The sequence below is a fragment of the Squalius cephalus genome (genome assembly GCF_949319135.1).
Source record: "Squalius cephalus genome assembly, chromosome: 2".
Taxonomy (NCBI): Eukaryota; Metazoa; Chordata; class Actinopteri; order Cypriniformes; family Leuciscidae; genus Squalius; species Squalius cephalus.
Genome location: NC_137123.1, coordinates 45,957,467 through 46,029,555, shown reverse-complemented (window position 1 = coordinate 46,029,555; position 72,089 = coordinate 45,957,467). Strand labels below are relative to the sequence as shown.

Here is a 72,089-nt window from a genome sequence, read left to right as displayed (position 1 = left end):
GTGTCATGTTTAACACGTTGATGCCATTCTAGCAACATGTTAAAAATGCCATTGAGGTCTAAACATGCTAGAAACATGTTAAAACATGCTAGCTAATGTTAAAACATGCTAGCAATACTTAGCTAAGTGGTAAAGCATGCTAATTCAATGAAACAGGATGTTGTTGTTACTCAAGAAGGCAATGTCCAATATGCGCCAAACTTCACACTTTTAATAAACGTTCTGTCCTGAACACATGACCATGCTCATATTCAGTTACAGTCATAGTGCCACCTGCTGGCAACAGGAAGTGACATGTTAAACACTGTTGTGGACATATAAAAACATATAAAAAAAGTGCCAGCAAGTGCTAAACATGCTAACAACATACTAGAAACATGCTAAAACATGCTAGCAAACACTTAGCTAAGTGCTAAAGCATGCTATTGCTGCAATTAAATAGGAATTTGCTGTAACACAGGCATGGAATGTCCAATCTGCCCCAAACTTCACACGTTTGATAAGAGTCATGGCCTGAACACATCTACATGAGAATATTCAGTTATAGTAATAGCGCCACCTGCTGTCAACAGGAAGTGACATGTTTAACACTGTTGTGGTCTCCTAATAACATATATAAAAGAGCCAGCAAGTGCTAAACAGGTTAGCAACATACTAGAAACATGCTAGCAAACACTTAGCTAAGTGATAAAGCATGCTATTACTGCAATTAAATAGGAATTTGCTGTAACTCAGGCATGGAACGTCCAATCTGCCCCAAACTTCACATGTTTGATAAGAGTCATGGCCTGAACACATCTACATGAGAATATTCAGTTATAGTAATAGCGCCACCTGCTGTCAACAGGAAGTGACATGTTTAACACTGTTGTGGTCTCCTAATAACATATATAAAAGAGCCAGCAAGTGCTAAACAGGTTAGCAACATACTAGAAACATGCTAGCAAACACTTAGCTAAGTGCTAAAGCATGCTATTACTGCAATTAAATAGGAATTTGCTGTAACTCAGGCATGGAATGTCCAATCTGCCCCAAACTTCACATGTTTGATAAGAATCATGGCCTGAACACGTCTATGCTCAAATTCAGTTATAGTAATAGCGCCACCTACTGGCAACAGGAAGTGACATGTTTAACACGTTGATGCCGTTCTAGCAACATGTTAAAAATGCCATTGAGTTCTAAACATGCTAGAAACATATTAAAACATGCTAGCAATACTTAGCTAAGTGCTAAAGCATGCTAATTCAATGAAACAGGACTTTGTTGTTACTCAAGAAGGCAATGTACAATCTACCCCAAACTTCACACGTTTGATAAGAGTTATCTCTTGAACACATGTCCATGCTCATATTTAGTTATAGTCATAGCGCCACCTGCTGGCAACAGGAAGTGACGTTTAACACTGTTCTTGACTCCTAATAACATATAAAATTAAAGCTGCAAGCAGCGATGAAAGGGCCCTCGCACCCGTGCCATCAACACTCGGTGGCTTTAGGAAGGCAGAGCATGGTTGGGAAATGTACATTTAAGGAGGTATATATAGTAAGAGTATGTCAAAGTCAGTTACAAAATGTTTTGTATAATGGTGATAATAGCATGCTTCATGACTCAGCTAAGTGTTGCTAGCATGTTCAGTCTGTTTCTAGCATGCTTAGTACACAATAATTATGTGGTTAGTACTGCATTACTGTGTTAACCATGTCAGTTTCTGTTGCCAGTAGGTGGCGTTATGACTATAACTGAATATGAGCATGGATGTGTGTTCAGGACAGAACTCTTATCAAACATGTGAAGTTTGGTGCAAATTGGACATTGCCTTCTTGAGTAACAACAAAGTCATGTTTCATTGAATTAGCATTCTTTAGAACTTAGCTAAGCATTGTTAGCATGTTTTAACATGTTGCTAGAACGGCATCAACGTGTTAAACATGTCACTTCCTGTTGCCAGTTGGTGGCGCTATTACTATAACTGAACATTCTCATGTAGATGTGTTCAGGCCATGACTCTTATCAAAAGTGTGAAGTTTGGGGCAGATTGGACATTCCATGCCTGAGTTACAGCAAATTCCTATTTAATTGCAATAATAGCATGCTTTAGCACTTGGCTAAGAGTTTGCTAGCATGTTTTAGCATGTTTCTAGTATGTTGTTAGCATGTTTAACACTTGCTGGCACTTTTTTATATGTTATTAGGAGTCCACAACAGTGTTAAACATGTCACTTCCTGTTGCCAGCAGGTGGCGCTATGACTGTAACTGAATATAAGCATGGTCATGTGTTCAGGACAGAACGCTTATCAAAAGTGTGAAGTTTGGGGCAGATTGGACATTCCATGCCTGAGTTACAGCAAATTCATATTTAATTGCAGTAATATCATTCTTTAGCACTTAGCTAAGTGTTTGCTATTATGTTTTAGCATGTCTCTAGTATGTTGGTAGGATGTTTAGCACCTACTGGCATTTTTTTATATGTTATTAGGAGTCAAGAACAGTGTTAAACGTCACTTCCTGTTGCCAGCAGGTGGCGCTATGACTATAACTAAATATGAGCATGGACATGTGTTCAAGAGATAACTCTTATCAAACGTGTGACGTTTGGGGTAGATTGTACATTGCCTTCTTGAGTAACAACAAAGTCCTGTTTCATTGAATTAGCATGCTTTAGCACTTAGCTAAGTATTGCTAGCATGTTTTAATATGTTTCTAGCATGTTTAGAACTCAATGGCATTTTTAACATGTTGCTAGAACGGCATCAACGTGTTAAACATGTCACTTCCTGTTGCCAGTAGGTGGCGCTATTACTATAACTGAATTTGAGCATAGGCATGCGTTCAGGCCATGATTCTTATCAAACATGTGAAGTTTGGGGCAGATTGGACGTTCCATGCCTGAGTTACAGCAAATTCCTATTTAATTGCAGTAATAGCATGCTTTATCACTTAGCTAAGTGTTTGCTAGCATGTTTCTAGTATGTTGCTAACCTGTTTAGCACTTGCTGGCTCTTTTATATATGTTATTAGGAGACCACAACAGTGTTAAACATGTCACTTCCTGTTGACAGCAGGTGGCGCTATTACTATAACTGAATATTCTCATGTAGATGTGTTCAGGCCATGACTCTTATCAAACGTGTGAAGTTTGGGGCAGATTGGACATTCCATGCCTGTGTTACAGCAAATTCCTATTTAATTGCAGCAATAGCATGCTTTAGCACTTAGCTAAGTGTTTGCTAGCATGTTTTAGCATGTTTCTAGTATGTTGTTAGCATGTTTAGCACTTGCTGGCACTTTTTTTATATGTTTTTATATGTCCACAACAGTGTTTAACATGTCACTTCCTGTTGCCAGCAGGTGGCACTATGACTGTAACTGAATATGAGCATGGTCATGTGTTCAGGACAGAACGTTTATTAAAAGTGTGAAGTTTGGCGCATATTGGACATTGCCTTCTTGAGTAACAACAACATCCTGTTTCATTGAATTAGCATGCTTTAGCACTTAGCTAAGTATTGCTAGCATGTTTTAACATGTTTCTAGCATGTTTAGACCTCAATGGCATTTTTAACATGTTGCTAGAATGGCATCAACGTGTTAAACATGACACTTCCTGTTGCCAGTAGGTGGCGCTATTACTATAACTGAATATTATCATGTAGATGTGTTCAGGACAGAACGCTTATCAAAAGTGTGAAGTTTGGGGCAGATTGGACATTCCATGCCTGAGTTACAGCAAATTCCTATTTAATTGCAATAATAGCATGCTTTAGCACTTAGCTAAGAGTTTGCTAGCATGTTTTAGCATGCTTCTAGTATGTTGTTAGCATGTTTCGCACTTGCTGGCACTTTTTTATATGTTATTAGGAGTCCATAACAGTGTTAAACATGTCACTTCCTGTTGCCAGCAGGTGGCGCTATGACTATAACTGAATATGAGCATGGCCATGTGTTCAGGACAGAACTCTTATCAAACGTGTGAAGTTTGGGGGAGATTGGACATTCCATGCCTGAGTTACAGCAACTTCCTGTTTCATGGCGAAACATCGAAATTTGTAAGGCCGCCGAGGACCCGCCCTTCGACGAAAACTCAAGATCTTCGCAATTTAACGTCGCAAAGGCCTTAAGATTACACTCACCAAATTTGAAGATGATCAGATTAAAACTGTAGGAGGAGTTCGTTAAAGTACGAGGCCTGAAAATGGCAAAAACTGCACAAAAATCTGAGAGGAAGTTCAAAATGGCTGACTTCCTGTTGTGTTTAGGGCTATGCTCCAAGAGACTTTTTTGTAGGTATTAGGTCATTACACGTATGTACCGAATTTCGTGTACGTACGTGGAACGTTGCAGGAGGCGCACTCCGTTGAACTTTTATAGGTGGCGCTATCGAGCCATTTTGCCCCGTCCAATTCTGAAACCTATATCAGATGTAAATTTTCGCCAGTTCTGACGCGTGTGCAAAGTTTCGTGAGTTTTCGCGCATGTTTAGGCCCTCAAAAATGCAATTCAATGCGGAGAAGAATAATAATAATAATAATAAACAGAGCAATTCCAAGAGGGTCCTCACACCATCGGTGCTCGGGCCCTAATAAACAGAGCAATTCCAAGAGGGTCCTCACACCATCGGTGCTCGGGCCCTAATAATAATAATAATAATAATAATAATCCTACCGAAAACAATAGGGCCTTCGCCCTTTCAGGGCTTGGGCCCTAATAATAATAATAAACAATAATCCTACCGAAAACAATAGGGCCTTCGCCCTTTCAGGGCTTGGGCCCTAATAAACAGAGCAATTCCAAGAGGGTCCTCACACCATCGGTGCTCGGGCCCTAATAAACAGAGCAATTCCAAGAGGGTCCTCACACCATCGGTGCTCGGGCCCTAATAATAAACAGAGCAATTCCAAGAGGGTCCTCACACCATCGGTGCTCGGGCCCTAAATATAGCTGCAAGCAGCGATTACGGACCCAAGCCGGTGGCACCGCAACCCTGATGCCTTTAGTTACCTAAAGGCACCGGGGTGGCGGTGCCGCCGGCTTTTGCCCTTCATCGCTGTTCGCAGCTATATATATATATATATATATATATATATATATATATATATATATATATATATATATATATATATATAAATAAAAGACAGAAAATATTACTTGTCTTACCTTATTCTGATTTTATGACACACTCAAAATATCCCACAACATTGATTAATGTTGATTAACCATTTGATTAACCGATGGTAAAATATTCTCACCGTCACAAAGCTAGTATATTTTTATATAGATACAATAGGCCTACCTGATTTTGAACACAAGAGGGCAGTATAGCACTATGAATGACATGATTTATTTATTTTTTTGGACTAAAAAAACATTCTGGCTGTTTTTAAACTTAAACAATTATTAAATTGAAAAAAAAAATAAAAAAAATAAAATGGGTTTAGTTCTGATATTTGTATAATTTTATATAGAAATAAATGGTGTATAATTACATTTTTAGAAGATATGAGGCTTTCAGTGTTTCCATTTTTGACATTAATTTAATCCCTCGCCATAGCAAAACCGTTTGAGATATGTATTATCCGTTCACAATTTAGCATTTTTAATGTATTTTCATCATGTTGAAAAAGTTTGGTGGGAATAAAATTAACCACTTAAGAGGAGTGGGTAAAAATTCAGAGACTGATTTTGCAAAGAAATCCACATTCAAACCAAAATATCTGACTTCCTGTTGGTCGGAGCTAATGACTGTAAATTAGAAAGTTGTCCGGCTCGATGAGACCAATATACATACTGATTTTTGTAACTGTTGGTAAAACTAACCCCCCCACTTTTGTCAAAAGCATTTTGAAAGTGACACACTTTCTGCTGCCATCTGGTGGTTCTATAACTTTGACTCACAATAGTTACATCCATCTGATCGGCCTCTTACCACGAACACACTGCTGAAGTTTCATCAAGATCAGTTAATGTATGCAGAAGTTATAACACTTCGTGTTTCTCTTTTCTCGCCATAAATTCGTTTCCTCGCCACGGCCAAACCGTTCGAGATATCAAAAATCCGTCCACAATTTAGCATCCTCAATGACTTGACTTCATGCTGACCGAGTTTGGAGGCGATTGGATGAATTTCCTAGGATGAGTACATCAAATTCCACAGCATGCGTTTCCAAACAACCCATAATAGCCGACTTCCTGTTGGGCTGGCGTAAAAAGTAAAAGTACGAAAGTTGTTCGGCCCGATGAGATCTATATGTGTACTGAGTTTCATATTATTACATACAAGCGTGTCTGATTTATGGACCAAGTTTTCGGACCTCGTTCAAGGGGGCGCTGTTGAGCCCCCCTGCCACGCCCGGGTACCAGCTTCTGCCCGGCCCTGATGGCCTCAGGTGTGCAAAGTTTCAAGAGTTTTCGAGCACGTTAAGGGCCCCAAATGTGCCCGAAAGGTTGACAGAAAAATAAGAATAAATATAGCTGCGAGCAGCGATTACGGGCCCAAGCCGGTGGCACCGCAACCCCGGTGCCTTTAGTTACCTAAAGGCACCGGGGTGGCGGTGCCGCCGGCTTTGGCCCTTCATCGCTGCTCGCAGCTATATTTATTCTTATTTTTCTGTCAACCTTTCGGGCACATTTGGGGCCCTTAACGTGCTCGAAAACTCTTGAAACTTTGCACACCTGAGGCCATATATATATATTAGAGGTGGGCATAGATTAATTTTTTTAATCTAGATTAATCTAGATTAATTTTGAAATTAATCTAGATTAATCTAGATTAAAATGGCTCATTTGAATTCTGCCGAAGGCATTCAGAATATGTGTGCTACCCAAATAATGACTATAAAAGTAAGTCTTTGTGAACGGGTTTCTCAAGCCAGGTGGCGCATTAGACCAGGGGCTCATCTCCTGTTTCCAAAATGCATCACAAACTGCTTGAGAAAGCTGTTCTACTCATAGACTGTAAAGGTTACTACTGTACTGTTACCGTCCATAGGCAACATTAGGTAGGCCTATGTTATTATCAACTACTATAGGCTATCAATTAGGGATGGGCGATATGGCCTAAAATCTATATTGTGATATACATTGCAGCCTCTTGCGATAACGATATACAGTATATTATAATAAAACAATTTCAGAACAGGTTACACAGACCCTGCTAAACAACTGCTAAATGTATTTTTTTTTAAAGGGTATATGTAGTTTTGAGAACATATTGTGCAAAACTGTAAGTATACAACATAATTTTGCAGATAAATCAAATTTAAGTACACTAGCTGCAGAGACTTAAGTAGGTCTAATGTTTATTATAGCTTTGAGTTTATGAAACCCCAAATTTAAAGTGATAATATTGTCTAACTGATGTATTTTCAGTTAAAAAGAAACACAACAACGATTCTTAAAATCGGGTATAGACAGAGATTATGTGTGTTACACCACTAAGATATATTGGAATGAGAATAATACGCGTGCGCTGGTAATCAGTGATATCATGTTTCGTTTTGAATTTGAGGTGGTAGAACGGATTAGTCGGGTGTTAACCATAGACTGTAAAAAATGGTGTTAACTTACCGAACCGTTACCCCCCACACTCTGTCTATAGTTTGCTGCTGTTTGTCGGACGGCTTAAATCCGAACCAAGTCCAAATAATCGATGTTGCAGCTTTCACTTTCAGCCGTGTTTACTTAAGATGACGACGAATATGCGTTGCAGCCGGGTTTACCTCGCGGCCGCGGGTAGATTGCGTCATCATCTCCCAACCCAACTTGGGGAATAGATTAACGGCGATATTTTTTTTATCGCGCGATAAGAGTCTCGCGTTAACGCAGCGCGTTAACGCCGATAACGGCCCACCACTAATATATATATACATATTTATATGTGTGTATATATACTGTTGTAAACTCAGAATCGAAGACCAGGAGACTTGGTTGTTTCTTCAGCAGGATTCTTTATTGAGAATGCGAGCTGTCGGTAGCTGCAGTCACCAAAGTCTGTCTGAGTTCTATACAGTATAGTTTTTATACATTTACAAGGAGGTGGGACTTTTGGAGGTGGAGACAAGTCAAACAAAGCAGAGGGATGATTCTTGATTCAATCAAGAATAAGCATAACACTATCATTCAAATGATCCAATCAGCCTGATAGCATCACCCATACCTTCACATGATAATAGTTTAACTTGGAGTCATGTCACTGTTCAGGAGGTGTATACAGATACAAAGGTTAATGTCCGATGACTGGGTTGCTTGACTTAATCTTCTTTGAACTGTCAACTCACATGAACATAAATTAAACTGTCATCATCTATGCCTCACATGAACATAAATTAAACATATTCCCACAATACACACACACACATATATATATATATATATATACATATATATATACACACATATATAGATTTGAGGCTTTTAGTGTTTCCTTTTTTGACATTCCTTTAATCCCTTGCCATTGCAAAACCGTTTGAGATATTTATTATCCGTTCACAATTTAGCATCTTCAATGTATTTTCATCATGTTGTAAAAGTTTGGTGGGAATAAAATATATCACTTAAGAGGAGTGGGTAAAAATTCAGAGGCCGATTTTGCAAAGAAATCCACATTCAAACCAAAATATCTGACATCCTGTTGGTCGGAGCTAATGACTTTAAATTAGAAAGTTGTCCGGCTCGATGAAACCAATATACATACTGATTTTTTAAACTGTGGGTAAAACTAACCCCCCCACTTTTGTCAAAAGCATTTTGAAAGTGACACACTTCCTGCTCCCAGTTAGTGGCGCTATAACTTTCACTCACAATAGTTACATCCATCTGATTGGCCTCTTACCACGAACACACTGGTGAAGTTTCATCAAGATCAGTTAATGTGTGCAAAACTTATAACACTTTGTGTTTCTCTTTTCTCTCCATACATTTGTGTCCTCGCCACGGCCAAACCATTTGAGATATCAAAAATCCGTCCGCAATTTAGCATCCTCAATGTCTTGACTTCATGCACACCTAGTTTGGAGGCAATTGAATTAATTCTCTAGGAGGAGTGTTTCAAATTCCACAGCAAGCGTTCTCCAAACAACCCATAATAGCTGACTTCCTGTTGGGCTGACGTATAACTTAAACAGAAGAAGAAGAAGAAGAAGAAGAAGAAGAAGAAGAAGAAGAAGAAGAAGAACGGCAGCTGGTATTGGAATTGGCCATGAAAAATCTATAGGTAGATTTTGCCTTTCATCAAGGCCAAGGTCAGGGATCTTGGGCTTGAAAAGGTTGATGACCACTGAGTTATGCTAACATGAAGGGGCTCGCTGAACACAGCTATACAAGGATGCCTTTAGGTTGAGGATTGCTTCACCCCTGCCATTGAAGCATTTTCAGATCACATTCAGGCTTGTTGACAAGGCTTATGTGGTGGCGGGCCAGGCTGGTGAAGCTTTGCACACCATGCCAGTGCTGCAAGCCTACCAAGCTGACGTACTAAATAATCTCATCCTGGGCAAGGGAGTGTCTGGATAAAAGTGTATTTTAAAGGATAAAAGTCAATTGGTTATTCTTCCGAAGAAAAGAGTGAGAAATATATTTTCTAGGGATGAGAAGCGCACTCTCCCTGTAGGAGATCAATATTAGGGGATATTATTTTGAAGGGCATTTTTTATTTATTTATTTATTTTCTGGAAAAGAAACATTTATTCCCCAGGGGGGAACTGCATAGGTCTAAAAATAAAAGGCAAGGATTTGTTTGCACCACATTTTCAGTCAGTTGCCTAAATACTGTGTTTGACGGTCAGTATTTGACGGTAAATACTGTGCTCCCCTTGTAATCATATTGTTTCCTTAGCAGTAAAGCTAGACTGATACAATCTACTCCTTATTTGTCTCTCCAGAAGCTTGCACTATGGAGGCATGGACATGCTTAGGTTGGGAAGAGGCTGTTATTCGACACCCCCTCCTAGTTGTTTATTTGCCGCCCCTTCAGTTTATACCTGGAGATGATCATGTGGATACATAGTGGGGAAGTGTTAAAGGTCCCGTTCTTCATGATCCCATGTTTCAAACTTTAGTTAGTGTGTAATGTTGTTGTTAGAGTATAAATAATATCTGTAAAATTATAAAGCTCAAAGTTCAATGCCAAGCGAGATATTTTATTTAACAGAAGTCACCTACATCGAACAGCCAGTTTGGACTACATCCCTCTACTTCCTTCTTTAATGACGTCACTAGAACAGTTTTTTGACTAACCTCCGCCCACAGGAATACACAAAAAAGGGGGCGTGGTCTTGTTGCGCTTCCACGGAGAAGAGGAAGAGTTGCGTTTGTAGAGTGTGTTTGTCGCCATGTCATCGAGACGCTGTTATTTTCATCCAGGAGTCCAATCACCTTTGTTTGGCCTTCCCTGAGCGCATGCATCTCCACGTTATGGTAAGAGGCGTGACCTTTCCGGGCAACGTGCGCTAAGCTGCTGTCCAATCACAACACAGGAACCGCTGGCACAATCAGAACTCGTTACGTATTTCTGAAGGAGGGACTTCATAGAACAAGGAAGTCATCAGCCCATTCTTAGGACACTGAAAACAGCGGTATACAGATAAGTAAATTGTGTGAAAAATACTGTTTTTTTACACGCGAAACATGAACACATGTTATATTGCACACTGTAAACACAATCAAAGCTTCAAAAACACACGAAAAACGGGACCTTTAACACTAGAACGGCCATGGCGGTCATTTTGACTGTTTTGAATTTTATATCTGCAATAACTTCGTTGAAAAAATAAATACAATCCTGCTGGTACCTGACTTTTCCTAAAAGTGTCTGTATTTTCATTTAAAATGTTTTTCATATAAATTACACATAAGGCAAAAAAACAAATGAACATATTTACCTATTTCGGCCATAGACGGTCATATTGACCGCACGGAATTTCGCGGAATTATTATAGGCTATACCAATATACACAACAATAAAATGTGGTTAAAAATACACTAAACATATTCAACAACAAATCATTTAAATGTAATGATATTCAGAACAGAACAAGAATGAAAAAAATAACTATAAACAAGCCAAAATGAAATGCGTTATAAGCGAAAGTGAAAGTAAGCGGCGTTAGGCTCACGTAACTTTCTAATTAGAATCAAAATGTTTCAACATTTGCGATGTATTTGGATGGTGAACTATGTCTTTTTTATAGGCTTTGTACTTCACTCACGTTCCAATATCGACGGAAAAAATTATCCTGGTACGAATTGTAGGCTATAGGCTACAAACAGAGCAGTGGAATTTTTATATGTTAGGTTGATTATTTTATTATTATATTTTATTGTGGCTATAATGAACAGGCTGCAATGTCAAGACTGCAATACTGGAATATGGTTGATGTGTGTGTGAGTGTGTGCGTGTGTGTGTGTCGGCGGGTGCGGACGCGATCGAACTGTGTAAACAAATATGGGCTACTCCGTCATTTTGTTCAGGACATCTACGGATATTATTTATTTATAAATGTATAATTAAACTTGTTTAAATGTACAGTTTGGTGTTGTTTTGTTTTTTAAAGACATATTAATACAATAAATGCATTCATCTCTCAATTGGGTATTTATCATTAAAGATATAGAGTTTGGAATATAGCGGTCAAAATGACCGCTTGCGGCAGTTCTAGTAGTTATGGAATTCTGGCACTTCTAGTGTTAATACGTTTCCTAACGGTTTGTGTGGAGTATCGAGACAGAGCATAAAAGTGGAATTAGTAGCAGTTAGCGATCCACTCTCTCTGTAAGTCACTAGAACTGAAGTAATGGACAACCATCAATCGATAAGGGTTTCTTGGTAGGGAGCAGTTTGAGAGTCTCCTGTCCAGTAAAGGCACCTCTTTTATACCCTGCCGACGTGTCTGATGACACCCAACTGTGATAGCCAATCAAGACTGGCTTGTAACACAAGTGCTTCAGAAAGCAGCTCACGTACAGTGTTCCCATAGCGTCAACTAAATGATGCAGTGTCTCATTCCTTCTCAGGGAAGCCAAGATGTTAGTTAAATATGTATTGAGAGTCCTATATAATTACAAGTTAGCATTAATTACTTATTTTATGTGTAATCTTAAATGTGTAAAATAGTCTATTAGAGATACAGTATTATTAGTACTGTTACGTTGTCCAGGCATCCTAAACAACAGTAATACAGTTTCACTAACTTCTTAAATTTCATTTATGGGATCTGTTCTTCAAATAATTGCTAGCTTGATGATATGAACAAAAAGGAAAGACAATAAGAATTTAAGCATTGCTGCACTTAGAGAACAGAAAATAGCACCAACATAATATTTGGGTTGTCACACTCTGATCATCTTCAACCTCCTTAGTGCATCATTAAGGAGAAAAGAAGCTAAATTTCATTATCATTGCACATTGTGCATGCTAACAACTTTAGAAGAAAAACATTGTGTGTGTGTGTGTGTGTGTGTGTGTGTGTGTGTGTGTGTTCAAAATAAAAAATAAATAAAAAAAACCTTCAACCTCAGAACTAGTTTTCAGCTAAAAAATCTAGTGTTACTTTTAAAACAATGTGTGTATTTGACGTCAAGAAAAGTTGGTGTCCACTTTAGATGCATGGTTCTAGCTTGACCATGAGAATTTCAAATAAACCCAGTCTCTCACAAATTATTCATCTTTTGGATTAAATTTTAAAAAGTTTAGGTTAAACATGCTTTGAATCTCTACACAAGTATAGGCTTACCAAGAGTAGGCCTACCCTTACGAAAAAGAAGTTTACTTCAAGTTAATTTTATGAAGTATACTTAAGTAATGTTCAAGTATATTTTTAAGTATACTTTATGTAGTAAGTATACTAATATCAATGTGTACTTGTAGTAAACTTGTAAGTGTACTATTTCAATACTGCTTGGGACTAAATTGGCCCACTTTTAGTATATAAAAGTATACGTTTAAGTGTACTATACATGTAAGAGTAGTAAACTTTAAGTACACAACTAGGTTTCTCATTTGTAATGCATCTGTACTACAAGTTAACTTATAAGTATACTAGTAGTTTGCTATTTTAATACAAGTAGTAAAAATGTTTAGTTTATGAAAGTACACACTGTGTACTCTCAGTAAACTACTAGTTTAGTAGTTTATACTGCAAGTATACTTGTAAGTTTTCTTTAAGTGAACATAACATTATACTTATAGTTTACTATTTATATAAATTTTTTGCACTTGCAGTATACTACTGTTCAAATGTAGATATTATTTTTAATACTTGAAAAATACCTTTAACTGTACTTTAATTTAAAAAAACATTTTATTAGCTTCATGCATTCTTTTTTATCAGCACTTGAATGTCAGTAAGTTTCATAAAGAAAGGCAACATTTTAAACCAAAAAGTTGAGAAAATCACATTTTTGTCAAAGAATACACCTTGATCAGATTCAGAACGATGATCAAAACACAGATGGAGTAGATCGAGTCCAACACCCCCAAAGCTTCACAGTCATTTTCTCTTCATGGGTTACGCTTCATTTCATTTGGTAATATTAAGCAGTTTTTGATGATCACGTTATTTTACATTTGAGTGAGCAATCTTCTATCACTTGTTTCAGCTTCTCCTGTGTTTTGATCCGGAGATTCTGTACCAGAAGATGTGTCATAGCACCCCCTACCGTATAACAGTGAAAACATGGATAGCTGGAAAATTCAGTCAATGGTGGGGAAAAATAGACTGGGTAAACCAAGCCTGATCTGCTGGCGATTTGATTTCGCTCTGCAGCTCAGGCTAGAAACCTGTACATTCTTCTATCCTGCTTACAAATCCGCGGGGACCAATCACAAACTGGCTTATCCACCTGGCGCACTATTGGCGGGTTTAATCCAATCCAATTCCTTTTAACCTCTCAACGATGCTCAATGGCTTCTTTAGTTTATCAAACAAATCGCTCGAGTGGATGTAAATACCACTCACTTTCATGTTTTTTTTTTTTTTTTGCACAACCTGCAAAAATCGCTCAGTGCCATTGCTGCTTCTGCAAACCGCTGATCAATGCTACAAACCAACACATTTGTTGACACGTTTCCTGCCTGGAGTTTTCGCTGCAAAGTACGTCACCTGGATCGTTGGTCTGATTGGTTGAAGGACTATCCAATTGCATACAGAACATACTCTCTAGACTAATGTTCATTCTTAAAAGATTGAGCTTGGTCTGGTGATAGCCAGACTAGGGGAAAAGTAGAATTAGAGTAAATTCCTATACACTACCAGTGGACTAGCCTACACAAAAATTCAGATACGCAGAAATAGAAACCTATATATCTATATCTATAACCTAAATATCTGTTTTATATCAATATTCTAATCAATATTTTCAAACAATGTAAGTTTCATATATGAAAAACTATGTAAAAAAGTATATTTAATAGGATAATCGATCAAAAGAGTTAACACAACTACAAGCCAAGTATACTTTGAATACTTAATTATACTTTTAAGTATATCTTGATCAAAAGATTGAGTACAAGTACAGGCCAAATAAATATACTTGGACTCTTCTTTCAGTACAAGTCAAGTACACTTAAGTGTAATTTTAAGTATATTTTTGATAAGTATATAAAATGTAGACTGAAAGCATTCTTTCTTATTTTTAGTTTAAAAGAAGTATACTAATAGAACACTTGAATAAACTTTTTCGTAAGGGTACTTAGAGTTCAGCTGTGTAAAATAAAAAGTGTGATACAATTAGTATTAAACAGCTAGTTAGTGCACCCAAAAATGAGCCATGTCAGTAACCACAGAAGCACATTACAATACTAGAACACTGATGTTGTTTAGTACAAGCAGTTGTTGTTCTACCACTAACATGTTCCTTATATTTGCATCACACTAGAGCCCCAAACGTCTACATAGGTATGTATAAATTCAGCAGTCAGTTCACAGAAGTCTGGAGCAGTCCAGAGTAGTCCAGAGCTGTCTAGAGCATTCCAGAACAGCAGCACATAAAATATGAAATTATCCAATGAGAATTGGATAATAGAATTGTCCAAGTACTGGTGGAATTCCTGACTAACATCTAGACTGCATTGTCAAAAATCTTAAGAGACTGCATGATATTTTCATCCTGCAAAACAAAAGTGGTATTATTATGCATCTGCTAAAAGTAATAAATGTTTTGATAAAGACAAAATGAGCCTTACTTTTTGGCAGCAGTCACTGAATTCATCAATAGTTACTACACCATCCTGGTTTATGTCCATTTTCTAAGGGGAGAAAAAAAAATGTCATTCAAATGCAGTTTTTCTTTCTTATGTACAGTGAGGAGTAATCTAGTGATGCATATCAAAACTGACTTTTGATAGCGATTCTAATAAATATGTCTGCTGCATATCCAGCCTGAACTCAATGAAAAATGTGAACAATGAACAGATTAACAGAACCGGAAGTTGTTATAGTCTTTTCTTCTCTATTGTGTCGTATATAAGAGTGAAACAACTTATGAAACAAGAAAAAAAAATGTAGGGCAGGACTTGATTTCTTTCTTTGGGAATTGATTGGATCATAGGAACTTGGGAATTGCTAACTAAATGGAGGCAGATATGAATGGCAGTTTGCAGTCAGTTGTGGATGATATTTAGAACGTTTGGGGAGATCTAGAGACATGGCAGCTTAGAAAGGCGGCACCCGGGCCAGCGCAGGTGGCTAATCCTACACAGAGCTGAGCAACATAGGAGGCGGCAGAGGGAGAGGGCTAGGAAGCGGACTGCTTTTAAAAATAACACATTTGGGTTTATTAAGCAGCTCCTTGGATAGAAACGCATTAGGCCCCTAGCCAAGACCAGAGATCAAGACCTAGGGCAGTGTGAGGTTGTGATAAGACCACCAAAGCCTGATGAGGCATTTGGCCTGAGAGGGGCACTCATAAAAGAAGTTCAGGATGTGGTGAGGAAAGAAAGCAAGGTCTAGGTCAGCTCCAGTCCAGTCCATCATAAAAGGTGTACAAGCAGTGCCCTATGCTGTTACAACGGCTCTGGAAGATTTTCAAGGTCATCTGGAGGAGAGGTAAAATAGTACAGTAGTAGCGGGTTGCAGATAGAGTGTAGATTCTTAAAGAGGAGGACACTTTAGGACCAGTTTGGATTAAAATATTTGCTTAGTGTTGATGGGAAGATTTTCTTCAGCATTTTAGCTAAGCGAATGGCTGATTTCTTCCTCAAGAATGGATATATTGACACTTACTATAGAGCCTCAGTAAGAGACCTCATCCTAGACTACTACAGTGACTTTAGCCTGAAAGTCATAGGGCTAGCAACACTGCCAACAACACAAGGCAGTTGAAGTGCCCGTTGCATCGTGTGCCCCAGCCAGTCTTAGAAGTGTCTGATCATGTATTAGGAAATTTTTTATGACAAGGGTAAAATAACCCAATGTTCAAACAGGATTAAAGGTGCAGTCTGTAAGAATGACAGCTAGTGGTCGAAATAGGTACTGCACTCCAAATTAGGTGTGGGCGATGTGGCAAAAATATCATATCACGATTTTTTTCAGAAAAATCTCGATTCATGATTTTATCACGATTCTTTTTCATGTTGGTTTTTACTATTTTGCAAGTTCAAATGTCCTGTAGACATTTCATCTGGAAACTGCTATACAAAGCAAAATAGCACATATTTTCCAAAAATGTAAGCATAGTTACATTTTCCCATTATAATATTGTAAAATAGCAGTACTTGGAAGAAAATGCTGACGTGTTGCCTCACTGCCTCCTCTTTGAGCCGTGGATGGATAGATTTCCCCATCAAATCATAAATAGACTTCAAAATATCCAACATTTCCTGAAACAAAAAGATTAAATACACAGTCTTTGCATTCAGTACATCACAGACCAAACCTCACAAGGTGTTTAGTCCTTGACATTAGAGTGTTCAGACCTCTTTAGTAATCTGTCCATCTTTGTTGATGTCATATAGATTGAAAGCCCAATTCAGCTTCTCTTCAGTAGTACCTCTCAACAAAACAGAGAGATCACAGACTAACTCCTTTAAAAGCAAAACAACAAAAAAAGCAGAAATGTCAAAGCCTCCTTTCATGCTTCCATTTAACACATATGAACACGTTAAAGTTACTGCAGTCTTAAAGAATGGACATTATACATTCTTTCTAATCTTTTATCTAGTGTTAAAGATTTAAACATCTGAAAACATTAAAACATTGAAAACATTATATATTGCAAAAATCTGAATCAAATTAATGTCAAATATAAAGGATAATCAATAGAGATACTGTATCCAAACTATTAAAGCCATTCGAAACATTGACTTTTTGTGCATATTTGCATATTTTGCATATTTTTTCGACATAAATGTTTGTCCCGATCTACAAAATGTTTTTGTTAAAAATCCTTACCTCAAAACTAAGAGAGCCATTCTTATCTTTATCAAATGCATTGAAGAGAAACTGAGCGTACTTTGATGAATCTGAGAAAATAATAAATACAATTATATTACTACAGGAAAAAATGTGATGCTTTAGATTTTTAGGTTTCTGTAACATATGTATATATCTAAACATTTTTCAAAGAAATAGTATTATAATAGCATGGCAGCCAGTTTTACTTTTATTATATATTTATTTGAATTGGTATGGCCGGTCCCATAGCTTATTAAAATCAGGATTTGAACTGAATCTGGTCATAAAATGTCACAGTTAATATATATTTTTTAAAAGTTATACTGGTTTTTATCATATTATATTGTCACTTTAAGAGTTGTAACTTTCTGTTAAAATTGTGTGAAAGATATCACATCAGACCACAAGGAGGAGACACTGACTGCAGTGTGCAGAAAAAGATCTCAGTCTTCCAACTGTCACGTTACAAAGTATTTTCATGTGATTTGCACATATTTTTAAATACTGTAATTTACTAATAGCCTTTAATGCCTGCACAATAGATCTTTAACACTTGATCACTTGATTTTATAGAGAATTTGCTTTTTAGTTTCCTATTATATATACAGTGGTGGTCAGAATTGATGGCACCCCTGGTAAATATGAACAAAAATGGTTGTAAAAAAATAAACCTGCATTGTTTATCCTTTTGATCTTTCCTTCAAAAAATTCGCAAAAATCTAACCTTTTATTGAAGTAAAAGAATTGAAATTGGGGGGTAAATAACATTATGAAATAAATGTTTTTCTCCAAAACACGTCGGCCACAATTATTGGCACCCCTAGAATTTTTTATGAGAAAAATATCTCTGAAGTATATTCTCATTAATATTTACCTTTATTTAGCACACCAGGGTGACTAGGAACATGAAATTGTCCAGCTATGACTTCTTGTTTCACAGGAGTGTAAATATGAGGAAGCACAAAGGCCAAATTCCTTTAATCATCCATCACAATGAGTAAAACCAAAGAATATAGTTCTGATGTGAAGCAAAAGATTGTTGAGCTTCACAAAATAGAAAGTGGCTGTAAGAAAATAGCTAAAGAATTGAAAATCCCCATTTTGACCATCAGGGCAATAATTAAGAAGTTATAATCAACTAAAGATGTTAAGAATCTGCCAGGAAGAGGACGTGTGTCTATATTGTCTTAATGGACGGTGAGGAGGAAAGTTTGAGTGGCCAAAGACTCTCCAAGGATCACAGATGGAGAATTGCAGAGATTACTTGAGTCTTGGGGTCAGAAAGCCTAAAAATAAATTATCAAACAACCCCTACATCCCCACATGTTGTTTGGGAGGGTTTCAAGAAAAATCCTCCTCGCTCCTCCAAAAATAAACTCCAGCATATTCAGTTGTCAGACACGACTGGATCTTCAAAAGGGACCGGATTCTGTGGTCAGATGAAACAAAAAAAAGGGCTTTTTGGCAGCAAACCCAGCTGATGTGTTTGGTGCAAACAGGGATGAAGAGTACCCCATGCCTACGGTTAAATATACCGCTGGATCTTATATGTTGTGGGCCTATTTATTTGCTGGAGGTCCTGGACATCTTGTTCAGATACATGGTATTATGGATTCTAGCAAATACCAACAGATAAAAAATCAAAACCTGACGCCTCTGATAGAAATCTTATAATGGGCCGTGGTTGGATCTTCCATCAGGACAACAGTCCAAAACAAACATCAAAATCAACACAAAAATGGGTAACTGAGCACAAAATGAAGCTTCTGCCATGACCGTCCCAGTTCCCTGACCTGATGAGTGGAGTGAACTGAACAGAAGAAGCACCAACATGAACTTGTGAATCTGAAGGATATGGAGAGATTCTGTGTGAAGGAATGGTCTCTGATCTCTTGTCAGTTATTCTCCAAACTCATCAGGCATTATAGGAGAAGACTCAGATCTGTTATCTTGGCAAAAGGAGGTTGCAAAAAGTATTTAATAACAGGGTGCCAACAATTATGGCCAGCATGTTTTGGAGAAAAACATTTATTTTATAATGTTATTTACCCCCCCACTTTCAATTCTTTTACTTCAATGAAAGGTTAGATTTTTGTGATTTTTTTGAATGAAAGATCAAAAGGATAAACAATGCAGATTTATTTTTTACAGCCATTTTTTATCATATTTATTAGGGGTGCCATCAATTCTGACCACCACTGTATATATATATATATATATATATATATATATATATATATATATATATATAAATATACACACTTTTTTTTTTTTTTTTTTGCTAAACATATTTAATAATATAAACTTTAAGTGGACCAACCTCCCAGTGGGAAGAACACAGCATAGATGTTTTTAAATGTGTCCTCATTCACAACTCCACTTGGACATTCCTAGTAAAAACAGGATCAGAACAGCAATATTTAAGGGACTGGGATTTCTCCAAAGAGAGCAGAAGCCTGAAAATGACAACATCATTTTTTATTTCTACACCCAGCAGGTGGGGTTTAACTGAACTCTCACATTCTTGAATCCTCTATAGAGTAACTGCAGCTCTTGTCTGGAGAAGTGGGTCTGCGACTGCAGTTGCTCCAGATTTTCCGGTTGATACCGCACCGTTGTGCTCTCTTGTTCTTCGTCCTCATTATCTACAACATAGCACACACAGCTGCCATTATTATTATTTTATGGGCAATACAGCTTCTGTATCAAAGAAAGAATAACTATTTTTTTATTTACTGTGATATGCAGGTGTTCAGACACACCCTTGTTCACAATCTGTCCAATGACACCTAGAGCTTTATCTTTAATTAAGAACCCTGGCACTAGCAGGTGTCCAGTGACACTAATTATACAAACACTTGCCTTTTTGATGAATAATTAAAAGAGAGTGACATGTATTGATGGCTTTTTCAAGCCCATTTACACTTTTACCCTTTTACACATTGCCTTTGATTTGAGAAACTACATTAGGGTCAAAACAGATTTTGTGTTTTTACTTCAATAATGGATCATAACAAAATGTGTTTAGGTAGCATGCAAGTATTTAGTTTATAGTGCAGTACTGTATTTTTTATTTTTTATTGCTTTTTATTTATTTTTGTATAACTCTGTTTTGATATTTAAAGCTGTTTATAAAATACTTAACTGTTTGGCTATTACGTACAGTATGTGAGGTTCAATATTCATAGCATAAACTGCTTAACAGGTCTGCTGGCCTGTTTCCATGAATTTTATTAAATATTCACCACTGTGCCTTAGCAGGTCAGGTAACTAGTGGTGTCTCCTTTAGGACATCCATAATACCTCTGTCCCAGTTTCTCATGAAGAACGTCCTGGTGCGGGTTGATGCTTGCAGCCCTAAAGAAGCAATGGTTTTAACAAGATATAGTCCCTGTGCTTAAAAAAAGTTCTACTTCTAGCCTATATCCTTGTCCAAGTGTGAGAAATAGCCAATACCATTTCTGAGGAAATACAGAAGAAGAAAAATGTCAATGCTAATTTTATAAAACAATGATAATTGCATAAAACCTTTATTAAAACATCCAGTCTTAATTGAACTATACTGCTAATTACTATTTGAAGGTCAACATGTTCATGTTTAACAACTGTTTTTGTATGAGGGGGTTAATATATTGGGGTACATTGGGGCTAATAAATTAGGGTACAAGAATGACCCACTTAAAGACTGGTCAAGCTTTTACAAGCTGCTCCTAAAACATAATCAATCAAGTCACAACACCCACCACTTAACTGTTCACATTTCACTGGAGAGGTGGTGTGCTACAAATAACCAGAGCAGATTTGAGAGTCTAGTTCTGGATCTGCAATTTGTTTAAAGGGAAACTTTTATGCAGAAAACATCAATCACGTGTGTTATAGACATAATATAGATTTACCCATATGGTCATTCCGTGTCAAATCAACCAAATTTCAGAAACTTCCCTGGCTCAAATTTTTTATTTTGTTAATATTTTTTCTGAAGAAAGACAAACATAAATAGTGATTAAAGGCAAAATATTAGATGTCATGGATGAAGATTTACTGAGTAATCCAATATTTTGTTGAGGGGGGTCAGAATGACCATTTTCACTAGAGATTTGGAGCCAAATTACAGAATATTTCACTCTATTTTAGGTCTGAGAATACAGTTGTGAGGAAACCTAAAATTAATCATTGCACACACAAGAAACGGAGACAAAACAGCATTATTAAACAAACAAACAAACAAAAAATGCTTTGGCTCAGATGAAAGAGCAAATCGAATGGTGTCTGATAGAAGAAAACATTTTCTATAAAAATAGCTTTTTTGGAACATTTATATAAAAATGACACATTTTTCTCCATATTCATAAGTTAACCATATTTGTTCATTTCAAGAGCTTAATTTGAATGTAATTTCATTAATTGTCCACTCATTGCCATAGTGTGCTGTAAGGAGTGTGTTAATTATTATTTCCCTACTGATTAGCAACATGACACAGTATCACTTTCATAAATGTCTGCTTTGGCCTGTTTTTGAAGTAGAAAGGGAAAAAAGATTGAATGGTTTGTAGCTATTTTTGTCTCATGATGCTTTTAAGGCATAAATACGGACTGAGCAGTGAATCCCCAGTGGGAAACCAATCAACTGGATTAAATTAATCAAATACTAAATGTAAGTATCCATCCAGACTGCATGAATTTCAAATAGGAAGGTACTTCTCAGCTTCTCAAATGCAGAAAAAATGAAGCAGAAATGTGGCGGATAAAATTACCTGAAAAAGATACTGGTGTCTTCAATACTTAATTTATGGCATTATTAAGGGATCATCAGTGTCTTATGGTTGGCTATGGAATGATGGAGTGTGTAATTATATTTAGTCCCACAAGGATATGAAGCATAGCCAAGGGAAAAATGAAATTAATTAGAACTCTCATCCACAAAGTTAAGACCATTAATGATTAACACTGTAATTTCAGTAATAAACCACATATTGTGGGGTAAGCAACTATATTGTTATTTTTATTGCATTTAATGATAGACAGTGATGACTGAATACAAACAAAATACACAACACAATCTAATTTACTAATTGTCAATAAAAAAATATGGAAGAACAGTTTATATTAAAACCTTAAATAACACTATGGTGGATTTATTATTTATTTATTATTAATTATTATTTACATTATTATGGTGTACATATCTGTGCTATTTTCAGACTAAAAGATGTTAGATACAGTTAGCCAACCTCTATATGAGTTAAACATGGCTCTGTTTTACCTTGGCAAGGTATTTGATCTACAACTCTGCCATTAAATATTAAGTATTTCAGTAAAATGTGTAATTACACCCTTCAAGAGACAAGGGAGAAAAAGAGGTGTAAGGCATGAACTTACAAGCAGCCTGGTTTAAACACCCGTTGACCTTTCTATTAGCATAAGTGTTGCAATGTGATATGTATTAATATTGTAAATTCCATTTAGATTGACATATAGTAACAAATGTAGAACTTTACAAAAAGTTTATTACTTTGCTCAATAGTTAATAACATCTATACAAATGTAAAAATAATAATAATAATAATTAAAAACTTGCACTGACAGTTTGAGTTGAAAAGTTTAAAAAATGTTCCTTGCTATTATTTTGATGCCATTTTACTTATTCCTCATCAAAACTTTTGTAGTGAGATTGGTCTTAGATCTGTGTCATTCTAAAAAACTTTTAATTGAGCTATTGTAATTTAAGTGTATAATGTTGTTTTCGTGGGCATTTCTAGTTTGGTATGGTTACTTCTAGCCTGATGTCGGTTTTTGAAAATGAAATATGAATCGTTGTCGTGGAAAAATTACATATGGGAAACTAAGGAGGGGTGTACAGCAAGCAATTTCTTATGGTGGGGTATTTTTGAAAGTCAGTTTAAACAGATGCCTGGAAGTCTTACATGTAAATAGAAAACACTGTTGAGCATTTCCACGGTTATAGAAAAAGCAAAAATACACGTATATTCACAATGAAACGATGCTGTTGATACACGCTGATTTTATTACATTTCCTTTTTTTTTTTTTAAGGACATCTGTATTAGAATATTACGGGCTATGGTTGTCAGAAAAATGGAAAAAGTAAAACAATTGGATTAACCAAAATAAATTGCAATTATTTAATTAATCTGCAACAGATGAATTGTTTTGCTCAAACACAGAGCATTGCCAAGGTCATGGGTTTGACTAATAATATAGACTATACATTCAGTGCAATGTTGCTTTGGATAAAATCAGCAAATGTAAATGACAACTGCCCCTGGTCTGTCTGACTGGTGTATGCTGGTGTGTACAACTTTGATTTTTCAAATTTGAAAATAAAACAAATTACTGGAGTAAATTTTACAAGAAAATACAATTTCAGTTTCCTTCGACGTTCGACGTTTCACCGACGTGACGACGTAATTGGGATCGCCTTGAGAGACCAATCTACTTCGAGTGTATTAAAACGAGCCACTGCACATTGGCATGCGATAATTGCACCAGCTACTCTGCGCAGCAGGTGAGTCGCAAATTTGTCTTTTGCTTCGGAGCTGAGCGGTTGTACTGTTTCTGCTCTACAATCTTCTGACAGTGTTAAACTTCAAGGAAACGAGTCTGCTTCTTCAGGAGAATGCCTCTTCAAAGCTGGTGTTGGTGTTACAGCGCAGACAGTGCTGGCCGCGATTTCACAGAGAGCCGCCAAAACAGCTGTTTTCACAGCTCAGTATGTTGTGCCTTCAATGAGAATGTGAGTGCTCACATCAGGCTTGCACTATCGTCCTGTTTGTGTAGCCGTGGTCATCTCCCGGTCATCCCATTCAGTTTTTCCTGAAAGAGCATACACGGTTTGACACTGCGTCTTTTTCAAGATGTCATTCAAACCGTGTGTTTCTGGATACGGTTGCTTCCTATCCACATATGATGGCCACGATCACTGTTTCACATGCCTGGGCTTAAGCTTGCTGAAACTGCGCTTGTGGGTGGTTTATGTTCTCTTTTCACGTCGGCACGTTGTTCATCTTGCCTTTCTCATAAACGTTTAAGCGATCAGCGTGCCGTGTGCCATCAAGCAGCCGGCTGACAACGCGGATTGTCACGGCAACCCAGCGTGCATCATTCGGCACTCTAGATGCGCGGTCGAGACTCAAGTGCCTCAAACGAGGTGGAGTCCCCTCACCTATGCCCCGATCTAGTTCTTCTTCTGGTACAACAGAAAAGGGCTACTTCTGCGGGCGACCCAGATTAGTATAGCTGCTCTTCCCTGGAGGAGGGCCGGGTGGAGAACTTCCGTTGAATCATTTTGTTCCGCCACTGGCGTCTCAGCCAGTGGTACCAAATTCTCAGCAAAAGCAGCATCTCTATCTCTGGGTGCCAAGAGAGCGAGGTTGGCGGTCTGCGACGCTATGCCTTGCCACCCTCTGCCCCCTCTTGCTTCACCAGCGGCAGCCTGATGCGCTTGCGTCTATAGTGTTGCACTGCACACTCAGACCCCACTTCGGGCTACTACACCGTCCAAGTCAGGTCCCTTCCTGCCCCACCGCGGGTACGTCTTGCACGGTTCCTGGGAGCCTAGCAATTGCTTCCCAGCCTGTCTTGCTGGCTCATCCATACCATCAGAATCGGCTATGCGATTCAGTTTCCCCGGAGTCCCCCAAATGCCTTCACCAAGCAGAGATCGCAGTCCTACTGGCGAAGGACCCGATAGAGCCGGTCCCTCCAGCCGATATGAAGACCGGGTTCTACAGACCGTACTTCATTGTACCCAAGAAAGGTGGTTGGTTATGATCAATCTTGGACCTGCGTGTCCTGAACCGATCCCTTCACAGGCTGCCGTTCAAGATGCTTACGCAGAAACGCATTTTCATCTGTCCCCAAGATTGCTTTGTAGTGATCGACCTGAAGGACACGTACTCTCATGTCTCGATTCTCCCTTCACACAGACCGTTTCTTCGATTTGCGTTCGAGGAGCGGGCATATCAGTACAAGGTCTTACCCTTCGGGCTGGCCACCCCAGTGACACTCCATATGTTGTACTGCCCCTAACCGGCCAGTCCAGATGTGTTATAGCAAATTAGCTCTAAAGAAATATTAATAATCAATCATAACTTGTTATAATTGATTATGAATATTTGGATCAGTTAATATAATTAACTTAATGTAGTAAAATTTATATTACAATCAATCCACCTGTTCGTCCTGTGAACACTAATTGTTTATTGTTTATTAATTCTAAGAAATGTTTATTTCTGAGGGAGGAAAATGTCTTTCTTACTGTACAGTACTATTACGATGTAACGTCTCACGTTCCCTCCTTCAGGGAACGAGGGTTACATACGTAACCGTGACGTTTTTCTACTACAAGATTTTATTTTTAATTCAGTGTTGCCAAAAGCCAAAAAAATATTTTCATTGTAAACTTATGTCAAATTATGTCTAATGTCTTTGTTCTTTTACAAAATGTTTGTTACTTTTTAATGTTTACATTTGTGTAGCTACATTATGTAATGCATAACAGATAATTTGTTAAAGTAAATTTAAATAGAAAAGTCATGAACGTTAATTATACATTTTCACACACAGTAGTCATATTAGAATATTCATTAACTGATCTGTAATTAATCTATTAATTAAATGTATTTTAATGTAGTCTAGTACCCGATTTCTAATGTAGGCCTATGAAATAATTTTACTCTGGTAAAGCAACTATTTAGCAGTTAATGTTAACAATTTTGGAACAAAAGCTTATATAGGCTAAATGAAGTTCAGAACAACAAAGCGACAGAATGATGCAAACTTTTTAGTCTCGGTGCAATGCGGTAAATTATATCCAGAAAAATATTGTTACAAACTGGTTACCTGAGTTCAGAGTTCCTGTGATTAAGCGAGCAATATGCTGGGTAAACTTGATCAACTGACGCTTGCATCGTCGCCGTCGGCTGCTCATTTTCAGAGAAAGAATGGAAGCAAAAGCGAGTTCTCCGATTTATTCCAATGTGCTATGAGGTTGGATTTCACTGGTTTCAGTTTCCTATCAGGCAGGCTAAATGGATGGACAGTGACGCTGAGAGCGAATAAAACCCCCCCCCCCCCACACACACACACACTCTCTCTCTCACTCTCTCTCACACACACACAAAAACACAAAGGTTTTATTCATTTCATTACAGATCACCATTATTTTGGTGTACTGTCACTCTACATCAGACCATTTGTAATAGCCTACTTAAGGTTTCTTTTTTTTTCTTTTTTTCTTTTATTATTTTGTTACAAATGTCAATACAAATAATAAATAAAACAAAAGCTCATAAAGTCTACAAAACCTTTGCTTTCTGCCTATGTAGTTCCAATGAAAATCATGCATTTTCTCAGTAAGTGAGAAAACTTAATTTTAAAGGAGTTACTGTAGTACCTCTAGTCTAGAAGCATCAAGGAGGCAGTTCTGAATTTGAGCATCCTCTGGCAAAGGCACACTCTGCGTTTTACAACTCCCTCTGGTGGACAACCTCATGTAATGTGATCACAAAGGCATTATTCTGCCTCTTCAGTTATGCGATATACATCATTAGAAAAACCAGGTTGTGTTACATTAATTTACTTTATACAAAATATAGTACATAGAGTGGGTCGTGTGACAACATGTTGGTTGTTAAAGCGGTAGTGAAGCCTCTCGTAAAGAAGTAGGCTACAATGTAGGTAAGTAGGCTACAATGACTACATCTTAAAACTTTACAAAAGCTGGTTTGACACTTGCCACATTAATAAAGAATTCTGATGTGAAACTGATGTGCTGATTCAACTGTTATATTGAATAATCATTTTATTATTTTACAATAACTTTGGTTGTGGTCAAAGCTGGAACTTTATTTTTATAGATATAAAATTAGGCTGCACAACTCATGTAAAAGCTTAAAGGGGACATATCATGCTAAATCCACTTTTTTAGCCCTTAAATGCATTTTGTTGTATATTTGGAGTGTTTAGAAGTACAGAAAGGTTGAAATTATTCTCTTCAGGTGCTTCGTTGATATCTTTATATTCTGTTTTGGCCTCATTTTTCAACCTGTTCCGATTTTTCTGTTATCTATGACGTTTTGTGAACTATTGACTAGTTGCATGTGGCTGCCATTTTGGAATTCGGATCAGCGAGTGTACGCGTAGACACTTCCGGTTTCGCATTACGCTCGGTGCGGGGAGCCGGAGAAAGCCGAAAATTTTCTTTTATAGTTGTTTATAGAATCAATTATCACTTAAAATACTACTAAGATCCATATTACTATCACACGAGCCAATGGCAATTAAATGCACGGATGCATAGTCAGATTAATTAATGAAATACAACTGTTCACGGACAGAAGATTGTATCTGACTCATGCTGCATACACATACGCAATGACAATTATGCCTACTGTAAATATAGAGTTACAACTACGATAAGAATTGTTTGCATAAAATGCAGTGTGAACATTCAACTCGGTCACTGTTGTCTCTCGCTCTCGCTGTCAGATCCAAGCGGGAAGGAAGTCGACCGGAAGTTGAAGTCGGCCGGGTGCCGCCATCTTGAGCGGAACTTCACTTGCGTTAGCAATCCCATTGACTTCCATTCATTTTGGCGTCACTTTGACAGCGAATAACTTTACATCTGAGGCGTTTGAAGACTCCATTTGTCCATTTTTTATTTCTAAAGAAACACGACAATGTATAAAATGCTCCATTACCTTGTAGCTTATGTTATGGCCCCGTAGAAGCAGTTTTTGTAAAAGTAGGCTAACGATTGCGTCATAACCAAGCGACTCTTTGTCGCACATTAGAGAGATTACCGTATGGACAGGAGGAGAAGCTCGCTGGCAATCGGGGGGACGTAGAGGCAAAATGACAATATAATTAATCAGAATACCTAGCAAAAGTTGATCCTGCTCCATGCTCATGGACAGCTCCTACTCACGCTCTCCGTCTCTGCAAGATTCGGAAGGGAATGATTCAGATTTCTCTTGGCACAGCTACTAGAAGACAGACGAGTTGCTCACGTGGTCCGTGTAACGCTTTGCTCGGTTTGAGTCTGCGCGTCAGGAAAGGAAGTGCTAAGAAATTGCTAAAAATGGGCTTCACTTGTCTCAATTGAGTTCCAATGGGGTCGCTGTGTCCATTTCTTTTACTGTCTATGGTCAGATCACCGGAAGTACTGGCGCGCACACTCAAGTTCGAACGTCAACGGTCGTCGTGCAACTGGTCAATTACGTCACAGTATTTGCAGCGGAACTGCCAAATAAGGCAAGGCAAGGCAAGGCAAGGCAAGTTTATTTATATAGCACATTTCATACACAATGGCAATTCAAAGTGCTTTACATAAAAGAAATTAAAATAATAAAAAGAAATAAGACTAATTAAAACAGTTAAGAAAAATAAAAAAAATAAAAATACAGTACAGTACAAACAGTCGGACGAACATTGGCACAGTGCTCATTCAGTAAATGCACAGCTAAACAGATGTGTTTTGAGTCTAGATTTGAATGTGACTACTGTAGGAGCACGTCTGATCTCCACTGGAAGCTGGTTCCAGCTGCGGCTGGCATAATAGCTAAAAGCAGATTCACCATGCTTTGAGTGAACCCTTGGTATTTCTAGCTGATATGATCCTAGTGATCTGAGTGATCTGTTGGGTTTATATTCAGTGAGCATATCTGCAATGTATTGAGGTCCTAGGCCATTGAATGATTTATATATCAGTAATAATACTTTAAAATCAATCCTAAATTTAACTGGGAGCCAGTGTAAAGACCTGAGGACTGGTGTGATATGTTCATATTTTCTAGTTCTGCTCAGAATCCTGGCGGCAGCGTTCTGTATGAGCTGCAACTGTCTTATGGTCTTTTTGGGAAGGCCAGTGAGGAGTCCATTACAATAATCCACCCTGCTGGTGATGAAAGCATGCACAAGTTTCTCTAAGTCTTGTCTGGAAACAAAGCATCTAATTCTTGCAATATTTTTCAGATGATAGTATGCTGATTTAGTTATTGCTTTGACATGACTACTGAAACTAAGGTCTGACTCTAGTGTCACACCAAGATTCCTGACTTGATTTTTAGTTGTTTGACACCTAGAGTGAAGGTATGCGTTCACCTTGAGAACTTCATCTTTGTTTCCAAATGCAATGACTTCAGTTTTGTCTATGTTTAACTGAAGAAAGTTTTGACACATCCAACTGTTGACTTCATCAATGCATTGGCACAGGGAGTCAATGGGGCTGTAATCGTTAGGCGATAGGGCTAAGTAGAGCTGTGTGTCGTCTGCATAGCTGTGGTAAGCAATTTGGTTCTTTCTCATTATTTGGCTCATTGGGAGCATATACAGGTTGAACAGGAGTGGCGCAAGAATTGAGCCTTGAGGGACTCCGCATGTCATGGATGTCCACTCAGACTTATGGTCTCCTATACTCACATAATAACCTCTCCCATCTAAGTATGACCTGAACCATTTTAGGACTATCCCAGAAAGCCCCACCCAGTTTTCCAGCCTGTCAATAAGTATGTTATGATCGACAGTGTCAAATGCAGCACTGAGGTCGAGTAGCACCAGCACTGATAGTTTGCCTGAATCAGTATTTAAGCGAATATCGTTTATTATCTTTATGAGCGCTGTCTCTGTGCTGTGGTGCGGTCGGAAACCAGATTGAAAATTGTCAAAGGATCCATTTGAGCTTAAGAATTTGTTCAGCTGATTGAAGACAACTTTTTCAATGATCTTGCCTATGAAAGGAAGATTTGAGATCGGTCTATAGTTGCTTAATATGGTCTTATCCAGATTGCTCTTTTTCAGGAGGGGCTTGACAACTGCAGTTTTCAGGGAGTATGGAAAACTGCCAGAGCGAAGTGAGGCATTTACCACTTCTAGAAGATCTGCTTCTAAACTGTTTAACACACTTTTGAAAAATGATGTGGGAAGTGTGTCAAGAGCACAGGTTGATGTTTTAAGGTGTCGTACGGTTTCTTCCAAAATTTTGCCATCAATTTCTTTGAAGTCAGACATAGTAACTACTTTCTCAGGTGGTTTGATCTGTCTGACCCCAGCGCAACTCAAGGATGTGCTGATCACCTTTCTGATATTATTGATTTTCTCAGAGAAGAAAGAAGCAAACTCACTGCACTTGTTCTCTGAGAGCATTTCACTGGGAATCTGGCTTGGGGGGTTTGTCAGTCTCTCTACAGTAGCAAAAAGAGTGCGTGTGTTGTTTAAATTACTGTTTATAATATTTGAGAAGAAAGTCTGTCTAGCTTTGCCTAGTTCCATATTGAAAGCATGAAGGCTGTCTTTGTAGATGTTATAATGGACTACAAGTTTAGTCTTCCGCCACATGCGCTCTGCTTTTCTGCATTGTCTTTTCATATTTTGCACTGTTGTTGAGTTTCTCCAAGGTGCTTTTTGTCTGCCACTCTTCTTCCTGACTTTAACAGGAGCAATATCATCAATTACACCTTTAACTTTTGAGTTAAAAGAATCAAGGAGAAAATCAACAGAGTCTGATATGCTTGGTGTTAAGGATATAGCCTTCATAAATAGTACACTAGTGTTCTCATTTAAGCATCTCTTCTTGACAGACACAGATCTAGCTTCAGTGGCAGGAGAGATCAATATATCAAAGAAAATACAGAAATGATCAGACAGTGCTACATCCTTAATAACAATCGATGAAATGTTAAGACCCTTACTGATAAGTAAATCTAGAGTGTGTCCACGATTGTGTGTGGGTCCATGTACATGCTGAGTCAGATCAAAAGTTTTTAAAACAGTTTTGATTTCTTTAGCCATGTTGTTCTCTGCACTATCTATGTGGATGTTAAAATCTCCAGCAATGGCAAAACAGTCAAACTCTGAGGTAATTGCTGATAACAGTTCTGTAAAGTCCTCAGCAAAGGCTAGAGAGAATTTTGGAGGCCTGTAAATAATGATAAGTAAAATGCGTGGAGCACCTTTTAACACAATACCCAGATATTCGAAAGAAGGGTAATTCCCAAATGATATTTGCTTACATTGATAGATATCTTTAAAAAGAGCAGCTAGACCCCCACCTCTCTTAACAGCTCTGCAGACACTCATAAAAGTAAAGTTAGGAGGGGCTGCTTCATTGAGGATTGTTGCACTAAAGCTGTCTTCTAGCCAGGTTTCATTTAGAAGCATAAAATCCAGGTTGTTTGTGGTTATTAAGTCGTTGACTAGAAGTGATTTATTTTTAAGTGAACGAATGTTTAAAAGTGCTAACTTAACAGTCTTACTTTTTGTCCCCACATCAATCTTACTTTGACGTGTAATAGGCACCAGATTAGTTAGGTTTGCTGCACGGCTATTGAAGGCCTTAGATTTTCTATCTTGTAATAAAACAGCAATAGAGAAAGATACCGGCACACTGGGTTCCCGCTTGTTCTGTAAACATTTGAGAAAGTTACTGTTATCAGAGCGGGGACCCAAAACACATCACTGAGAGCTGGTATCAGTTGTTTTTGGTTCACCTCGAGCAGATGGAGGAGGGTGTGGGCCCTGGCGTTGTGGCAGAGGCCGAAGAGCTCTCACAGGAGGGGGAGGGCGAGCTGGGCCTGCAGGCTTTGGTGCGGGTGGTAATGGTGCCTGTCGTTTTTTGGTTGGTATCTGGGGGCTTGCAGCAAAAGAGTGGGATAGTTTGGTTCCAGCATACACCAGTTCTTCCATTTTCTGTGAGAAACACAGAAGTGGCGATGCTGGAGAGAGGGATAGCGTGTCTGGTGAAAGGGGCTGTTGCTCTGGTGTTATAGGAGGTTGTGATATGCTGTCCTGGCTTCCCTGGCTGTTTTCCAGGAAGTCGTCCTTGGGTGCTGAATCTTCAAGCAGTTCTGATATGTCTCTCTGTGGGCAGGGCTCAGCTGAGATTGTGTCCGTGAGCAGAGGTTGTTGTGGCGGAGTGGTGTTATCATTGTCCTTGTGTGATATGTCAACCGCATGTCCATTTTGCTGCTGAAGTGAAGTCCTGTGGTCATTCATACTGTGTCCAGGTGTGTGTGTGCCGTTCAGATTGAGTGGATTGGCACACACTGCAGAAGGATGATTGAGGGAGAAGTAGAAATTGTCCTTTAACACTCTTGAACCAAGTTTGTTTGGGTGATGGCCATCCCGATGAAACAGTTGTCTCTGACTCCAGAAAAGATTGAAATTGTCAATGAAGTTTACTCCTTTTATATTGCAGGTTTTTTGCAGCCATGTATTTAGCCCAAGCAACCGTGAAAACCTGTTTGTTCCTCTTGCTGGGAGAGGTCCACTGATGAATGTTTGAACTTTCAGTCTTTCAAGTGTTTCAAAAAGTTCATTGAAATCCTTCTTAAGGAGTTCTGACTGCTCTTTATGAATATCATTCTTCCCCACATGAATGATGAGTCGATTTGCAGTCTTATGTTTCATCAGAATGTTCTGAAGTTCCCTGTTTATATCAGAAGTTGTTGCTTGTGGAAGGCAGCACATAGTTGTATCCCTGCTGCTAATGTTTCTGATTATCGAGTCCCCCACTATCAGAGTCCTGGGCTCGGCTGCGCTCTGAGCTGAGTGCCGCTGTCTGCTCGACCTTGAGCGCCAGTTAGCATCAGTGTTAGCTACTGGCCCATTCAGTCTGTGTTCGATCACATTCATCACATTTGGGGATTCCTCATTTACATTCATTAGTACTTCAAATCTGTTCTCAAGATGTATAGGCGGTGGTAGAAGACCGGTGTTTGCAATCCTTGTCAGAGCTGTATCTGGGGTAGAGGATGCTACTGCGGCAATATGTGATGCTCGTGACAATCTGATGTCTTGAGTGCCTTTGGGTCTAGCTCCCTGTTTGTGCCATCGATTAGTAAGTCGATCGGCTTGTTTCTCTACCTGTCGAGGAGCACTAGTTTCATGGGACTCACCGGTATGCTGAGGGTGTTCATGACGAAGCTCTGTTGTGTGCTCCGTCTGGTTTGATGGTCCCGTAAGTAACTTTGTTTCGAGAACTGCAATCCTTTGTAAAAGTCTGTGGCAGTTAGTGCAGCAAGTAGATTCTTGAACCTGAAGAGGCATTTTCTCTTATCCGTATGAATGTAGGCAGTTGTGTTTTCCTTTCCCGGAATGTAAGCTGGTCGGGTAAAAGAATTCTGCGTTTTTGTAGTAATCCAAAATTTGTTGTCTGAGCACTGTGCTGTTTGCTGAAGTTAAAGTTAGGTGATAAAAGGAAATAAAATATAAAAATATAGGAGATAAAATGTAAAAGCGATAGAGCAAAGCGCGGAGCAGTAAGCAAGAGCGTCCGAACAGTAGCTGAGCAGGAAGTAAGGACATTGACTTCCAGCCCAACACTTCGAGCAATCCGCCATTTTTATTTCTCGCTGCAATTTTGTAGTCCAAGCTAAAAGATGCAGAAGTTACGAGAGGGTAAGTTAAAATGTTCGGTTGTTGGATGTAGTAACCCACACGCTTCATTACACCGTCTAATGTAGATGAACTGCCGCGCTTGTGACAAGGCGCATGTTTAACTGAAAGAACGAGCAGAGAGAGAGAGACCCGGTCTTTATCAAAGTAAATCGACACGGTGGTAAAAGGTCTGAAGACCAAAGTTTCATGTGTAAATACAGTAACACACCATTGCGATACATCCATATGAAGACATTGTTCTGCAGATTTGTCGTCTTCATTTTCACCTCGCTCCGGCTCCAACTATGGCTCGAACATGTAAGGCTGGCTGGACAAGTCTTCTGTTGTTGACATTTTGTTAATAACGTGTGAATAAAAAGTTTCTGTGCCGCTAGATAATCGTATCTCTGCTATCAAACTACAAAAATGGCCGAACGGGGTGGAGTTGAACCGAGTGTCTCCTCTGCATCCTGGAGAGGGGGCGGGGTATGAAGTGTCTCAATTGTATTTAAAGAGACCGCACCAAAACGAGTTGCTCTCAGACGCACATCAGAAAAGGGGTAGAAAAGGGGCCTGTGGAGCTATAATAATGAGGAATTCAGACCCAAGCATTGCAGTTCCGCTTTATATAGACTACAAATGTATGATTTATATGTAAAAAGTAACAATTTAAAATCATGATATGTCTCCTTTAAGGAATGAGTCAACAACTGAGGGTTATTTTACTCAGTACTGTTCTTCCCCAGCTAACAGGGAACTTTCCCATAGGCCTATATCTTTCACTAACGTTCTTTAAAAGTTTTGTAAATGTTAGGACAAATCGTTCTTAAAATAATGTTTATGGAATTTGTTCATAATGTGGTTAATACAGTTAATATATGTTCATGTAATGTCGAGATAAAACATTCTTAGAATAAAATTCTCTGAACATCCTTATGTTATTTTTAATGTTATCATAAAATGTTCTGAGTACAAAGCTCATGGAACATCCTTATGATGTAATTTGTACTTGCTGAATGTTCTCTTATTGTAGAGAGAAAATGTGAGAACAAAGTTCATGGGACGTGTTTACAATGTTATTTTTAGGCCTATACTTGAACATTTTCGTAACATTAAGAAAAAAATGTCTTAGAACATTCTCGGAACGTCTTTATAATGTTATTAATATTTACTAAATGTTTTTGGAATGTTTGCATCAAATGTTGTGAGAACAATTTTAATGAAACGTCCTTTATTTGTCAAATTCTTAGTACATTTTTTGGCCTAGTGCTTTTCACAATACACATTGTTTCAAAGCAGCTTTACAGAAAATCATGATGTTATAATGTTTATACTATACTAATTGTCATGCCTTATAGTCGCATTTAGCAGATTCTCAGCTCAGGGAACGTTCTCAGAACGTTAATAGAACATTCATTCAAAGTTATCTAGTCTTTAAAAAAAATCTTAAAATGCTAGGCCGCTAGCACAAAAATGTTATTTATGTATGGTTCATGGAACATATTTTTTGGAATGGTTTAGTTGGACGTTCATCTAACATTTTTTAAAGGTTACTACTTGTTTGATCATTAAAGAAAATAGAAGAGAACATGAAGTCACAAGACATGCATAAGGAACAAACAATGAGTGCAAGTTGTATATTAAATATATATATGTATATTAAACAGGCAAACAGGAATAATACACTGACTTCATCCCAGCTAAAATAATTCTTAGAATATTTTGCTAACATTCCCTTTAAAGGGATTACTGATTACTGTTAAGGTGATATTATGCCCCTTTTCACAAGATGTAATATAAATCTGTGGTGTCCCCAGAATGTGTCTGGGAAATTTCAGATCAAAATTCCCCCCAGATTATTTATTATAGCTTGTCAAATTTGCCCCTTTTTAGGCATGAGCAAAAATGCACCGTTTTTGTGTGTGTCCCTTTAAATGCAAATGAGCAGCTGCTCCCCGCCTCTGTTCAGAAGACTGCCGATCCTTTAGAGGAGCTTCGGATACAGTAACAAAACATGCAAATAATCCCACTCATCCAAAATCTCAGAAATAGCCAGTAGTGGAGTGCAGCCTTATGGAGAGAGACAGTCAGGTTTTCATGATATGTCCCCTTTAAGTTGAAAACGTTATTTCTGAATGTTTTTTTTAAAACATTCAAAGCGTCCAGTTTTTTAATGTATTAAGAATGTTTGTAGCAACTCATAATTGTAATAACAAAGCGTAATGTTATAGCAAGGTATAATGTATTAACTATTACATTATTAATGTAATAAAAATGTTTATAATGAAATAATTTCATAGATTTCATAAAATCTTGATGTAATAGTGATTTTTTAATGTAGTAACTCATTTTTTACATAATGTAATAGGTTATTGTATGAGACATGTATTACATTATGAACACACTGTAGCAACTTAAAATGTAATCACAGTTCATAAGGCAATACCAGCACATAGCCTAAGTTAAGTAATTATGCATTGGCTTTGCAATTACAATTATGGCATTGCATAGGTTGTAAGTTTTAAAAGCTATTACAATTATGACAATATGACAACGTTTATAATGTAATAAATTTCTCAAAATTTTTATTACAATATGAACTCATGATTTTATTACGTTTTGAGAAAATGATTACATTATGAACATTTTATTACAATAATAATGTAATGCTTATTACATTATGCTGTAATTACATTATGCTTTATTACATTATGAGTTGCAACAAACGTTTTTGGTTACACTTTATTTTAAGGTGTCATTGTTACGGTGTAATTATATATTTAAGTACTAAGTAATATTAAGCAACTATGTACTTACTATAGGGTTATGGTAGGATTAGGATTTGGTTGAGGGTTAGTTGCATGTAATTTTGCATAATTTATTTTATTACTATGGTAATTACATGTAACATTTGTAACAAGGACACTGTCAAATAAAGCGTTAACATGTTTTTTCTTGGTTTATGTGAACATTAGAGGAACATCCTATTCTATCATTTTGAAAATGTTATGAAAACGTTATTTCTGAATGTTTTCAGAACGTTTTCCTGATTCCTGTAGTCTTCCTGTAGCTCAAACAGTAGAGTGTTGGTGCTTGTAACACCAAGGTCATGGGTTTGATTCCCAGGGAAAACAAGAACTGATAAGAATGTAAATGTGTTCCTTGAAATGCAATGTAAGTCGCTTTGGATAAAAGTGTCTGCCAAATGAATGAACATTCAAAACAGCTATTTTTATTATTTTTTTATTTATTTTTTACGTTTTAAGAACAATTTGTCCTAACATTTACATAACTTTTAAAGAACATTAGTGAAAGTTATGGGAACTGTTATTGGAACTTAACTTTTTAGCTGGGATTGAACCTATGCATTACTCTAAGCAATCAGGCATTTGAACTTCCCATTCTGTAACAGCATTTCAACTGATTCTGAACTAAATTCTCTCAATGTCTTTCCTCACAATTACTCACAACTCTGTGCATGAGCTCCATTCAACTCCATTTTTAAACATCCAGACTCTGCAGACAAATTGAACCAATCATATTGAAGGTGACATGTTAGTCTTATTTGTTTTCTTGATTCTATAAAAACTGTTGTATCTGTGTTTTACTGTGGGAATTCTCAATGGAATTTGTCTGAGATCCTCCGGCCTTGCTTCTTGGGAGAGATTCCCTGAGAACTGCTCGGGAAGATCTCCTGGCAGTGATTAAAGCATTTAAAGGACATTTGCAGGTCTGTTTGTCGATTTATTCCCGTGCAGGAAGCTAGTTTAGGAAGTAAGTTAGTTAGGGAAAAATCTACCGCACTACCCAATCCACCACACCTGTCCCTCACCTTACCCGTATCACACCTCAATAGCAGCAAAAGTGTTTTACAATACAACATGAACACAATAAGTACATTGTACTTATTTTTTGATGTAAGTACATAGTACTTAACGCCACTTAATATAAAGTGGGACCGAATGTTTTCATAACTTAATGGGAATGTTAGCAAAACATTCTAAGAACATATTTTTGTTAGCTGTGACACTGTGCTTCAGGAAAACTGCCCGCCGCAACTTGAACATGTCACTTTCTGAAGTAAAGTCTGAATGATTAACAAAAGACTCCTGATGATGACTTGATTTCCACCAACCCTAAAACTATCAGGTCTGGTAATTGTAAAACTTATGACATTGACAGAACACAGAACACAACATACCAAGACAAGAAACATTTAATATTTTAGTCTCGAAGTTCTAGTCTAGAATTGTACCCTATGAATACATTTTCAACATGGCACAAATGACAAAGTTCACCTGAAGTCATGTGAGGTGAATTGCAATGGTGGCCTAAATATGAAGAACAGCATATATGACACTTGAAAGCAAATTTTGAGCAACTCTTCAATACTTTTTATGCATGTAAAACATGTTTATGGAATAAAGACTTTCAAAGAAATGTCAAAAACAGTAAAGCACATAATAGGTTTACTAGAAAGATTATAGGCCTATTATATAAATTTAGATGGGTGTAAATTCTAGGCATAAAGATTAGAACAGAGGATATGCATTGAAAAAATTTAATCTATTATTGTGATAAATTCTTCCTTATAAGTCAAGAACACTGAATGTGTTTATAAAATTCATTAAAAAAAGGAATGCCGCTTTTACTTTTCCACATGAGTTTACAATGCATTTTTGAGAACATACAGAGTATTTTACAGAGTCGGCATGTGGAAGAACATCATGAGTAAAGAAGCCATCAGACTCAGTGAACTGGAACTCAGGAAACTTGAAGATGATTCTTTAGATTCTTCAGACACGCTTTAGACAGAAAGAGAAAATTCAAGTCAGTAGGTTTATTTTAGTTATGCTCAGTTTAATATTTCAACATGAGTTTTATTCAATCAAATAAATCTTAAAGGATTAGTTCACTTCGGAATTAAAATTTACGGATCACCCCCATGTCATCCAAGATATTCATGTCTTTCTTTCTTCAGTCAAAAAGAAATTAAGGTTTTTGAGGAAAACATTCCAGGATTTTTCTCCATATAGTGGACTTCAATGGGGTACAACAGTTTGAAGTTCCAAATTGCAGTTTCAGGGCAGCTTCAAAGGGCTCTACACGATCCCAGCCGAGGACTAAGGGTCTTATCTAGCAAAACCATCGGTCATTTTATTAAAAAAAAGAAACATTTCTATACTTTTTATCCTGCACTAACTCTGTGATATGCCACGCATTATGTAATCACGTTGAAAGGTCACGCGTAACATAGGCAGAAGTATGGACCTAGTGTTTACAAAGCAAACGTGCAAAGACTAAGTCAAACGCCATTTACAAAAATAAATAAAAGGTAAAACAACTATGTGGGACGATTTTGAAGTTGGAGGAGAAAATTAGATGCCGTTTTTTACCCTACCCTACTTTTTTGAACCGAAACACATATGACCTTTCAACGTGATTACGTAATGCTTGGCGCATCGCAGAGTTAGTGCAAGATGAGCATTTGTGGTTAAAAAATATATATCTATATTTATTTATTTTAGAAAATGACATATTGTTTCGCTAGATAAGACCCTTATTCCTCAGCTGGGATCGTGTAGAGCCCTTTAAAGCTGCATTGAAACCATTGTAACCCATTTAAGTCCATGGAGAAAAATCCTGTAATGTTTTCCTCAAAAACCCTAATCTCTTTTCGACTGAAGAGAGAAAGACATGAACATCTTGGATGACGTGGGGGTGAGAAAATGATCGGGAATTTTTAATTCTGAAGTGAACTAATCCTTTAACTGCTCTCTCTCTCTCTCTCTCTCTCTCTCTCTCTCTCTCTCTCTCTCTCTCTCTCTCTCTCTCTCTTACCTGACAAGGCTACTGCAGTTGGATGAGCTGTGCATGTCTGAATGCATTAAGTTGATCTCTTTATAATGTTCATCATCATTAACAACAGTCTTGATATTCCTAACTGTGAAAACTTCAGTGGGTGGTATTAGCAGATCAATATCATCTGATATACACACTTTATCAAGGTTGATCACAGAACAGGAAAGGATATTGAAAACAGTCCCAATGGTCTCATAAGTTGCTGCATCTTCGGTTGCAACAGTATATTCCGTATATGCTGGAAAAAAACTCTCAAAACGTACTTTGTCCCCAATGTTGATGCTATATTGCTCCTCTATGGCGGAGTACACTGTATTACAATTGCTTTTCAAGAGTTGCATGGCATCTGTCAGCAGGAAGAAAAGAGATTTGAAAGGAAACATATCTTGGTAAGTTGAATTTCTCCAGCTTTTGGTGTGAATCAACTTATTAAATGTTTTATGAAATGCCGGTTCAGCTTCAACATAGCTCTTCAGTGCAGTCATGTGCTCCGGTGTAAGCTCTGGAATGGCCTTCTCGCATGTTGTGTTACCTTTCCACATATTCTTAAAATCTCTATTGTTGTTAAGCTCTGTCTGCAGCAAACCTCCAGCTTTTGTGACCATTTGCAGCATCTCTTTCCGACAACTGTAGAATGAGTAATCTGCAGCTTCAGGAAACATGCTCACGTGTATCAGCTCTTCAGTTATCTGCACCACAGTCTGAAAGCACAAGAAATTTGGAGAGAAATAAAATCAAAGATTATGCCTCACAAAGTTTGATGAGTTCTCCAAGTTAAACAGTTTAAAGTAGTGAGGATATGTTCAATGGAGACCTTACAGTGTACAAGAGCACCAGGAGAAATGCAGGAAGCCACAAACTACCCATTGTATCAGTTGGCGTATGTGCACGGGAAAGTCTGGGAAAGGACAATAACATGAACAACAAGCTAAAAAATAAAGTTGGTAAATATATGCTTGCCAAATATATATCAAATACAAATATTTTCAGCACAGACAGAACAAAAGCACTGCCTAAACCCAGTGGCTTATCAAAAAAACAAAGAGAAACTGAAAAAGGCAGCACTCACCGTCTCAAGATGCCTGGTATTTTTAAGGTTGGTTAAACATGACAAAGCTACAGGTCAGAACTGCTGGGTGTCCACAAACTGGAAAAAAAATATGTATATACAGGAAAGCTTATCAGGGCTGTACTCTGCCTTTTCCTTCCTGCAATTTAATCACTATGGTGATCAGCAATGAGCAAAGCCAGACAGCATAATAATGTAAGAAGAATCACAGGGTAGGTCATTTAAAAAAACAAGTAATAAAAACTCAGTGAGTGTTTTAGCGCAATTTTCTGACGTCATGGGATCACAACACTAAGAGATAGTAAATCTTTTTATGTTTTTTTTTGTTTTTTTTTTTTTTTTTTTTTTTTTTTTTTTTGTGTGTGCGTTCCCGAGATTAGACCTTCCTTAACATAATGCCGAAAACCCGAAGTCTCTAGGTGGTCTGGTTGAGGAGGAGATAGAAGTGCAAGATTGGTGCGCACAGACAGAACAGAAATCATGAGTTAACAATCGCAATTTTGTCCGTAGGAAAATTGCGCTAAAAAAAAGGTAAACTTTTGTACAGGGTTGTGTGGTGGTACTTTTCTGTGAAACCGGGCCATGGTTTAGTAACAACTTTTTTTTTTAAAAGAGTGTGAATTACTCTAGGCTATTAATACTTTTGGAGGTTAATGAAAAACAAATTTTGCCAGCAAAGGTTTAAAAAACATCAAATGCACCCTTAAATAACATATGAGTACCCAATGGAATTGAACCAATAACAATAGAAAACGTACTCGGTTACTAATGTAACCTCGGTTCTCTCTAGAAGAGGGAACGAGTATTGCGTAAGGTTAGCTTACGCATCGGGAAAGTCTTCTTTCTTCGAGATCTGAAGCCAAAAAATTATCCTTAATTTTGTATACATTGTCAACGCAGTGCAGCAGCCGACAGACCTAGGCAGGCTGTATAAGCGTGCTCATTGGCTGCTCGGCGGCAACTGCTTAAGCCTATCGGTGAGCGCTCTGAACGCGGCAACCAATGAGGGCGCTTCGCGCCCTCCACACCCTTCTAACCGTCAGAATGGGTGTGGCCAGCGTGTATAAATTCAGCGCTCACAGGCTAAAATTCTGGTTTTCGCAGTCTGAAGCGCAAAAGCTCGTGGCGCGACACGGCAGGTTACGCAATACTCGTTCCCTCTTCTAGAGAGAACCGAGGTTACATTAGTAACCGAGTACGTTCTCTTACGAGAGGTCTCTCGTATTGCGTAAGGTTAGCTTACGCATCGGGAACCCTTTGTCAACGCCGTGTGCGCCGAGCATCCAGCCCATGAATCCCAGGGAAACCGGGGAAAACACTCTGCTGGGAAAAGTGGCCGGTCGGAGAGACGGGCCAGCGCAGTACAGGCACTTCATGCAGCATATGAAATAGAGCGGCGCGGCCGGTCTATAAACATATAACAGTACAAACAGTAGGGCCGGCAGAGCGAGCCCATACAGTACATAAGCACTCATAAGGGTAGGAGAAAAACGACATAGTCGGTCTCACATGAAGGGAAAAAATTCCCGCGCGACAGAGAATAATACGGGCGGCCAGCAACGCGGGCCAGCACCGACAACAGCGCGTAACGGGAAATAGGAAACAGAGCGGATCAGCCGGTCTGAGTCAAACACTTCACCCTGAGTATAGTACCAGAATAGCGCCAGCATATGAACGTAGTCTGCACACGAGAAATGGGCAGAGCATACACGTCACTTATACTGACAGTATTTTTGCCTGTAGGGCAGGAACTTCCAGGTTATAAAACCTCACGAATGTTGACGGGGAGGCCCAGCCCGCCGCCATACAAATATCGTGAATAGAAATTCCGCTGGACCAGGCCCACGACGAGGCCATGCCTCTAGTGGAGTGGGCTCTGATGCCCAGAGGGCACTGCAGGTGTCTGGAGGCATAAGCTGCTGCTATCGCGTCCACTATCCACCTGGACAAGCTCTGCTTCGAGGCGGCGAGACCCTTGGTGCGTCCGCCGAAGGAAACAAAGAGCTGCTCTGAACGCCTGAAAGCGGCGGAGCGCGTGATGTAAACTCTCAGCGCCCGGACAGGGCAAAGGAGGTTATCACTGTCCCCACTATCGGATGCTGGCAGAGCCGAGAGGGAAATAACTTGTGCCCTAAACGGGGTTCCAATCGCTTTGGGGATGTAACCGTGTCTCGGTCTGAGAATGACTTTCGAGTCATTCGGCCCGAACTCAAGACATGCAGGGCTAACAGATAGCGCGTGCAAATCACCCACTCGTTTGACTGAAGACAGAGCTATCAGAAAAACGGTTTTAAGCGATAGATATTTTAGATCCGCGGATTCAAGCGGTTCAAAGGGAAAAGCCTTTAGGGCCGCTAGGACCAAGGACAGATCCCACGAGGGAACCGAGGGGGGCCGCGGGGGGTTCATCCGTCTAGCTCCTCTGAGGAAGCGGATAATGAGCTCATTCCTTCCCATTGCCCGGCCGCGCGTCGTCTCAGCGAACGCTGCAATAGCGGCCACATACACTTTGAGCGTGGAAGGGGATCTGCCCTTTTCCAACAGCTCTTGCAAGAAGGAGAGCACCCGCGGGACCCCGCATGCGCGCGGATCCAAGTTTTTAGTAGCGCACCATTTAGAAAACACCGACCATTTAGACGCGTAGAGCCGTCTCGTAGAGGGGGCTCTCGACTGTGTGATCGTGTTCACGACCCCGTCTGACAGGTCAACGGGTATCCGTTGATCACCCATGCATGCAGCGACCAGCGCTCTGGATGGGGATGCCAGATCGACCCACCGGCTTGGGAGAGGAGATCCTGTCTCACCGGGATCGGCCATGGGGGTGAGTGCGACAGCCTCACTAGCTCTGGGTACCAGGTTTGGTTTTCCCATCGCGGGGCTATAAGCAGCACTGAGTGGTGCGTTTCTCTGATCCTCGAAATGACCTGTGGCAACAGGGAGATCGGAGGAAAAGCGTACAGCGGGAGGCTGGGCCATGTCTGGGACAGCGCGTCTTCGCTCTTCGAATAAAACTTCTGGCATTGAGCATTGTCTTTCGACGCAAAGAGGTCGATTTCCGCTCTGCCGAATAGGCGCCAGAGAAACTGGACTGTCTGGAGGTGCAGAGACCATTCTCCCGGGGGAATGTTGTCCCTGGACAGTCTGTCTGGACAGACATTCAGGTGGCCCGGCACGTGCGCGGCTCTCAGCGAGCGCAGCGAGCGGTAAGCCCACACGAGAAGGCGTTCTGTCAGCCTGCACAGATTCCTGGATCTGACACCGCCCTGTCGGTTCACATAGGATACCACGGCCGTGTTGTCCGAGCGGACTAGCACATGGTGATCCCGTATGAGTGGGAGGAAGCGCCTGAGCGCGTTCTCGACCGCCATCATCTCCAAACAGTTTATGTGGAGGCATTTTTCCCGGTCTGACCATAGGCCAAAAGCCGGTTTGCCCTCGAACAGAGCGCCCCAGCCGGAGGTGGAAGCGTCCGTCGAGATAACTTTGCGGTGTGAGATAGCTCCCATTGTCACTCCCCGCTGGTACCAGTCGGCCGCTAACCAGGGCTTCAGAGCTGAAACGCAGCTCTGAGTCACTCTGATGCGAATACCGCCGGAAGCCCATGCTCTGTGAGGCACTCGGGCATTCAGCCAGCGTTGTAGCGGGCGCATTCGTAAAAGACCCAGCCGAAGCGCTGCTGCGGCTGAGGCCATACAACCCAGTAACCTCTGAAATGTTTTGAGAGGTACGGTGCTGCCCGGCCGGAGGGACGCGGCCAGGCGTCGAATGCAGCGCGCGCGCTGTGTCGACAGGCGGGCCGTCATCGCTACAGTGTCCAGATCCAAACCCAGAAAAGAGGTTGATTGACTGGGCACGAGCGAGCTCTTGGTCCAGTTGACCGTAAGCCCCAGGCTGTCCAAATGGCTTAAAAGCACTGTTCTGTGGGCGATGAGTTCGGCCTCTGACTGTGCTAGGATCAGCCAATCGTCCAAGTAGTTCAAAATTCGCATTCCCCGACCCCTCAGGGGAGCGAGAGCCGTGTCCATGCACTTCGTGAATGTGCGAGGTGCCAAAGACAGGCCGAACGGCAGGACGGTGTACTGATATACCTGACCGTCGAAGGCGAATCTCAAGAATGGCCTGTGACGGGGTATTATCTGGATCTGAAAGTACGCGTCTTTTAGATCGAGAGATATAAACCAGTCCCTCGGGCGAATTTGCGCGAGGATTTGTCTGGTTGTGAGCATTTTGAACGGTCTTTTCATAAGAGCCTTGTTCAAACGTCTCAGATCCAGAATCGGTCTGAGAGCTCCGTCCTTCTTGGGAACGAGGAAATAACGGCTGTAAAAGCCCGACTCGCTCATGGAAGGGGAAACCGGTTCTATTGCCCTTTTGCACAGCAGTGTGGCTATTTCTGCTCGAAGTAGATGTGCTACTTCCCCATTCACTCTGGTCTCGATACGCGCTTGAAAGCGCGGAGGGCGGCGAGCGAACTGCAGAGTATAGCCTCGTTTTACTGTGCTCAGCACCCATTCTGACGCGCCTGGAATAGCTTCCCACGCTCTCGCGTGTGCAGCCAGGGGCAGAATGGTCTCTGGGCTCTGATCGCCGCTGATCGCGGGCTCGAGAGCTCGAGACGGAGGGGCGGGCGTGACGCGCGCGCTCTTGGTGCTTAGATACGGCGGGTCGCACACAGCGGTGACTGGCCGTTTTACACACAGCGTCCCGGTGGCTTTTGACGGGGAACATACAGTGTGAAGCACGACGCTCGAAGGCGGCGTGGGGGGCGAAGTAAGGGAGCGGATGTGTGAGCGCGTGGAAGCGGGCACAGCATCCGTGTTTATAACTTGACCGGTTGTGAGGGGTTGTGTAACAGAGCGGGTAGTGAGTAGGTGTGGGCACAGCGGGGTGGACACGTGACCTACTTTTATCACTCGAGCGGCTTGTGCCAGCTTTATGCGAGTGGGCTCTGTGAGAGACACGGAGTTTACAGTGCTTGTGTGCAGAGGTGAACACAGATAAGTGGGCACATTTTCTGCATTTGAAACACTTACAGCGCGAGGCGCGCGACCAGGCATAATACTCTCTTTGAGATTTCTCTGAGTCGCCGTGAAAACGGCGGTTGTGTGCAGGCGAGAGGGTGAATTCACCGGCTCGTTGGCTGCGAAATGAGTGTCTGCAGTAACCGTAGCAACGGGGACTGACAGAACGTGAAGCTTTGACGACGGTCCGGCCGCGGCGGGACCCAGTCGTCGCTTTTCTCCTCGGGCTAGGAGGATTTTGGAGGCTCAGGCTTCACCGCGATCCTCTGCCGGGGTCCCCGGGGAGGCGGCGGTCTGACGCGGCTGGTCGAGCGAGAGCGAGGGCGGCCGCCCTGTCGTCGCTGCGAGGACGGAGGTCGAGCTGGGCGCTGGGCAGAGCTATGTGCAGGCTGGTCCGAAGGACGGCGTGCAGCAGGTCTGGAGCGTCGAGGCAGAAACAAATTCATTGCCTGTGTAGTTTTTTGAACCTCCGAAAAGCGGTCGACGATCCCGCTAACCGCTGGGCCGAACAGGCCGGTGGGGGAGAGGGGGGCGTTGAGAAACACCGCGCGCTCAGACTCCCTCATGTCCGCGAGCGTGAGCCAGAGATGCCTCTCTGTAACTGACAGAGAGGCCATGCACCTTCCAATGGCCTGGGCAGCGGATTTCGTGGCGCGAAGGGAAAGGTCCGTCGCGCTCCTCAAATCCGTGATGGAAGCAGGCTCCGAGCGCTTCTCGTCCAGATCACGGAGGAGGTTAGCCTGGAGAATCTGCAGTACTGCCATAGAGTGGAGTGCTGATGCGGCCTGCCCCGCGGCGGCGAAAGCGCGGCCGACGAGGGCTGAAGTGGTCCTGCATGCTTTGGACGGGAGGGCAGCCTTTGAGCGCCAACGAGAGGGCGGGCAAAGGTGCGCTGCGACCGCCTCCTCCACAGGGGGGATGGAATTATACCCCTTCTCAGCGGCGCCGTCAACCTGTGAGAGCGTCGATGAGGCGTGTGAAGATACTCTCGCGGAGAATGGAGCATTCCACGATTTAGAGAGCTCGCTGTGAAGCTCAGGCAGGAAGGGTGCTTTTCTAGACGCCAGCTGTCGGCGGCGTTGGTGAAGGAAGCAGCCGTCGAGTCTGTTCGGGGCTGGCTCTTCCGGGGAAGACCAGTCAAGGCCCAGCTGTTCGACAGCACGCGTGAGGAGGCGTAAAAGTTCCGCGTCCTCGCCCGCTCGAGATCGGCCTGAATCCTGGACTGAAGAGGAGGCGGTAGACCATTCCTCGCTGTCAGAAGCCAGGAGAGAACAGGTATCCGCGGCGCGTTCACCAGGCTCATCCGCCTCATCCCCTGAAGCGGCGGCGGCCGGCGGCTGCGCGGCCGTGAGGGGGGGCGGGGAAGGCGAAGGAGAAGCTCGAGGGAAAGGCTCCGGCGAGCTTCTGTACGCCTGGTTGGTCTCCGGTGGTCGCTGTGAGCGGCGCTTTTTCTTGCGCGGCCCAGCAGGGACGGGCGGGGAGACATGTAGGTCGAAAACTCCAAGCCGAGCCCGCAGGGTCGGCATTGGAAGTTCCTCGCACTCGGGGCAGCCGCCCGTGGAGAGTGCGGTGGCGGCGTGATCGCGGCCCAGGCAGAGAGCGCAGATGAGATGGCGGTCTCCGTCGCTGAGCGGGGCGTGGCACGAGCCGCATGGAAAACGGGGCATTTTTAGAAAAACGCCCCGCGCTCTTTTAGAAGGAGAGGGTGTGATGCAGTAGGCAAACACACAGCAGTGAAAAGGATATGACGCCGGATAGCGTAGCAGGCACGGAAGGCTGAAGGCGGCGAAGGCGGCCGGCTTCTTCAGGCGCTGTCCTAGGCTTGCTGGTCGCTGGTTTCAACGGCGGCGGCTTCTCCAGATCCAGCGATGCGAAGAGCTTTTGCGCTTCAGACTGCGAAAACCAGAATTTATACACGCTGGCCACACCCATTCTGACGGTTAGAAGGGTGTGGAGGGCGCGAAGCGCCCTCATTGGTTGCCGCGTTCAGAGCGCTCACCGATAGGCTTAAGCAGTTGCCGCCGAGCAGCCAATGAGCACGCTTATACAGCCTGCCTAGGTCTGTCGGCTGCTGCACTGCGTTGACAATGTATACAAAATTAAGGATAATTTTTTGGCTTCAGATCTCGAAGAAAGAAGACTTTCCCGATGCGTAAGCTAACCTTACGCAATACGAGAGACCTCTCGTAAGAGAACTCTTTTTGAGAAACTGGTATTTTAAAACAAGAGAAATTCTTTATATGAGAGAAACTGTCCTTTATTATACAATTGACCAACTGTCACGGAGTCACTCAACGACACACCCCAGCCAGCGTCAACTCAGCACACCTGGTCCCGATCACAATCACCGGAATTCTGATTCACAGCACCTGCACCTCATCACTTCACTTACCACGCTTGCTCTGTATTTAAACCCCAGTTATTCCACTGCTCTCTGTCCAGTCATCTTTTGACGCCTGTGACTCACTGGTTCCTGTCTGGTTCCTGTCTGGTCCCAAGAAATTCCCTCTATTCGCCGCAAGTATATCAAGTTGTACATTAACGTCTCCTTGTGTTCATTCTAAGCAGCAGTGGTGTGCGGTGTTTCTCCAAGACTCTACAATCTGTCTCCCTGAGCTATCCAGTGTATTCCTGGAAGGACCTCGAAGCTGTTTCATGTTTTCAGGAGTTGCATACGTGTCTAAATAAACTCTGTTTACTTCACTCTCTGTGTCTTCATCCTTGTATTAGTGTGACACCAACAAGTTTAATATTATCAGATAAGAAAAGGTGATTACAGAAACCTATCTCAACAAAGAAAACCTTAACTTAACTTTAGGATAATGTTGGTGTCCTAACTTAAAGTCCACATGAAATCAAAATTGACCATATTTACTTTGTTTGCCTAAATTGATCGTTTTGTGGTGAACAATTCATCCATGCAAGTCAATCCACAAAAAAAAAATTTTTGGCTTCGTAATCTTTAATCAAAATCTGAAAATGCCCCTCCCCTCTGCATTGGAGGACCTTCCCTGATGACGTATGTTTGAGGACTCGGGTTGGGAAACGCTGAACCACTCCCCTCAAACCGTTAGTCTGTTATGAGCAGAGATGGAGAGGAGGAACGCTAGAGTAAAACCCTGCCCTCTGTTCAATATTCCGTTTCACTGGGAAATACGTCATAACACTGGAGAAAAGTCGTTTGCAACTTCCGGTTCACGCGGACTTTAAAACCTTTTTGACAGCCAACATTAAAAATCACATTACAATAGCTTAGTTCGAGAATGGCATTACATTTATTCATTTTAAAAGGTGAAGAGCAGTGATGTTTGATAGTGGAGACTTTTGGAAAACCCAGATGTACTGCGCTTTGATGACAAAATACTTGTAAATAATTACAGACTCCCACAACATTTATTGTGAGTGAAGGTAAAAACTTACCGAAGTGGGAGTGAAAGTAAAAACTCACAGAATAGAATAGATTTTACTTTTTCTACTGAGCTTATCAAAAATTCTGTAACACTTTAGAATACTGTTCAGTCATTATAACTACACAGGAAAAATTAACATTCTAGTAACTATTAACAAGAAACTCTGATTAATGAATGAGTACAGTAAGTAATAGCACTCAGTTGAATGTGGTAGTTCACTATTAGATCATCTGTAACTACTATTTCTTTTTTCATACCTCCAGAGGACTACTAAGAACTACTATACACAGGTTCATAATTAACATGAATAATGCATAATGTATAATTAATACTAAAGTAAAGATCATGGTAACCCACTAGTAGTTACTCAAGTATTACCAAATCCTTCAGCAGGAATTACTAATTATTTGGATCAGTATTCTAATATGAAAAGCATGATAACTCTCTAATATTGACAAAAGTCATTGTAAACTTTTGACTTATAAGTAAAACAGAATGTATTATTCATATTAACTATAAACCTGTAGGCCTATATAGCCTAGTAGTTCTTAGTCCACAGGGAGGTATGAAAAAAATAGTAGTTTTTGACTAGCTAATAGTGAACTACCTCATTCAAGTGATATTACTTATTAATTTGTTAATCTGAGTTTCTTGCTAATTAATAGTAGTTACTACAGTGCTAATAATGCGTTCCCTTTCGATACGGTTCACTTGCATTGCGTCAGTCTCTGACGCATATGGGGAAACTCAATTTTCTCCGAATACTGGAGCCTGATTGGCTTTTTAGCCCGCCAAAGAGGGTGGGGCCGACTGCCTATTTAAGTCGCGCAAAAAGGCCATTAATCAGATTTTCTCTCTTTAAGTGCGAAGACACATCTCGCCATTGAGAACAGCCTTTTACAGCAGACCAATGGCTTCTCCCCTGCGGCTTACCAGAGACAACAGAGCAATTTCACAGCGCAAACCACGAAAAGAGCAAATTTCACGGCACAAGTCGATTCCAAAAGAGCTTATTTCCATTCTAAAAGAGCAAAGCGGTGCTTGTCCTTCTTCTGGCGCAAACGGTATGGTTTCATTCGGCGCAGAACTCGCATCATGTTTATTTTTCTTTATTTGGCAAAAAAGCACAACACGTTGTTTTATTGTGAGTATACACAAAAAAATAGACACTTAACAGGATCGAATGATGTACAACACTTATATGTAAGATAAAAATCAACTTTGAGTCTCTTTTGCACTGATAAGAAAAAAAGCGAACTGGTATCGCCAGCGCGACCGCCAACCCCAGGGGGTTAAGCAGCAGTTACGCTGCCCCAACCCAGAATGCAGGCGTACTGATGATTTATTGTTGAATTTATCAGTTCAAATCTAGACTAAAAACACATCTCTTTGGCCGAGCATACACATAACACATTATAGACTTCTATAATTCAATGTTAGGTTGCATAGTTTAGGTCAGCCGGAACTGGGAACACTCCCCATAAATCCTGATGTACTTGTTACATCATAAGAAGGATGGCGTCAATGCTAATATTAGTATTATTGCAATAGTATTATTGTAAAAAGCGCTATATAAATAAAGGTGACTATTGGTTTGTGTGTATAACACTGTGTCAGATTTGACTCGTGTTGGAAATTCAGTGACTCATCTTCTGCTGGCACTTCATTCGACCCTGTCTACAGCAGCACCAGATAATACTGCATTGGAACTTCTTGACACTTCTCTGCAGGCATTGGGATCAATAGCCTTCACTAGTGGAAAGGCTCTTGGGCTTGTTACGCAGGCTAGATGGCAAGCTCAGTCCAAGCTTCCAGAGGTATGTCACAACAACCTTAGTCAATTACCTCTAGTACCTGGTCAGGTCTTCAGCCCAGCTGCTCAGGAGGCTCTTGAATGTAGGGCACGAGTGGCAGAATCCTGATCCAAGCATATTGTGCACAGTGTGAGTTACCCTGCACTGGCTGCACAACGGGTGTCTGTTCGTCATTCCATTTCGCAGAAGCTTAAACAAGGGCAATCTTACAGGCCGCCACAACAGGGTTATCAGCCTTGTTTGCCATCAAGAAGAGAAGTACCCCGTTCTCAGTTCAGGCCTCCAACTTGCCCTAACCCTACTCACCCAAATGTTTGTCACCGGTTCACAATCGACACACGCTGGTTTGGGTCACGACCAGTTATGCAGCCTCTCTGAGACTTTGGAGAAGGGACCAATTTTTTCAGAATGCCGATTGGGCTGCATCCAGCACGCAGGGAGGTGGTAACCACGGATGCCTCCTTCAGTGGGTGGGGAGGACTTTGGCAGCACCAAGGTATTCGGGGCAGTTAGGAACCACAGTTAAGGGCAGTTCATATCAATCTACTGGAACTGTGGGCAGCATTTTTCACCCTGAGACATTTCAAGCAGGAACTTTCAGGGAGACACATTCTGGTAAGGACGGACAATAACAAGGGGACACCAGGTCCCTACCCTGTCTCCAGTTGACAAGAAGGCTTCTGTTGTGGGCAAACAAGCACTTTCTTTCAGTCAGAGAAACTCACATCCCCAGTCGCTGCAACAGTGTAGTGGACACACTTTCCAGTTCTGAGCCGAGACCGGGGGAATGGTGTCTGAACAAGGAAGTTGTTCAGTCAATTTGAAGGAGCTACAGAATAGCGACCGTGGACCTTTTCGCCAACAGGACAGCGACTCATTGTCCTCTATGGTTTTCAGCGCAGGAGGAGGAGGAGGGCACCACGAATGGCCAGAGCTTCTCCTCTATGCTTTTCCCCCAATTCCACTCCTTTGGTCTGTCCTGAGGCGAGTGCAGGAGAGGCATAACAGGCTCATTCTAGTGGCTCCTTGTTGGCCAGCAATGCCTTGGTTCAGTCTCTTTTCAACTCTAACAACGGGGCCGCCTCACCCCCTGCGAGTTCTAGAGCACCTTCAACACGTTGTACTTACGCCAGTAAGTGGAAACTGTTTGTCTCTTGGTGCACAGATCGTGCCCTCAACCCAGTTGATTGTCCCATCAGTGTGGTGCTGGACTTCCTGCAGTACTTGTTGGATACTGGACGTTCTCCAGCCACACTTAAAGGGTTTGTGACTGCCTTGTCTGCTTATCGGGATCCTATGGAGCAGGTGTCAATTGGTGCAAATAAGCTAGTGGTGGCTTTTCTCAAAGGAGCTGTATGGTTAAAGCCACCAGTACAGGTAGTGTGTACCTGGTGGGATTTACGGGTGGTGTTGGACAGTTTGTGTTCAGCACCTTACGAATCTATTGAGCAGGCAGATATTTGAAGCCTTTCTATGAAGACAGCATTTCTGTTATAACATCAGCCAAAAGGGTCGGTGAGTTACATGCTCTGTCAGTGAGTCCACAGTGTCTCAGGTGGAGGCCAGAAAGCAATCAAGTTACACTTTGGCCGCATCCAGCATTTCAGCCCAAGGTATTGTCGCCTCAATTCACAAACCAACCCATTCAGTTGGCGTCGTTTATACAAGAGGACAAGACGGCCCTCTGTCCAGTCCAGTCTGAACAGTGGAAGACTGCTAGAGTCTCTGGTCATTCAGATTGAGAATGACTAAACCGACCATGACGTCTTCGGAAGCTGATATAGCTTCGGCCATCTCAGCGATCGAGGTCACGTGTGACTGAATTGATACGAGATTCTCGATGTGATACGCGAGACGCAACTCTTTCCACCATGTATTGACCGTCTCTGGCGGTCTTCCACCAGTCATAGAACCACGGTTACGACCAGTAACCAGCATTCCTTGACAATCAATAATTAAAGCTTCAGGATATAGGGTGACAGACCATGTCAAAGCATATGTAGGGCCCTATCTTGCACCCAGCGCAATTGACTTTGTACACCGACGCATGTATCATTCCTATTTTGCACCCGCGCAAAGCACGTTTTTTCCTCCGCAGAAGCACGTCGCTAAACTAGGGAATGAACTTGCGCTCGCGGGGCGGTTCAGCGCAAAAAAGGAGGCGTGTTCCAGCGCAAACGTTCCTTCATGCTATTTTGCAGGTTTAGAAAACAGTTGCGCCACTAACCAGGAAAAAATGGTTTTAAAGTCAGTGGCGCGTTGCGCATGTTATTCATATGCTATTTTAAGGGCGCATGCTTGGCCATAATCAATGTAGCGTGTGCACAACGCGCATTCACTTTGATTCTCTCATCTACACAGAAGCAGCAGTTTTCATTTTTGCAAATCATACATTATTACGATAGATAGATAGATAGATAGATAGATAGATAGATAGATACAATTTATTATAAAAGCATACATCTAGCTTACACATTTACCCAAATTATCATACGCCTTTTTAACCGAAGTTAATTTGGGTGGGTTTCTCCATCCCCAACGTCCCTGACGAGAGCGTTGCTCTCCTCGGCTGTGAACCGCTCCTCGCGCGCGCCTGGCAAATCCGCCGTTATAATAGGAATCCGCTATAGAACAAGTGCGCCTGCTCTTAAAGGGAATGTGAGATGACGCTCTGATTGGTTTATTTCACGTTACGCCCAAACCACACCTATGAATAATGAAGCTACTTCAGACCTACCCATTTTAGATTTGCGCCTGGCGCAAGAGTCATTTATCCCGCCGGGAAAATAGCAACAGCGCCAAGACCCGCCCACAAAGTTACTTGCGCTTTGCGCTTTGACACTTGCGTTTCAGATCGTTAAAATAGGGCCCGTAATGTTAGTCTGCTAACGCCTTTCCAGAGCAAATGTTTTGTTCCTACTAAATTGATTTCAAAGCATAATAGTGAAAGTTTAAATATGTTTATGTTTAAATTAAATTTTTAAAGTTTTAATAAAATCGTATCTTAAAAATCTCTAAAATCGTAAAGTTAACCTAATAGGTTAAGTATATTTTTTATTAAACAGCATCTGTTCAAAAGCTTTAGACTGTTGAAAATTTAAAAATCAAAAACTTAGATCTCATTTATACAAAAAGATTCAATCAGCATTTTTGTTATGACAAAGTTTGTCACATTGTTTTTTTTTTTAAGGGAATATGTGTGTTTAAAAAAAAACAACTAGAAATATTTTTTAAAGATTCCAAATGTGAAGGCTTCTGTGTGTTTGACGCAGCACAGATGGAACTCTCACCTCAAACGAAGACTCAACAATGATCTTAGTTTAAGTTGTATCTTTAAGAAAATGAACACACACACACACACACACACACACGCACACGCACGCGCGCGAGCATTGGGTTTCTATGTTTTATTAAATTAAAATATTTATGTTTCCATAGCCATAACTATTTTTTGTACTGTAACTGTATATTCTATCCTGTACACCTAAACACGACCCTCACAGAAATCTCTCTGCATTTTTACATTTTCAAAAAATTAAAAAATTAAAAATGTAATATAATTTATAAGCTGTTTTGCTCAGGGCAAAAAAACTGTGGTATTACTACCCTTTTGAACACATTTTGTCCATACAACATGGAAAGCCTGAAACACACACACACTCACAATTGGTTCTATACAAGGAACTCTATTTTAAATTAAATGATTATAAATAAAATATATAAGACAATGAATAAAAACAAATATGTTACTAAAATGTATTTAAACAATTTAAACATATAGCTAAATGAATATAAACGTTTATATATATATATATATATATATTGTAGCAAATTAGCTCTATGAAATATTAATAATCAATAATAACTTGTTCTAATTGATTATGAATATTTGGATCAGTTAATATAATGAACTTACTGTCGTAAATTAATATTACAATCAATTAGCCTGTTTGTCCCGTGAACACTCAGGATTAATTGTTTATTAACTCTAAGAAATGTACATTTCCGGGGCATGGGAAATGTCTTTCTTAATTTACAGTACTACTAAGAGCAGTAGCAAAAATCTAAATGATTAGTGACTCCAGTTATGAGCGTGAGACACAGACAACTTTACGTGTGACATGAACAAGATTTTATTAACTAGTCACACACATACATGCATACAGTTTACCAAGGGAAAGAGAGCTGATGCATAATACAGGAAAGCAAGAAGTTAAAGCATTGTTTGAAATTCAGCAGATCAACAGCCTTGAGCAAACCATCAGTTTAGTTCTAACACGCCCTTCCTTAAAAGGGGTAAGGATACTTAATGTATCAAATAATGAGACTAAGTTTGATACTTGCATGTCTCGCCCATTTGAATTAAACTGTCCTGATGCAATTTGTTGAGGCTCCAGTTGATCTTTGCTGATGTGGTCTTGATGAGAAAGAACCAGTGGGAGTCGGAGTATCTTTGGTGAATGGAAAGACAAGGCCGCAGCCTGGCACAAGCTTGGTGGTCCTTAGAAGCTTCTAGTTTAGCATCATCTTCACGTCTGCATCTCAGGAAGGGACTAAGCGAGAGCTAAGAGCTGATCAGTGACTTTAAAGCGTGAAGATGGCACAACCTCTGGAGATGTGTGAGCCAATGAGAAGATTTCCCTTTGGAGGGAAATTTTACGACCCATTGTCCCTTTGAACATGCAGTTTGATTGGATGTTTAACACAAGAATCTTTAAGATGCTTATAATACTAATGCATCACAAAGTTAGCAGAATGTAACGTAAATTAACAAAACGGGGATGAAGATTGGAGTTTATAGATACCAAAAATGCCACACATTTGATTTGGTTAACCATATTATCCAAAGTCTGAAATATTAACCCAATAGAGTTTACAAGAATACAAAAGACAACCACATTAAAGGAAAATCATGAGATCGGAAAATTAGATACATGTTTACACATTTCTCAAATGGTTATATATAAAATATATAGAATTAACAGGGTTTATTTCTCCTTCTCAGTGAGAATTAAGTAAGAGTCGCAGCTTTCTGGACATTCTTTTGGATCGTAAAATCCTCTTATCAGTCTCTGTGTGTCCTGTAACAAGACACCGCGTTCTGCCAGTGTGTTAGCTTCATTTGGGATGTTAGTTTTTGGGGGAAGTTTCACAGGCATTTGTTGGGAGAGTGAGTTTGCTGGATTATTCATTAAATAAATGAATAATTTGTGTGTGTCTGATTGGTCCAGACGCTACAATATATATAAGCACCTTACATTTTCAGAGAGCTGAAGCAGTAGTTCTGCAATTATATATATAAAAAAAAACTGCAAATAATTTAAGTTGTATTATAAACAAAACACTCCTAGATCTACCCAGGGATAAACTACACAGTGAAATTAATCTTCAGACCCTCACAGAGATGGGAGGAGTTACAGACCAGATGAGCCTCTGTTTATCATGTCACAGCATATGTAAAGTTAGTCTGCTAACTTTACATATGCTGTGACATGATAAACAGAGGCTCATCTGTTTATCATGTCACAGCATATGTAAAGTTAGTCTGCTAACGCCTTTCCAGAGTCAATGTTTTGGTCGTACTAAATTTATTTCAAAACATAATCTTAAAAACGTTTATATTATATCTTATTAAAATTAATTAATTAAATCTTTAAAGTTTTGTAAAAACCTTATCTTCAATTTATCTTCCTAGAAGATTACTGTATCCATCTGATGCCCAATGGTAGAAATGATTTTGCTTAAATTTATCCTAAAATATAATTTTTATTAAACAGCATCTGTTCAAAAACTTTAGATTGTTTAAAATTTTAAAGCAAAAACTGTGCTTAGTCGTATTAGATTTATACGAAAATATTAAATTAGCATTTTTGTCCATCCACATTCACAACGTTTTTTCAACGTTATAAATATGTATTTTCACAACATTGCAGAAAAGTTTTTTTTACGTTATAAATATGTATTTTCACAACGTTGCAGAAACTTCTTTCATCTTTGACGTCGCCAATACGTTTTTACCACGTTTTTACCACGTTCTTTCACCCGAAACTCAAAAAAGTCACGAAAATAACATGTTAATCATTAAAACCTGATTTAGCCCCTAATACCGAGTTTCAAGCTGTCGACCTCTCCCGAGTCCCCAGCAAAAACTCGTTGAAATGACGTCGAAAAGACGACATTGCCAGTCGTCTAAACAACGTTAAAATTTGGTTGAAAAGTGAAAGGTGAAAAGACGTCTTTTTCAGGTCGTTGAAAAGACGACAATAAAATGACGTCCCAATCGCGTCTAAATTAGGTTGTAAAGTGAGTTGAAAAGACGTCTTTTTCAGGCCTAATTTCAACCGTGAATTCATGATTATATTTAATTTTCATAATACGAAAATTCACAAAAGAGTTTATAAAACCATTTATTGACACATAAAATACATCTTTCACATAAAAAACACTTTCCTGATCACATCTTAAGCCTGCATTTGATCAAGCATACCCTAAAAAAGTTATATTGTGAAATATTACTACAATAAAAATAACTTTTCTTAAATATACATGTAAATATACAGTATAAAGTGTGTAATTTATTCCTGTGATGCAAAGCTGAATTTTCAGCATCATTACTTCAGTCTTCAGTGTCACATGATCCTTCAGAATTCATTATAATATGATTATTTGATTCTCAAGAAACATTTATGATTATTATAAGTTATACAGCTTCATATTTTTGTGGAAACTATGATACAGTTTTCAGTATTCTTTGAATAGAACTTTCATAAGAGCAACATTTATTTGAATCATTTTTTTAAACAATTTTAAAGTTTTTACTGTGACTTTTGGTCAAATTAATCTATCTTTTCTGTATAAACATTTTTTCAAAACAATAAATCTTTAAAATATTTATAAAACAGAACAATGACCAATTATAACCACATTAGAAAACAGTAAAGGGATAGTTCACACAAAAATTTAAATTCTGTCATTAATTACTTACCCTCATGTCGCTCCAAACCCATAATACTTTTGTGGAGAACACAAATGAAGATATTTTTAACAGATGCCTTGTGTGCGTAAACAATTACGTCTTTATTCACAAATGATGTATCTCCGACGCATAAGATGGCCGGCTCTCTCGCCAACACAACACTGATGAATCGTGGTGCTCCATGAACACGTGTCAGAGACGTATATTTTGTGAATAAAGATGCCATGTTTTTTTTTTTTGCACACACAAAGCATTCACTTCGCTTCATAAAGTTGAGGTTAAAACCACTGGAGTCATATTGATTATTGTTATAATGTCTTTACTACCTTGAAAGTTGTAGTGGCATAAACTGTGAAATGGAGGGACAGAAAGCTCTCAGATTTCATTAAAAATATCTACATTTGTGTTTCAAAGATGAACGAAAGTCTTACAGGTTTGCAACGACATGAAGGTGAGTGATGAAAATGTTTGGTAATGTTTGGCGCATTAGGTAAATGAGTTCCTCAGGGGCACCAGTAGATCTCTGCCTGATCTCTGATCTGCTCCTTCCACCATCCCAGTCCCGGATTATTGAGCCACGACAGAAGTTTCCACTCTGAATGCTTTAGCCTGGCTGTTTTTTCTCCAGCATCTAAAGTGAGAAAGAAAACAATAACCAAAATGTAAATGTAAAAAAAACAATGGTTGTCCAAAATGTGAAGTATACACTTGAGTTTTCCCTCTATATTTGTGCAAGATTTCAGTCATAGATAAATTGTAAATGTTTGCTTGATTAGACATTACCTGTCTAGCGACGTATGTTTATGCTGAAATATAATATTGGTTTGTGAATTGGTTTGGTTTGTTAAAATCCCCCATCACATGTCATTTTGTAGCGAACTGTCTTGTGTGATTAAAGTTTTGAGCTTCAGAACTTCCGATAACATAGTGAGTTTTTAGGGAGCGAATGTTTCAGTGCACTTTAAGGATTTTGTGATAAAGACGGCCCTTAACCACTGACTACTGAGCTAGAGACCAGAGTGATATGCACCCAGAGTTATGCACCTTGATTAGCTTGTTCAGGTGTGCTGGTCTAGGTTGGAGTAAAGCTCTGCATGTAAGTGGACCTTGAGAACAATGTTGAGATCTCCTGCAATATGTTCTGAACTTACAACACTGGTGTCCAGACCAAAGTTCTGCAGAGTTTCTGGTGGTCCTGGATCAGCTGCTCAGGTCTGCTTAATTGGGTTTGGAGCTAAACTCTGTGAAGCTAAACAAACTGTAAAGGGGAGAAGACAAACAATATTATTATGTTATAAATAATTTGTTCTGTGTTCATCTGCTTACCTGTACAAAGTATGCATCATGAATAAGCGGTATATATTGGATTTGATCTTTTAATTACACTGTTTTACTACATTAATACTAACTGCAAACCTGATAAAAAATGGCTGGTGGGCAATGGAAAGCCTCCAGGTGGGCGTAATGGTGTGACGTCACGTGATAACTATGAATTAACCATACAGTGCGTACTTTTAGGTTAAATAAATTAGCTTATTTCCATTCATCCATTGACCAATTGTCAGCAAAACCTTTACAAAACTATCAAAATATCTCATCTACACATAAGATGTGATTACAAGCCCAAACTTAACGTTACAGCTCAAGTCTAGTTAACCTAACGTTACCTCTAAGTTAGTTAGCTAGATGCTAACGGACTTTTTCGAAGACACTAAACCATTTCTATAAAGTAAATATTCAACGGAAGCGAGTGATTTACATGAAAGAAAGTCTCAGAAACATTTGTATGTACTATTTGTGTAATTTTATGGACTGAACTTACCTTAAAGTAGTTAAAACAACAGTGAGAGACGTACGTTTCGCTGATTGTCAGTTGAGCTGCCGTCTCGTTTCCATGGTAACCCCCTCCGCTCCAGTTCAAATGCGGCTTGAATGTTCAGCGCGCGCGCCCATTAAAACACGTAGAAGTCACGCAGCATTTACATACATTTAGATTGATGGAGTGAATTATTTGATAATCAGCTAAAATATCCTGAAACCTGATGTATTATTAAGTGGATATTAGGCCTGTGGCCATCGCAAACTGTAAATGGAATGAAAATATGAAAGCATTGAAAATGTAAAACATGTTTGAAGTCATAATAGGCTACATTATAATATAATATATGTCTACCTTTAGAAATGGTAAACGTGGTGTAGAAATAAAATAGCAAAAACTACATGATATAATTATGAACATATTTTTCTCATAGGCTACACAAATTTACAGATGTAACACGAGGAACAAAGCTTATAAGTATTTTTTAAATGTATTTCAAATATACAAAATGTATTTCAATATATTTAACAGTGCTTCACATATAAATTAATATATTAATATTCACATATATGTGAATATATTATTAGTGCTGTTGTTTATCGGGGTCTACGCAGTGCTTAATTTGTAAAGGGAGGATCCTCCCCTTACACTGCCTAGTTTTTCGGCACCAGAGAATTTTTAACATGTGCTGAGGGGGTGCTAGATCATTGACGGGGGGAGCTGCGCAAAACTTGGCCACTAAATATTTAATATTCAGTTATGTTATTGATCACAATTAAAGTTTTAATTTCATCAAATTGAACAAGCGCAACATTCAGCATTCAATCAAATATTCTAAAAGATAGGCTATTATTAACAATAATGTTATTTTAACACAATATCTTATTATTTCGACATAATATGTGTGCGTGCAACAAGCAAGATGTGCATTTGTAAATCCGGTGACGCGTGTATTGATTTTTATTAATAAACAAGTGTTTTCTCTGATAGTGTCGACTCAGCTGCATAGATGAAGTTGACGATCGCCATCTCCGTGTGAACGCGCCTATAGAGAGAAATGCACATAGGCCTAATGGATTACATAATCATAGAGTAGCCTTTTTCTTTTTTCGTTTTGAATTATTTCGTTTAAAGACATTTCAAGCTTTGTGTATTTGATGTATTTTTCATGTCTGTGCGAGGCATACACTGAGTTTCGTTAAGTTAGGATGAGATGCGCTTAACGTGCAATGCAAGTGACCGCGCGGGCACCTCCATGATTGTCTGTTATATTTGCTTCTTATTAATTAAATCCAGGCATGGTTGATGAAAAATTGATTAAAATTAAGATACAATTTATACAAAACGAAATTCACTTTAAAGAAAGGTTTTCTACAAAACAAAACTTGATGAAGTGGTCAAAATCATGTCTGACCCGCATGTCTCATATTGCGCATCCCATCTTACTCGGTCGTGCTGTTCACTTTTCATAATCAACATAAATGGAAAATAAAAATAAAAATAACACTATAATATTTTAACAAATATGAAACTAAATGCACTTAGTTGAAAGTTGAAAGGCATTTGTTCAAATCAAGTTCACGGATAATTGTGTGTGCATTTATTAATCATTATTATGATACTAAAATCATAATGCTATGTACAAAAAAATCAGATGAGCCCAGAATATGAACACAATTACACGTTAAGCATTTTCCTCCCACAGAAAACCATTATAAGAACGCTTAATGTGGCTTAATGCAGATTAGAATGTCCCCTATTTTGTCGAAATAATGAGATATTGCCTATGTCAATACTAGGCTACTGCTGTGTCCACCGTGGTCTCCACATTCTTGATCAGCGGAAACGATTTTTGCTTGTTTGGGATCTGACTGGCCAGGATTTATGCCAAATAATGTAGGTATTAATATGATTTGCGAACGTGTAGTTTTGTGCTTACAAATAATTTATTTCTGGCATGTGCAGTGACACGTAACTTTGAAACTATTTCTACAATCTATTTCTTCACTTGCTACAATAGACTTTAATTGTATTTATGCTACATTAGGGCTATATGTGGTCCAAAACAGACGAGCGTCTTGGGTTAAATAAACAAAGCCAAATTTTCAAGTCTTTTTTTGGGCTAAAATTGGACCAAATCAGACGGACCAAACAAAGCCCAATTTTCAACGTCGACGTTTGGGCTAAATTTGGACCAAATCAGACGGACCAAACAAAGCCCAATTTTCAACGTCTATGTTTGGGCTAAATTTGGACCAAATCAGACGGACCAAACAAAGCCCAATTTTCAACGTCTATGTTTGGGCTAAATTTGGACCAAATCAGACGGACCAAACAAAGCCCAATTTTCAACGTCTATGTTTGGGCTAAATTTGGACCAAATCAGACGGACCAAACAAAGCCCAATTTTCAACGTCTATTTTTGGGCTAAATGTAGACTATGACGGGCCGACTTGATTTAGCCCAAAAAGCAACGTCTTAATGACGTCTGGTGCTGGGTGGGTACCATCGGTTCAAGGCAGTGTTCAGCAAGTCCCGGGCTACTTCCTTACCACCTCACCGCACTTATGACTGTGCCATTGTTCTACTCCCTGGTTGCTGTGTCAAGTCAAGCTGGATGCCCTGTCCCAAGCCTACTCTCCCAAAATACAAGAGAAGCTCTTGGCACCGATTATTCCGAGGCCTAGGATCGTCGCACCTCTTCAGTGGGAACTAGAAAAAGGGATACGACAGGCCCTTGTCCATGAGCCCGATCCAGGCGGTGGTCCCGCCGGACGCCTGTACGTTCCTCTCTCTGTTTGGGCCCGGATCTTGCAGTGGGGTCATGAGTCGCCCTTGACATGCCATCCAGGAAGTGCTCGCACACTGGACTTCCTCCAGCTGCGGTTTTGGTGGCCGTCCATCAAGAAGGACGTTCAGGTCTATGTTGAGGCCTGCCCTGTGTGCAACCAGGGAAAGTCTGTTCCATCCCTTACCTATTCCTCGCAGGCCATGGTCACACCATTCTCTGGACTTTGTTACGGGACTTCCTCCATCCCAGGGCAACACAGTCATCCTAGTGGTTGTAGACCGGTTCTCTAAGGCTGCCCGGTTTATTCCCCTGCCCAAGCTGCCTTCGGCCAAGGAGACTGCTGAGCTCCTCATGAACCATGTCTTCCGGATATTTGGAATTCCCCTGGACATTGTCTCCAACCAAGGTCCCCAATTCTCATCCCGGTTCTGGGGGGCCTTCTGCAGGCTTATTGGGGCCACAGCCAGCCTATCGTCTGGGTTCCATCCAGAGTCTAATGGCCAGACGGAACGGATTAATCAGGATCTGGAGACCACCTTGCGGTGTACGGCGGCCAGTAATCCCACGTCTTGGGCCAGCTATATCATTTGGGCTGAATACGCCCACAACACCCTCCATTCCTCGGCCACCGGATTGTCCCCTTTCGAATGCCAGTTTGGATACACCCCTCCATTATTTCCAGAGGAAGAGAAGCAAGTTGGTGTTCTCTCGGCCCAGCGCTTTGTCCTACACTGTAGGCGAACCTGGAAGAAGGCCAGGCGTACCCTCCTTCGGACCTCCCAGAGATACCAAAGCCAGGCTAATCGCCGCCGCCGGAAGGCCCCTAATTTCCGAGCTGGTCAAAGAGTTTGGTTAGCCACTAAGAACCTGCCCCTCCGAGTCGAATCCAAGAAGCTTTCCCAGAAATACATCGGCCCTTTTCGCATAGCAAAAAAAGTTAACCCTGTTTCTTATCGTTTGTTTCTCCTTCGCTCCCTTAGAATTAACCCCACTTTTCATGTTTCGTTACTGAAACCTGTCTTGTCTTCTCCATTCTCCGCTTTATTTTAGCTGTGTTTTTTCCCCTTGTTCCTCACTCAGTTTTTGAGTCTTGGCTATGTGTCTCCTGCTGTCCTTTCCCAAGTCCTTTCAAGTAATCCAAGCTATCCCAGCTATTTTTCTCCCCTTGTGGAGTTATTTTATTTCTCTCCTGTTATTGTTTGCATTATCTCTGTTAGTAATTCCTCTTTCTGAGAAGAACTTTTGTTGGATTTTTTTTGACTTGCAAAGTAGATTTATATATATAAAAAAAGGTACTTTGCAAGTAAAAAAAAATCCAACTAAAGTTCTTTTTTTATTGCCTTTAGTATTGCCTTGAGTGTTTCGTTTGGGTCCAACATTACCTCCTCTGTGGCTAAGTGGTAGAACACTCAACTCTCCACACCTAAGACCTGAGATTGAGCCCAGCTTGTGACAGTTAACAAATTAGTGTTAACTAATAATTGTTGCAAACAGGTACTACCGACAAACTATTTGTGCATTCCTGGAACTGGGCGTCGTTACACTACATCCTTATGTATCGCTTTCTGCCAGGACTTTTACATGCTTTTCCCAAACCACTGAAGTGATGTCGACGTCCGGGTTAGCGGTAGCATAAGCCATCAGGCAAGTGTTATTTAAATAAACTCCTTATGTACTTACAAACTTTCCAATGCCTCGTTTTTATGAGTACATAACCTATTTGTACTACTGTATAAGTTTGATACCATTCTGGGCATTATTAGTGGGGTAATTTAAGAGATACATCATAGGATCCATTAGCACCTGCACTAAGCCATCCGGCTGATTTCTCTAAATAAGATCTAACTTTAATAATGTTCAACCAAGGGAAAAAAGGCTTCTGGGGGGGTGTCTGGCTTGAGGTCATGGTGCAAAGGACCCTAGGTTGACCATCCCTTTAAATATACTTTTTTTTACATAGTTTTTCATATTCAGCCTTATGAAACTTACATTGTTTGAAAATATTGATTAGAATATTGATATAAAACAGATATGTTTCTAATTCTGCGTATCTGAATTTTTGTGTAGGCTAGTCCACTGGTGGTATATAGGAATTTACTATTTTCCCCACCATTGACTGAATTTTCCAGCTATCCATGTTTTCACTGTTATACGGTAGGGGGCGCTATGACACATCTTCTAGAACAGAATCTCTGGATCAAAACACGGGAGAAGAAGAAGCCGAAACAAGTGATAGAAGATTGCTCACTCAAATGTAAAATAACGTGATCATCAAACATTAAACAGCGTGTAAATAAAAACTGCTTAATATTACCAAATGAAATGAAGCGTAACCCATGAAGGGAAAACGACTGTGAAGCTTTGGGGTTGTTGGACTCGATCTACTCCTTCTTTGTTTTGATCATCGTTCTGAATCTGATCAAGGTGTAGTCTTTGACAAAAATACAATTTTCTCAACTTTTTTGTTTCACGAGTTCACAATTACATACAATTAGAGGGGGTAAAGTTTAAAGCGTATTTGGCGTGCTGTCCGGGGGGAGGGCTCGGTGTTCGGCCCGAACCCAGAGTACTCCCCCGTATGTAAGTGGTTAGGACTAGAAGTGAGGAGGAGGGGTGGAGGGATGCTGCTAAACTGTCAAGGGATTGAGGTGAGATTGCTGAATCTATATATACCTCTTATCATTGATTCCTGAGTGCTCTCCACTCATGTTAATTATCCGAAAGTGCTCCTCCAGAACTTTGTTAATAAAAAAATGTTTAAAATGTCATCATTTAAAATGTTGCCCTTCTTTATGAAACTTACTGACATTCAAGTGTTGATTAAAAAAGGATGCATGAAGCTAATAAAATGTTTTTAAAATTAAAGTACAGTTAAAGGTATTTCAAGTATAAAAAATAATATTACATTTGAACATATAGTAGTATACCGCAAGTGCAAAATTAACATATGAATAGTAAACTATAAGTATAATATGCTCACTTAAAGAAAACTTACAAGTATACTTGCAGTAAAACTACTAAACTAGTAGTTAACTGAGAGTACACTTCAGTGTGTACTTTCATAAACTAAAAAATGTACTACTTGTATTAAAATAGTAAACTAAGTAGTTTACTACTCTAGATATAGTACACTTAAACGTATACTAAAAGTGGGCCAATTTAGTCCCAAGCAGTATTAAAATAGTACACTTACAAGTTTACTACAAGTACACATTGATATTAGTATACTTACTACATAAAGTATACTTAAAAATATACTTGAACATTACTTAAGTATACTTCATAAAATTAACTTGAAGTACACTTCTTTTTCGTAAGGATAATTAGGCCTAGTCTGAAATCACTATCTAGCATTACGCCTGTTTTATGGTATTCGTGATAGCGAATTATATATATAGTTATACTGTATAAAACATCCCAAAAAGTTGATGTTTGGTCTATTGTCACAGATCTGCACTACATCTCCCATCACCCTCCTTGGCTCCCACCTGTTTGTCATTCCCTATCACTCACACCTGCACCTCATCACCCTCATCACTGCCACTATAAATGCACTCACCTCACCTCAGCTCATTGTCTGATCTTGTTCATATGAAGTGGACTTCTCACAACCTGTCTCCAGTGTTTTCCATTTCTCTGTGTCTCCTTCAAGATCATCCATTGGACTCTCACTTACCTGCTCACTGCCCCATTGCTGTCAATAAACCTCACTGTTTACTAGTGATGGCCAGATCGAGGCCTCGTGAAGCAAATGAAACAGTTGAACCAAATGTGCCATATTGTTTCGAGGCTTCGAATCAATCCGACACCCGTCTCAACGGTGACACCTAGTGGTCACTTGCAGGTGTTGATCTGAAACAACCTTGACGAGCCATTAAAAAAATGTGGTTTTTTTTATTATTATAATTTTCTAATATGTGAAGCTTGTAACCTATAGGCTCCTCACTGTGCATAATGTTATTTTGGTCATGAAAAATGAATATTAATAAAATAAATCAAGCCACAATGTCTCACTTTTTTAGAGATTTTTATTCAAATCCTCTCACAAGGGACACTTGATGCTGACATACAAAGATATTTTTTAGCAAGGACATACAAATGAGGAAAGATTACTGCTCTCTCTTTCCAGTAAGTTAGTGGATCACGAGTTCTGGGCAAATATGCATCGTTGATGTATTTTTTCACTTCCACTGTGGCATCAGCTGCAGTATATTGGGTACTCATATGTAGACCTATAAAATGTATATTCACACAATATTATATTATATTATATTCACATTGAAGCTAATTTTAACATGATTGGCAGTTGTGATTGGGACATTAGGTTGTAGGGCATTGGGCTATGGACTTTATAAACAGTGTCCCAAAAGGTTATAATTATATTTCAATTATAATTATATTTCAATTATAATTATATTTCAAACAATGCATACATTGCATAGATGGCCCAACAGTGTCAGTAGCAGGCCTAGGTGCAGGGGGAATGCCATCCTCTGCACCCTGCAAAATGGCAGGATGAGTGCTCCTCAAATGGTGCATCATGGATGATGTATTGTTGCAGTAGGCTAGATACCGATCACCAGGGCCGTGCAGAGACCTCTGGAGGGGCAGGTGCTCAAAGTATAAAAGGGGGCACATGGAACAAGAAAATTTTGTACATTTTAAAGATAAATTCATTAATTTGGTGCACTTTGAGTCACCCGAATCCACTGTTAAAAATAAATAATCCACCCGCAAAACCGCCCATATTCTTTGATTTAAATATCTGCATCTGATCATCACATTACAATTATTCAGATTCTCAGTGTTAAGCATGATAATATGGTAACATATCACACTGAAGTAGGCTGATTTAAAACGAACATTTATTTAAAATAAAAGTTCTTCTTTTGGCAAAATTACATTTCCTTAATAGCCTAAACAGAGGCTTTTCTCCCTTCAAACTTAAATTGTCAATGTTTCATTACATCACTTTGAAAACACTAATTTTTTGTACCTTTTAAAAAGGGCATTTTTCCACTAATTTTATTAAATGTATGCTCCATCTTTTATTTCAAATTCTCAAATTTGATCAATATAATCAATTAAAATAATAAGACACTAGGCTGTTACCAATCAAATTAAATAATTAACATTGAAAAATTATAACTGTATTAATTTGGATTATTTTAAATATTTTTGAATATACAAATAAGGAATGTTGAAAAGAATGATACTTTATGAAACTAAACCGCCAGTAGGAGGCGGCAGGCGACCGTCTTAATGAGCGAGTCATTGAGTCATTCATTCAAACGATTCATTCAAACGGCTGATTTATTCAGAATGAGGCAGTTTATGAATGGGTAATTGAATCTTTGACTCAACCGATTCGTTCAAAATGCTGAATCATTCAGTAATGCTACAAGTGTTGCTGTGAGATGCGCTATGGTTCTGCAGTGATCTTTGTTTGGAACTATTTTCGCTGCTGAAACAGAACAAAAATAGTCATTGCGTCTAAAATGTAAGTGACTTAATTTTAACTATTTGTTTATTGACCTGCTATGAAATCAGTCTCGGTTTCAATCTTGATGGCATTCAGGAAAACAGTTACTTCTATAGCCTAACGTTACACACAGCAATATAAACAACATCTGCATGCTCTCTTCACGTCGTCCTTGTAAAATAATAATAAGTAAACGAACATCAAAATCACTTCGCTGAGAATGAAACGCCACTTACCAGCAGCCGCAGATTTGAAGACATCCTCTGGTAGTGCGCATAGCCGCGCGAAATAAAAAAAAAATGTGCTTGCAGCGTGAGGAATGAGGTGAAAGGTCATCATGTGGGTCATTTTATTTACGGCTAAATTATTATTAATTAATTCAATAAATATATTTTTTTGACAGGGAAGCTGTGCGCAAACAGGAATATATATTATTTTTCAAAAATAGAAAAAAAGCACCCCAGAAAAAAGGGCACTTTCTCTCCAGGAATAAAAAGGGCAGGTGCTCAAGCCCCCTTTGATGTCTATGTGTGCACGTGCCTGCCGATCACAATACACACATCTCACTTTATTTGGGGTTTCTAAATGGAAATGCTCCCACACCACAGATGTACGGCATCTCTTCTGGGGAGCCTCCATTTTATCTATCTATCCAAATCATTCTATCTATCTATATGAATCTATCTATGTATCTAGATATGTATCTATAATCTATGTATCTATATATGTATCTATCTATAACATATGTATTTATATATGTATCTATAATCTATCTATATATGTATCTATCTAATATGTATTTGTATCTGTAATCTATCTGTATCTATCTATTAATCTGTCTATATGTATATCTATGTATCTATTAATGTGTCACTATATACTCTGTCTGTCTCTAGCATCAGTCAATGTGTTGTGTAAATTTAAATGTAAGCCTAAATTGCCTATAACTAATCAAATCGCACTATGTCACTATATCACCAAAAATCCGCTACCTCAAAGTCAAACTCCTCTCACAAAAACCCACGAGGTCAAAATGCGTTTATTTCACTTTTATACAGATGTGCGATTGTGTGGTCTGTTCCCGACCGTGTCAATCAAACGCTGATTCGGCGGACCACACCTGATGAAACACTTCTCAATATGCGAACTTGTCTGTACTTGTGTTCTTGTGGACTTGTGAAACGTCATCAGTCGCTGCCCTAGTACTGTTCCAATTCAAAGTTCACATCTAGCCAAGTCCAGTTCAAATCCCCGGATGTGTTCTTGATCCGCCCCTTTTACCGAGGATGCATCGAGAGGTGACTTGTGCGGACTTCAGACAGCCAGGTATCCCAGAATGCATCTCACACCAACCAGCAAGCGCGTAATTTAAAAATACTGCTATAATTGTGTCACAAAATGTAGTTTTAAGAGTATTTCAGGCGAGAATGTAGTTGTTAAAAGCTCAAATCTTTGTTTTATTTATAAAGATAGCGCCTATTTGAAAATTTGATCTGACGTTTTCGGAGTTTTGAGAACCAGGCAACCGGACGCTCGGCGCTCGTACCCCGCCGAGAACAGCCTCTCTCGGCTAGTGCTGCTGACTTGCCGGTGGCTCGGATGTCTAGTCTAGTGGTTTAACTAACATGAGATATAAATCGTCTTGTGTATATCCAACAGGCGATTTATTTATTTTATTTGTCTCATTAATGTATAATTTGTTCCCTGGCAAAACGTTTTAGCTGAGAGCAAAGTGAAGTTTCATAGCTTTATTTAACGTTAGTCTATTTAAATTTAACGTTTTAGCGAGAGCTGACTTATGTTTGACTGAATCGTTGGCTTTTTATTGTTGTATAGCTTCTTATACCTTTTAGGCTACTTATACTTTTAGAATGGGTATTATTGATCATTAAAACTGACATTTAACAAAAAAGGTTATGTCATTTTATTTTATATATTTAAAACATAGCCTATACAATATTTTATTATAGTCTGCATGTTGCCTATTCTCTTCACTGTATATACATATATGACACAACCCTGTCTCTTTTTTGCTAAATATTCGTTTTAATGATCAATATTATAATGTTTTTTTATTCATCATATTTTTAAAATGAAAACAAAAAGAGTCAGGGTTGTGCTTTATATTTTGTGTTGTTGTAAATATGCAGTGAAGATAATCAATTGCGTTTCCTGAACCACATTTGTGTGGCCATTATGTTAAAGATTTTTTTTTAAATGAAAATGAAAAGAGGCAAAGTGGTGGTTTATAACATATTTCGTTTTATTTGTAGCCTAAAGAGATAACCGGAGTAGCCAGAGCGAGCTGCATGAGTGACGCTATCAAGTACGCCGCTGTTCCATTTGCAGAATTATCGGACTTGTGTCCTCCCGTCCTCGGGAGTTCGTTCTCCTGAGTCGAACTTGTCAGTCCGAACTACCAAGGACTCAAGTCCGAACTTTGCGTACTTGGTATTGAGAAACGGCTTTAGTCTTAGTGAAACACTTCGAGGCTTCGTTTGGTCATAGTCACGTGACATGGGTGTTTCGAATCACGCTTCGGATCAGTGTTTCGACACATCTGCGCTTCGGGATCTCGCAAAGCTTCGGAACGACTGTTTCGCGTCAGCCATCCTTACTGTTTACCCTCCATCTTCCTCTCCGGTGTCTACTTCCGTAACAGTTTGTTGCAATGTTTTTAAGAAATAGGGATTACCATACTCCAAAAAGTTCCTGTCACAATGAAACCATTAAAGATGGCCAACGGTTCAGGTCAATGGGTGAAAACACTACATATGTAAGTTAGTTTCCAAATTTTCCCCCAATATCAAATACTGTATTAATTTTTTTCAAAGGATAATCATGCTTTTAAGTTTGCATAAAAAGTTAAAATCAAACTTATCTTCATACCGGTTGTCTTCTGACATAATGCCATTAATTGGATCTTTTTGTTTTAAAAATGTACTTTTCTTATTTTTACAAAGGTTCACTCTACTTTCAGGTATTCCCTAACGCTGTGTGGACAAAATGTGGTCAAAAGGGTAGTAATACCACAAATTTTTGCCCTGAGCAAAACCGCTTATACATTATATTAAAATATGTATTTTGTTTTATTTTTTTTTATGTAAAAATGCAGAACGTTTTCTGTGAGGGTTGTGTTTGGTGTACAGGATAGAATATACAGTTACAGTACAAAAATCATTTAAGCTGATGTGTGTGTGTGTGGTGATTTTCTTAAAGATACAACTTAAACTAAATAAGAGCATTGTTGAGCCCTCATTTGAGGTGGCGTGAGAGTTGCATCTGTGCTGCGTCAAACACACAGACGCCTTCACATTTGGAATCTTTAAAAAAACATTCTAGTTGTATTTTTTTTTTTTTTAAAAAACAGATTTCTTTAAAAAGAAACAATGTGACAAACTTTACTTCACAAAAGTGCGTATTGAATCTTTCCCTATGATTGAGATCTAAGTTTTTGCTTTAAAATTTTCAACAATCTAAAGTTTTTGAATAGATGCTGTTTAATAAAAATGATACTTTAGGTTCCCTTTCGTCAGCAGGGAACTCCGACGCCTCGTCGGGGGAGTTCCCCTGACGAATTGGGATCACGCTAGGGAGACCAATTGCCTTCGAGTGAATTAAAACGAGCCAATGAACATTGGCATGCAAGATTTGCATTCCGCGGCCCGCCTACCAGTGCGGGTATAAAGGCGGAAGCAAGCGCATACACAAACGCTTTTAGCTTCGGAGCCGACCGATTGTGTCCTCTCTGAATGAATGAGCTTTAAAGATTGTATTTATCTTACGCTCTACGAGTCTGCTGTTTCGGGAAGGGACCTCTCTGTGTTGGTGAGACGGCGTTTCAGCGACCGCGCAATTTCCTGTCTGCCGGCTGCGTCTACACGCTGTTAATTCAAAAGCTGTTTTTACAGCTGGTAAACGGTTGAGTGCGCACAGCGGGCTTGCAGTTTCCCCGCTGTGTCGCCGCGTTGGGTCCCTGTGTGCTTCAGCACAATAAAGAGAGTAATTTCTTCCTGAAAGAGCAACACGAGTGAAGATCGCGTCCTTTTCAGGATGACGTTTCA

At 39.7% G+C, this 72,089-nt stretch overlaps 2 protein-coding genes across 2 annotated transcripts; both read right to left on the bottom strand.

Annotated features, from left to right (window-relative positions):
* Nucleotides 1-13,953: 13,953 nt before the first annotated feature.
* kcnip4b (potassium voltage-gated channel interacting protein 4b) lies at nt 13,954-26,502 on the bottom strand. Its single transcript, XM_079857269.1, has 8 exons — nt 26,249-26,502; nt 19,909-20,033; nt 19,709-19,778; nt 17,386-17,456; nt 16,911-17,018; nt 16,710-16,814; nt 15,180-15,242; nt 13,954-15,103 (listed from the first exon to the last, which is right to left on the bottom strand). Exons 1-8 carry the CDS (start codon nt 26,334-26,336, stop codon nt 15,056-15,058), a joined length of 678 nt encoding a protein of 225 aa, XP_079713395.1. The 5' UTR covers nt 26,337-26,502; the 3' UTR covers nt 13,954-15,055.
* Nucleotides 26,503-37,981: 11,479 nt separating this feature from the next.
* Nucleotides 37,982-55,516, bottom strand: LOC307146267 (ecto-ADP-ribosyltransferase 5). Its single transcript, XM_079850166.1, has 5 exons — nt 55,302-55,516; nt 40,713-40,790; nt 40,463-40,541; nt 39,623-40,344; nt 37,982-38,586 (listed from the first exon to the last, which is right to left on the bottom strand). The coding sequence occupies exons 3-5, from the start codon at nt 40,508-40,510 to the stop codon at nt 38,481-38,483; spliced, it is 876 nt and encodes a 291-aa protein (XP_079706292.1). The 5' UTR covers nt 40,511-40,541; nt 40,713-40,790; nt 55,302-55,516; the 3' UTR covers nt 37,982-38,480.
* Between the last annotated feature and the right edge of the window lie 16,573 nt (nt 55,517-72,089).

Coding starts and splice junctions, on each gene's coding strand:
- kcnip4b (XM_079857269.1), bottom strand. CDS start 26,336: ATGAGCAGCCGACGGCGACGATGCAAGCGTCAGTTGATCAAGTTTACC. Junction 19,779..19,908: donor TCTATAGAGGATTCAAGAAT/GTGAGAGTTCAG, acceptor TGTTTTTACTAG/GAATGTCCAAGTGGAGTTGT. Junction 15,243..16,709: donor ACGTCAGCATTTTCTTCCAA/GTACTGCTATTT, acceptor TTCTCCCCTTAG/AAAATGGACATAAACCAGGA.
- LOC307146267 (XM_079850166.1), bottom strand. CDS start 40,510: ATGGGTAGTTTGTGGCTTCCTGCATTTCTCCTGGTGCTCTTGTACACT. Junction 40,345..40,462: donor TCCTGGTGCTCTTGTACACT/GTAAGGTCTCCA, acceptor TTGTGCTTTCAG/ACTGTGGTGCAGATAACTGA. Junction 38,587..39,622: donor AACTGCAGTAGCCTTGTCAG/GTAAGAGAGAGA, acceptor TTCTGTCTAAAG/CGTGTCTGAAGAATCTAAAG.